Source organism: Sinohyriopsis cumingii, unplaced genomic scaffold, assembly GCF_028554795.1.
Source record: "Sinohyriopsis cumingii isolate HCF-2022 unplaced genomic scaffold, ASM2855479v2 utg001527l, whole genome shotgun sequence".
In the NCBI taxonomy this organism is placed as follows: domain Eukaryota; kingdom Metazoa; phylum Mollusca; class Bivalvia; order Unionida; family Unionidae; genus Sinohyriopsis; species Sinohyriopsis cumingii.
The window spans coordinates 259,244-331,332 of NW_028316012.1; the positions used below are offsets into that span (position 1 = coordinate 259,244).

The 72,089-nt window shown below is 37.8% G+C and overlaps 2 long non-coding RNA genes across 3 annotated transcripts in view; one reads left to right on the forward strand and one right to left on the reverse strand.

The window, feature by feature from the left end:
* Nucleotides 1–25,849: 25,849 nt before the first annotated feature.
* LOC149771989 (uncharacterized) lies at nt 25,850–57,469 on the reverse strand. 2 transcript variants are annotated; one of them, XR_016418043.1, is made up of 2 exons: nt 57,060–57,469; nt 25,850–26,395 (listed from the first exon to the last, which is right to left on the reverse strand). It is a non-coding gene; the product is annotated as an uncharacterized LOC149771989 (long non-coding RNA). The 2 variants fall into 2 exon arrangements; XR_016418042.1 differs by lacking the exon at nt 57,060–57,469 and adding an exon at nt 32,526–33,581.
* Nucleotides 57,470–70,280: 12,811 nt separating this feature from the next.
* Nucleotides 70,281–72,089, forward strand: part of LOC149771990 (uncharacterized) — a 4,730-nt gene continuing 2,921 nt past the window's right edge. Inside the window, exons 1-2 of the long non-coding RNA XR_016418032.1 lie at nt 70,281–70,439; nt 72,003–72,066. This is a non-coding gene — a long non-coding RNA (uncharacterized LOC149771990). The remainder of the gene's footprint in view (nt 70,440–72,002; nt 72,067–72,089) is intronic.

Genomic DNA, 72,089 nt, shown 5'->3' on the forward strand with positions numbered 1-72,089 from the left:
ATGTTCTTGCCACCTATTTTAATCGTTGTCTATGCCACTCTAGGTAGCCTTTCTCTGAGCTAAATTTGGGGTTAGGTTGTAATACTTGCCATGTCTTAAATGTGGTTTTTATTCTTCTTGTGTTATACGTTCAGCTTTGCGTTGTTGCTTTGTTGCAGGGTTGCTTAGATCGTTTACCTTTAAGGATTTTGCTGATGGAAGCACATGTACAGCGAGGTGTTATTCTTCATATTCAGGTGCAGCTGTTACCGCTTGGTTATATCTGCATCACATGTTGTGATTCCAATGGCCAATATTAAAAAAAATATTTCCATAATGCTTCAACTTCTTCTATTCAAACAATGTGTGCTTGCTTAAAATAATTACTCTGATTTCCTGTAGCTGGTTTCGTTCCAATAAAATCTCTGAATACCATTTCAGACTGTTCAATATTAATATATTTATCATGCCTTTAATGGCATGTTAGTCATACACTTTTTCAGTTGGAATGTCTGTTTGTTGAGCGACAAGCACATTAATTTAAAAGACCGCATGGCGAGCTACTCGTTAATAATTGCGGTAGCGTCGGCAACTCTGACTTGTATTCGTGAGGTACGTTTGCTATTTTGGCAAGTGGCTTTCTTCGCTAAATTCCTGGTTGCCTTTTGTAAGTTTACCCTGGTCATCGCCATGTTCTTCTAATCAACGTTGAAAATGTTTGTTCAAACACAGCTGTGATATCTACTCGTACTGTTTGTCGCGACTGTATCATTTTTCCCCCAGAAATTTTGTAGCCTTCAATTACTTCTTGTTCAAATGCGGCAGCACGGCGACGCTTCCAATACTTCTCTTTGAACCTAGTTGCCAGACCTTTTTTAATGATTTTTTAAATTGTATTCTTAAATTGACGCATCCGTATGAGAAATATCTAAAGTTTTAAACACTGTTACATCACCATGTTTGGAAGGTTTAATTGTTGTTTACTAGGAGAAATCGATGATGCAATAATCTTTGATTTCCAAGATCATCTAGGAATCTTCTTTTCTTGACGCTACTGAATAATTGTTTGACTATAAAAGACTGTTACTATTACCCCGAAAATGATTTTACTGCCAGGACCATTGCAACCGCCCGGAGACACGTTTGTTCAGTATTTGTATGCTCGTATAGAGTAAGAAGGCTGACAACAGTTCGCACCACTGACGCTCTATAGTCTGTAGACGTGTATACTATTTTGGAACGGATTGATACTCCAAGACAACCAAACCGTTATCGTATTTGTGTAAGAGTTATTGCAAGTCGGTCCAACAAATTCGGAACTGCCACTAGGATTTGTATTGACACTTTGATGCACCGGACACACAATTATCAAACTACAATGGCCAAACGCTTAAGTCATAATTACATTGCTTGGAATCTAGCTGGGACAAACTCACTTTTGAGAATTGGTATGGACCAATGTAAGGATTCTTGGATCAAGTCATATTTGCGTTGCGTGCGAATTCACAACGGTCTCGAAGACATTCTAGGTGCACTTCGTGTTTGAGATCTTTCTGCACAATTACCGAAGGAAAATCATGGGCTTTTCAAATGCTCTTGCTGGATCTGCCAGATCCACCAATAGAACTGGACGTACCTACCATACTCAAGTACATTTTGAGTCGCAGTCCCACATACTCTTCTACTGTTTTGCCCAAACATTCCTCTTTGGACCTGCCAACCACCTTTTTTGCTGGAGTGAGCGTAGCTATGAATCGCCAATGATATTGCACCACGAAGTGTCGCTCAATAAACATATGCTGGTCAGTGTTGCTGAGCAACTACAACTCTATTTGGATCTTGGGCAACAATGAACATCAGCCCATAACCGGCGATGAAATGTAATGCGCGGCGTCGAGATTGTACGCATGCCTGACAGTATCACGAAATGCCTCAAGCATATTATATTATATGGGATACATTTTGTCAAATTTCGTCAGTGTGGCTTTGGTGACCTGCGTGTTTAACTCGATATCACCAACATTGAGTTTACCCATATATCACCGATACATTCGAGGCGCATGGCTCAGAAAAATTGCTGATTCAAAACAATTGTTCATTGATAACTGACCTTGGCGGGGCCATGTTCGGTGTTACTTTATAACATGATCCACATAGAGCACATCTTTCTAGAGTCCATCCTCAGCTTGCATCGTTGTATTTGTCCAGTTAATGCAGATGAAAATGTGATATATTATATTATTTTAATCTACACGTCAATTACTGAAGTAGCAGTTAGTTTCTCCATTGCACACATACACATCATATCATAAAGTTTGGCAATGCCTAATATTGTGCAATCTTAATTGTGAAATCAGCGTCAGATACGATCACATTTACCGTACACAAATAACTTTAAGTGGTGTGCCTCCGTTTCTTTAAAGCTTTATCTAAGTGGAATTTGTTCTTGCTTATTTCATTTCTCACCTTGTTTTTTACTTGAAAGCTGTACACGCCACATCTATCAATAATGCCTTGTATATTGCCAGAAATCGCTAAACCGCGTGTTTACAAAGACTGTAAAATCTATCTATAATTGCACCCATTGCCAATAATGTGGCTTCTTATGTTGCACGGCCTTAAGCACGTATCTCTTGTGCAAGACGTCTTGGCTTCAAAGGTTTTTAAATTCCTGTTATTTCCAGTTTATCTCGATTCGTTCCTATTAATTTTAAGGTCGTCGCGAAACTATTTTTTTACAGCAATGCTTACTCATTCGACTTTCCGTCTATTAGATTGCGGAAGCATTAAGTTAGTACATTTTAATTATGACAATACATAATAAGGAAAAATGAAAAATACACCTCCATTTTGAAGAGCAAAATCAGGAATTGGTACCCTCCAAACCTTTGGAGCTGAAACCCGAGTCCTCAAGAGAACCCTTGATCTCGCATGTCCTTATATTACTTAAACAATCCGCCCTTACATTCTTATTACCATTAATATAACTTTCCTGGATCTGGTACTTCTGAACAAAAAATGACCATCTCATGAACCGCTCAACTGTGAATTTAGCTTAGGCTAAATAGGCAAGTGGTCGGTCTTCAGTTTAGAAAATAATATTTTTTTTTCTCCATACAAGCATCTTTGGAATTTCGATATTCCCAAAATAATTTCCAAGCATTTCTTTGCAGAGAACAACATAATTATGTTTTGCAGTCGACAATATGCTAAATGCTCTTTAAATAGCACTGCCTCTAAACTTCTTTCAGAAGCGTGAGTAGGCAAGATAAAGCCCTTTGTCACCTCTTGTAATTTTAATACTGCATCTGACGTCAACCTGTCCTTTAACATCTGAAATTCACATTACATGCGTCTGTCCAAATTACTTTCGGAGAAGCCTTCTTCCTAGTCAAGATGGTAAATGGGCTAGCAGTAGCACTAACGTTAGCAACATAACGACGATATTTCCCTGCTTGTCCCAAAAAAGATCGAACTTCCGTCTTAGTGGTTTGATGTACCGCTTCTTACGTTGGTTAATATTAGAGGTGTGACCATGGTAGGTTAATTTCGTAAAACGTACATGAATTTAGACGGTCGTGTGGTAACTCCATTCTGTATGTGTTGAATGGCATGACTACTCATTGGTACTTTGCATATGGAGTTGCAAAGACAAGTCTTGCTCTATCTCGAGTTTGGTCTGGAATTTGCCAGTAGACTTTCTACAGGTCAATTTTCGAAAACTATTTCGCGTTTGTCACTCCGGCAATAAGGTCACTGGATCCAATAAAATTTTTACCTGAATGTCTGTTTTTAGTTTACTTTCCTGTAAACGACACAAACGCGATGAGTGTCATTCCTTTTCTGGAGAGATATACACAGATTCAGCTGGTTCTACGACTCCTAAATCGATCATAGCCTGAATGTCATTTCGGACAGTTTCTAATTTTGCATATGGTAGTAGATATCGTCGTTTCGAATGTGTTCGAGGTCTGGGCCCGACGACCTGCTTGTCAAACAAAGTGAAGCGTCTCTCACAGCCTCTCTTTTCCACGTGTAGGGATCACCTCGTGACGACTGTCAGGCTCTTCTCGAAAGGAGGTTACTTGCTTATGGCCTTGTCTACACTTTTGTGTCGACAACAACACCTTAATGCGGGGCCCCCTGTTCTCACAGAGCCTAACAGTATAACTGGGTGGACAGACTGGGCTCGTTAGCCTTGCTAGGCAGCCAGTCTAAGAAAAATCTGACTCCATACAAAAAGAACAAGTAGTCAACAAAGAAGTATCCAGCTCTTGGAGCCCTCGTGTGCAGCAGAGTACGCATGCAGCCACATTACATCGCTCCAAACCAAATGGTTCCACTTGCATCAACACTGCGCATATATCGGACCCCTCAAAGGTGTGCGCCCTTTACCAGGCTTTTGCGCACGATACCACATCCAAGTGAAACGCAATAAATTGTGTCATCTACCGCTCAGCCATGGCCATTTTTGCAAGAAGGAAATGCCCAGTCAGGACTGATTAACTCACACCTTCCAAGGATGGAACCAATAATCAAGAACAAACGTAAAGCCTTCATAACTTACAAAAATTGTCCCAATGAAAGGACGCTTGCTTCCCTCAGAAATGACAGAAACACCACCCAACGCATCACGGGACAGTGCGCTAACGAGTACTGGCAGCAACTGTGTGAAGGAATTCATCGCAGTGCCGAGCACTATATGATGGATTCTCCTTAGTCTTCTTCCACACCAACAGCGGCATGAAGCAGTGATTCGCTGGCGCCGACCTTTTTGGGATATTATTCTCCCTGTTCCTGTCCTACTCCTTTTACTCGTCCACGGATGGCGTATATATCTGCACATCAGATCCGACGGAATACTGTTCAACCTGGCACGACTGCGCTCGAAGACCAAAATGATGTCTGCGCAAATTAGGCAGATGCTCTTTTCTGATGACTCGGATCTGGTGACCCACACCGAGGATGTCCTCTAGAGACTGGGAGACTGTTTTGCTAATGGCAGCAAGCAGTTAGGAATCGGCATCAGCCTGAGAAAGACAAACGTCAAGGCACAAGATGGCACCACTGCCCTCTCCATTAAAACTGACGGTGTCACCCTGGAAGCAGTCAACAACTTAATTTACCTGGAATCAACCATCAGCAACACTCATTCGCTCTATGTGGAGCTCGACAGAAGGATTGCAAAGGCAAACATCAGCATGGCCCGACGAACGAAGAGGGTGTGGGAAAACAACGCTCTGACAGGGCACACCAAGATCGAAGTCTACCAGGTGCGCGTTTTCAGCTACCTCCTATATGGAAGTGAGACATGGAATACCTACACGAGGAAAGAGCGCCGGCTCAACTCCTTCCATATACAGTGCCTAAAATACATCTTGAAAATCAGCTGGCAAGACCTCGCCCCACACAGCAATATCCTGTAGCGTGTACTCCCTGCTGAGCCAACGCCGACTTTGATGGCTGGACACGTCCGACGCATGTAGGAAGCGAGGCAGATCAAGGACATCTGATATGGATAGACAGCTGACCACTAGTACCAGAAGAGTCGGCCGCCCCTTACTTCGTTTCAAGAATGTGTGCAAGAAGGACATGCGTTAATGCAACATTTCACCTGACGGCCGGGAAGTGCAGGCCGAGGATCTAGAAACCGCAACGGCGTAGCAGTCACTTATGTGAGCAGAGGTTAGTTGGCAGCATAGAAATGTGAGAGAAAGAAGAGTGCGGCAGCAACCTCGGCAACTCAGACTATCCAGTACATCTTCACCAACTGCAATAGGGAGTGCCACTAGCACATAGGCCTGCACAGCCACAGCAGATGATGCCAAAACCCCAGAGACAAACGACACTCCAAGGGCGCTACTCGTATGGTCTTCCGATACTGAGCCGCCAATGATGATTAGATATCTTCTCAATTGCACGGGCATTCCGACCAGTACCTTCAAACGGAATTCCTCCAAATCCGTCATGCCAGGTCGCTACCAAAACACATCTGGGTATGTTTCGAGCATTTCCTCCACATCCTTACGTTGCCCTGATGTTAACGTCTCGTCATAGACAACGTCGACGTAGGTTATTTTCATCGTCAAAGGACAATTATAAAGTAATTCCGCCTCTCCTCCATTGACATCGCATTCTTCAGTCACAACTGTAGCAGCCAGAAACTCTGTAGGTGTTTGTCATTCGCGATAAAGCTTAAGTAAGCTGACGTGGTACATCTTCTCCTTGTCCACTGTCTGGATATGGCAGTTCTGTCCACCTTTCTTTCTCCGTTACTACGACTCGTCCCCTCAAAGGAACTTGGAGTTTGTTTTTGCTCTAACGGCAAGAACAGGAACACTTTGTTACCTCCTCGAACTGACGTACCGTGGGCTTTCCTTATTGTAATACATGGCTTGACGTCCCCGTGCGTGTTGGAATTCTTCTGGTCCAAATTACAAATTTCATCCAGCTTGTTGCTAAGATCTACATTATAAGTATTTCTTAGGCTGTTTGTTCATCCATCCACAACTGTTTCAATACAGCCATGAGTCACATTAATGTTCTCCCTTCAACAAATTCAAACGATACAAAATAATGCCCGTGATACTTAGTGTTACGCGAAACCTTTCGCGGGGAGGTATTGATCCAAATCAATGGGTCGACTTTCATAATGATTTCTCTCGTTTCAGGGTCCCATTTAAAGACTCTATTAGACCATTGTACTGCGGATGATAGCCATATGTCAAATGGACAGTAACCGGCTTACCTCGTCCATCACATGACTGACAAACCCCGTCCCTTGGTCAGTTAGTATATCCTTAGGAACACCAATTCTAAAAGAAGCTACTAACAAAGCCGCAGCCGCGGTAGCTGATCGATGGCTTTTAACCCAACGATCTCCGAGTATTGGATGCATTATCAACTGTCGCTGATACCATAATAATTCCACTCTATGACGGACCAATCCGTTCACCGCCACCCTCGAGAAAGGTTCATCAATCAGTGGAGAGCTCCATAATGGCACTGGGGGATGCGTAGGGTGGGTCTTAGGTGCGATCCGCTGGCACGTGTCACACGATAAATACAACCGTTGCACATTCCTGTACACCCGTGTTCAAGAGAACTCCCTCAATAGCATATCTTTGGTTCACGCCATGGCTATGTGGCTTCCAAGGAGACTCTCATGTGCTTCGCTTTTGGCACGATACACACTTTAAACATATCTGACCCTTTCCTGGCGTACAGGTAGGAAATACCCCATTTCAACTCATAGTTCACTACGTCGTCTGGCAATTTCTATATATAGCTTCGTTTGCGTAACTGAATACTTTGTTAAGAGACAAATCTTTATCTTGAAGTTTTCCCAACTCGCGAGGTACAAAAGTAATCTTTAAGCGAAGTTTTTGTTTTCAGCGGTTTCGACCCTGACTTTAGCTTCAGTGACCTCGTATCAGCAGATCCACGTGCACTGGTGTACATTACACTGAGTTGGGCCTTGAAAACACATACCCACATTCTTGGATCACGTAGTGAGACAACCCTGACAAACATGGTGCTTCAGTCAGCGCTTTCACATGAATCTCGTCGATGCCAATGTTAAAAACCGCGAGCACATATTAAGTCATGTTAGCAAGCTGGACTTCTACTCTATCTTCTCTGTAGTTGACCTTTATGCGAGATGATAGATCGCTCCGCCTACCAAATCACGTGACATGATTCCTTGCTAATCTCCGACAAACATGCATTATTGGGCAATGAAATGTTTCAGCTTAAGTGATATATTTATTGAAAATGATTTGTATTGTTCTTACAAATGTAAAATTACAAAATTGCATACAATATAATGACATAGACAATATTTATATTTGTAGTCGAAGTTCGTATTGTAATAATCTAAGTGTTTCATTTCGGTAAATAGTAAAAACATAGATTGTCAAGCTGCCCCATAACTTATTCGCAGATAAGGACATTCGCTCCAAAACATGCTAATATATTTAGTATATAATCTTATCCTTATTAATTTTATTGGACTTAAGTTCATGTTGCCTTGGAAGTAAATGAATTAAAAATTAATTAATAAAATCGTGAATAATTACCGTTTAGATCTATTCCATCGTACGTAATAATTTTAAAGTTTTACTATGTTCGTTAGATGGAATTTTGATCAATTGTATAAATGCATACTTAATATATCTGACGATAATTATCTGAAACCATTGCTTCTGCATTTCATACTATTTCACTTTTGTATTATCTCCGCTCCTCTAGCCCAATGAGAAAGCAAAGAGCCACTCAAGTGTTTGGGATATCAAGACGATATATCATTGTTGTTGGGATAAGCCAACATTACAGTGTTAATTTTCAAATTATAAAATGATGCAGTCTGGGTTTCGGTACGTCCTATGTAAGGAAAATAATATACATCAAAGCACGGGGGTTCAATTCTTTTATTTTCCTTCAAGCCATCGGTGGGACATGGTTTTCTACATACGTTTGTGCAAACAAACATGCCGTACATGCCATCAATTGTTTTCATATTCAGCTGATTGTAAAAATGACCAAAAAAGTCTTTATCTATCGAAGTTTTGTCCATGTTTCGGGAAAGAAATAATCGAATTCCTTCATTTAGATGATCTGAATATCGACAGTCAGAAATACAAGGCTCCCATTACCTTATCGATCGAAAAATAAACAAATCATTGTAAAAATTGTAAATACTTAATAATTCATTATAGCCAAAAGAAGCTTGTCGGAGGAAAATGGCGGACGTAAGCAATGACTTGAGGTGTGTCTAATGTGTGCTCGCTGGTTGGTTAATTGGTCAGCATGCTTGATAGATAGCGACAGGTCAATCACATACTTCACGTATTTATTATCAACCAAGGCCGGATAACAAAAACCAATATTTCACAGCACGGTGCCATCTCACCATTTACCGTAAGTACCGCCGCGTTGGTCAAGTCTACTTTTTCCGCTTCTAAACGGCACACGGAATTATCTCATTTAACGTTGTTGGACGACATTTCCTACAACCCTGATCGACACAACCTGACTTCTTGCAGGAGAGATCTCATTTGCACCCATATGTACTATTATCTGCCCTCTGGGTCGTCCCTGTTCCACGGAAATGATCACGGCTGGGATTACTGAACACTGGCCTCCCACCATTCTCACCATTCCGTCATTGTGATGCTCCCTTGGCGACCCTAATAGCTTTGCTTATGTTTTGTCAGTCCTTGTCACGCCAGGTGGATGGACCCGAGTATGTACTCTCGTATTGCTCGGTCATCCCGCATATATATTCCAAAGGCGAGAACGCACGCTCAGCTAAGAACACTATTAAATGTGTCCGTGCTCTCTCAAAACCTCTTCATGTTCATCCACATATGTTAGCGCCGTAAGTCATTTCCATCCACTTATCAAAATTACTAGTAAAGCAAACCAGCCACAAACACCGACAACATAAATCAAACACCAGCTAACAAAAACCTGATTACAAGATTAAAAAGCAAAACAAAAAGCCAAATCCAAACACTAAATTAAGAAACACCTTTTGCCTTCTGTTGCTAGTGTATATCCTTGTGCATTTTCTCTGCCGTTGTTTGTGTTATTGATAGTGTACTGCTGTGTGTACATTTAGTGCGTTTATTAGTGGTACTAAAAAGAATGTGTAAACACAAATAAAATGCACTCGTGGACGCGTCTATAATGCATTATGCATCACAGGGCATGTATCAGGAAGCAAAACCGGCAGTTTCATACTACTTCGATTGTTCTTTTTAATGAATCTCAGGCATTGTTTACGGACTTTTTCAGCCGGCTGTTCATAATGCAGTAGCGTCGCTTTCTTCAGGGTATCTTAGTCGTCTACGTCGTTTAGCATCATATTATGGTAGACGTCATTATCGGCTACCTTCAAGAATGCTGAGACGTAGATATGTGATGAACCAGTACCAAGTTTTCAAATTGTGTCAAAAACTGGAGAGTCATTTCTTGTTTGTCAATGTACACGGGCTTGATTAAATATTTTGGTTACTCTGTCTTCAGATTCCCTACACGTGGGTCCTGAACATTCATTCAGGTCTTCATCCATTCTTGAACCGGCTTCGATTCTCAGCCTCTCGAATTGCTAACTTATGTTCGCGTTACCTTGCTCTTTGATCGGTTTGCAATATATATATATATATATATATATATATATATATATATATATATATATATATATATATATATATATATATATATATATATATATATAGATATATATAGATAGATAGATAGATGATTTTTCATAACCATTATTTTTGTCACACTATTATAAATATTCCTAGATATACAAATTCTTCGTGATCATTGTTTCACGTCGAGCAGAAGATTTCATTGTCTTCTCCCAGTGCACCAGTGTGAAGCGACCACCAACACCAGGACCGGCACGAAGTAAACCTTTAAACTCAATATTGAAACACATTTTATCTTCTTTCCTTAAATCGAGCAAATCAGAATCGTAAATGGTGGAACTTAACCACATTGTCGGTACTTTCATGGTTCAAATTTCACGACTGGCATCTGTAATTTTTAACGATAAGATTGAGAATGGGATACGTTTTTGAATTAGGTTTCCAGAATGGTGTTTTTTTATACTTGCGTTGATGCAGTATAAATTGTTTGTAAACAAGGTCTGGCTGGAACACTCAGAGTTATTTTCCAATCAAGTAGCATCCAAAATCGGTGAGACGCAAAACGGGAAATAGGTTTATAGATCACGTAGTCTGAAATAGCTAAGTTTTCAGTGTAGAGCTTAACTTGCCATCTTTAATTCGATAAGCGGCTTCGACTATATATACATACATACATATATATATATATATATATATATATATATATATATATATATATATATATATATATATATATATATATATATATATATATATATATATATATATATATACTCTCATGCTGGCTCAGTTCTTGCCATCTTTATAAACTGCCACATTGCAGACTTCGTAGTGATATGACTAAACAAGTGTTAATGCTACGTTAAAAATCCAAATCACACACACACACACACACACACACACACTATCAATCTTACAATCAAATATTCCACATCAATACTCATTATTGCATCAATCAAATATTTAGGAGGCACTCCAGAGTATTGAGGATGTTTCTTCGTCTTTTATTCACTCAAGTACTTAAATTTCCTTGTTCTCGAAAGGTAAAAGTACTGTTCAGGATAATAGTTTAGTTTTTTTGTATCCCACGTTGTTCCTTCGTTTATTTTCATAATTTTCACTAATTTTGTTTTCGTCCCTGTATGTCAATTTTTCATTTGTCTTCACAAATCAGTTCCATTTGGGCCCTTCTTAAATCCTCCAATAACCAAATCCATCTTGAGGTAAAAGCGTTAAAGTATTTTTTTTCTTCATAAAATCAGGTAAAACGTTAATTATCGGAATGATAGTCTTGATAGAAGTCTAAACAGATGGATATGTCCATGACATTGTTTTTATATATGTTATTATATGTCACCATTAACATTTTTTCCAATATCACTGCTGCATTACTGTATATGATAGTGCTTTAGAATCAATACTATTGTCGAAGCAATTTAATCCTGTGCAGTTACGAGTGTATGGTTGTATGTATTGTTAGGCATATTTAATTCAATTGTTTGTTTGTTATTTTAATATAAAATTAGTTCATTACATGTTAATGTAATGTAATTTTGTATGTTAGTCTTGACCTTATCCAAAACTGAGTTCATTTCTGATTGACCCGTCTGACCTTTTAAAAAAAATTATTTCATTTTATGTCATCAACTAATAGCTAAATTACTGTCTATGCGTATGAACTTAATATTAGGATTATTATTCAGGTAAACAATAAGGAGCAAATATGTTGTTTTTGGTGGGGTTTTTGGAATTTCAAAAGTGAATGTTACAGTTATTGTGTTGTAAGTAAACAAGGCTCATTATAACAGTCTAGAAGTTTTTTTTTCTATCACGTAATGTTTAGTTTTAGTAAATGCTAATTGTGACCTGATGTCAATTAGATAACCGTATAATCATGTAATTCTGAGGACATGGTCATTCGAGCTTTAACATCTAGCACTTTCAACTTGTATTATGTTGTGACCAGTTTGGGTTGAATTTTATTTTCTTTAAAATATTGAATTGAAGTGATTACTTTCTCTGGAAATACAAACGTGTTCTGATAAAATTCCTTGAAAAAGATATTCACTGGAACTTTTAATATATTTACAGCTGGAATTATATTACTGCGATTCAACAAAAGACTACTGACACGTTAGCACGTTAGCACTCCGTATGCTATAACACGTCATCGCCTATCTTGGGGACTTGAACTGAGTTTTATTCCGGACCTTTATTATTGGTGCTTGTATGAAATTCCTGGATTATTTTGCAATTTAATTCGCAATACCGTACGTTCTTTTTTCTCATTTTCACTTTGTATTCTAGGGAATTAAATTATTTGTTAAATTTCGCAATGCTTGTTGCATGTATGTATATATACATGTATACACGTCATTTTTATCTATGAATGTTCATTTATTCTACCGTTTATAACTCGTTTGTCTTTTCTCAACGCATTCGTCTATTGGTCTGAATATTTTTAAGATTTAGAAGCTTGAATTATTCTTGAAGAGGAAATCTGGTCGGATAAGAGTAGAAAAAGCGACTATCCGTGATGGTGGTGAGTTAAAATTGTACAATTAAATGATGTAGGGAAGAGAAGGCGAAGTGTATTAATAACTTTCTATATTCATATCACCTCGTCGTAATTATTAAGAATATTTTGATTTACATCAAAATTCCAAGATTCTCTTTACTGGAACCAAAGTGTGATATAGCGATCATTGTGTCCATGTGACTCACCATCTCCACTTTGACGTCAACCTTTAGTGAGTCTTAGTTAGTTTATATTTTTGTTATCCTCGTCAGATGGTCATGTATTATTTAAATGAGTAGGTCATCTAGATTGACCTTTCAATCCAGATCCTCCATATAATCCCTGTATTGAATCTTTTCGTAAAAGCGTTCAGGTCAATGCTTTCACATCAATATCATGTAAAAGATTAATTACCCGTATGATCGTCTTTACAGCACTCTAAACATATACCTATTTGTCATCAGACGTCACCATTAGCATCTCTTGGAAGTCCGGGATAAACTAATTTACGCCTGTTTGCTATATGGTCAAAAGTGTTAGGAGCATTATCAACACTAGTTTTAGGAAATATTTAGTTTTTCTTGGGTAAATCATCAGAGCTTTTTCTTCGACTGAAGAAAATTGTCGCAAAAACTGAAGAAAATTTTCGCAAAAAGCGAGATATTACAGTTGATTTGTCTGTCAGTCTTTCAATTGTCTCTCTCGTTTGTCTAGCGTCGTCTTTCTGGCAAAGTCGTTCAGATACAACTATTCATCGTCTTTTATACCACAGCTTTACGAGTGGCTTGGACACTAAGTCAATTGTGAACTTGAAATCGGATACGTACAGTTTAAGTGTAACCTGATGATGATTTTAAGTTGTTCACCGCACCTGACCCATATGTATGAACTCGTAAGGAATTACCGGTCAAATGGTCCAAAGTCGGATTCGAGGTCTGAATTGTTGGAACTTCTGCAGTTAAGTTATTTCAAGTAACGTGAAGTAGGTGCAGAGTGAACATCCTTTGAAGATAGATCTTCAAATGGTTTAAGGTTAGTAACAAAAGGTATCGACAAAACTTAAAATTAAGAATACTAATCACGTACCATAGTAGGCGACGTTTCCGGTGTCTTTTAGTTCTGCATATCCGAATCACATTAGCCATGTCATAGGTTCTCAATCTTGATTCGAAATTGTACTGTAATTTCGAATGTAAGTGCAATCACATCAACCTTACTGCACAAAAAAATGAAATAAGTATTACATTCTTTGCGTCTTTTTGATAATTGCAATTGAAAGCCTGCGCATTTTTCCCACATTATATTTTCAAGCAGTCAATGACAGAAACAGAAACACATTTGCAGATCTCAACACGCTTCTCCCTCGCTTCTTAAATCCGATGCATTTCTTGTGGAATTGTCACATATAGATCCAGTCCCTAATCACGAAATTTCTTAAAATCGATAAAAATACCAAAATCTATTCATTCCAGATCAAATGGAAATGTTGTTGCAATGCGAATTCATTCACAACATGACTTCAAATTTCAATTTTAACTATACAAGTCGTTTTCTTTCGACAATTATGTCGAGCGCGCGACTAAGTTCAAATTTATCTTGGCGGAGCTATGTGCGCACTATTAATGTTCTTGTTGTGTAATGATGAATCTGTGGTTGTGTATTTAGTTTGGAAAACGGCATACATTCAGTTATTTTGTTTCTTGTAGTGTATTTTGTTAATATAATTAAGCAGTAGGTAGAATAAGAAAATGAGCATATAATAAAACGTTTACTGCATTTATATCGGAAAATGTAAACTCGTTTTGTCGGATGAATATACTGCACTCCCAAGGTCGTGCAGTATTTACATCCAAAATACTCGTTCTATATTTCCCCATACAAATGCATGAACTTATAACTATAGTATATATGAATATCAAGTTTTCAATCTGATTATGTTGACTGCGAGACATGATTTGTTGTTGAAATATGTTTGGCGGTCTTACATATAGGTCATTTTTAATGTCATTGCGTGTAATTTATATTTTTGGGTCTATGTTACTACATATAGGTCATCCCATTCATTTTTTCGATTACAGTCTGGTCCACGTATACAAGAGACGATAAAATATGACAAGAGTACGTGGTGGTGGACTTGGCCGCAAATAAGACACGCCACAACGTTAAAACATGTCCATGGACGCACGATGTAGTATTGCCTGACTATTTACATGTGTAGCTTTTTGTATATTTAATAAACTTTTCACTTAAAAGATTCATTGTTTTTATCTGTAAATTCCGTAAATCATTAGCGACCATGCCAATTCACTAATACGTTGTAAATGCTTTTCTTAGGGCGATTGCGGTACGACCATAACGAAAACTTCCTCCACATACGGATGCCTTTCTTTAAAATTTCATGAAAGACAAAACGCTCAAAACCAAGCAAAAACGGAATAATACAAATTGTATGGAAAAAATTATATAAATTACCTATTCCGTAATGTATCCACCAATTCTGAACAAATCGAAATTTGTGGAAAATATACACGTGTTCCCACATTGTAATATTAAACTGTAAATTACAGATGACTTTAAATGTTATGATTCCTTTCTTCCCGTCTATTTTGTGTATATTTCGTTCTAAGTGGATCTGATGAGAACGTTCCTAACCAGGCATGACTTTTTTATTGACCAACAGATGTCTCGCCGTTCTTATCAACTGTTCATCATACTATTTTATTTCTTCAATTCTTGTATGAACCTGTTTAGATGTCTTCGTTAAGTACTAGCATACCTTGTTTGAGCTTGTTATTTATCCTGGTAGGTATAAATCACCTATCAGAATGTAGAATGCAGAGGTGTTATGTATTTGTTCGTAATCTAGTGCATCAAGATTTACATTATTTTTCATCAAAATCAACTAATATCATGTTCCTCTAGAGAGTACATATATTATAATATTCTCATACAAATTCAAATGATCAATATTATGATATTCTATTCGAGGCACCGGAACTCTGCAATTAATGAAATTAGGACAGATTTACATTATAATTAAAAAAAGTTGTATATACATGACAAAACATGACGCAACGCTATCTTCTCCGGGTTTGGAGTGGGTGGGGTTACGAGATTGAATATTACAGTTCTTTGACTTTATGTAGCATACCAAAATAATCCTACCAAAATAAGTTACATAAATCTTATTTTGTACTCTGTAGACTGGCTTGGTTTAAACAAGTACATTTAGGGTCATTATGCTGCGAATAGGTATGCATACGTAGCACTGCTATGTTTCTATTTTCACTACAAATAATTGTAATAGCAAACATGCTAATCACCTTTTAGTTTACTAATTATTTTTGTAACTATTTGCATTTACCGCCATTCAATCAGTGTGTAAGCATGATGTCATTGTAAGTCGATTTCATTGTATCTCGTGAAAGAAATCCGCATGGCATGGAACAAATCAGACATGTATGACATGGAGGTATTGCTTTACTGAAACAAATGAATAAATGGCATGGTTTGTAATATTTCTTCTTCTTCTGCTTGTTCTTCTTCTTGTTATTATTATTATTATTATTATTATTATTATTATTATTATTATTATTATTATTATTATTATTTAGCTATAATAATACAATCATGATAATACTAATAAGAATAATAATTATATATATATATATATATATATATATATATATATATATATATATATATATATATATATATATATATATATATATATATATATATAATAATGATACTACTACTACTGATATCAATAACAATAATAATAATATTAATACAATCAATAATAATAATAATAATAATAATAATATTAAAAGTAAGAAGAAGAAGAAGAAGATGATGAGGAAGAAGGAGAAGCAATAGAATAAAAAGAAGAAAGTAGAATGGCAATACCCAAAGGTCATCAGTGCATAATTCAAACATGTAACACGTCGTATATTCAAAAGTACGAAATATTGGCAAATAATATGTAACGAGCTATTAAAATAGTATAACCTCCGCATATAAGACCAATCATAGATCATTGATATTGGAAGTAAGACTAGCACCATTTTCATTCAGGAAGAACTAAATATCAAATGAACCTGTAATTATTGTGTTGTGCCGCAGATAAATGGAACTTACGCTTGCAGTTACTTAAGAAGACAGATCCGGAATGCTGTGCAAGATATAAGTGGCTGTCCTAGAAAATAGCTTACAACAGAAGACATTGATGTAACGATGAACACGTGACGTTAGTAATCACTATCCTCAAACATGTCGTCAAAAATCTTAATTTGGTTGTAGACCCATGCTTATTATATGCACCATCTGTATTAAATTGTTATATAATTATAGGGACATACTTATTTGACGATCATAAGTCTCCTTTATTTACAATAATAACTGGTGGAGGAAGAACCCTGGAAATCCTAGGGAAGAACCACCGACCCACGAGAAGTTACCGGCAGGCTTTCCCACATACCCACGCTAGCCGAGCCTTGGACTTGAACCCACGCAGACAGAGGGGAGATGGCACTGATCCGGAACGGTGAGCGCTTTAGACCACTCGGCCACTCGGGGTCTCTGTCATCAATTGTTATTTATGCATGGAGCTTCCAGTTTGGAAAGGTGTGTAAAAGAAGAAAAAAGTAGAATGTGCATTTTCCAACAATTCCATCAGGTAGCTATACACCCAGTACGACACGGAGAAGCACTGCCGGTTTCCTGATGCACCAAAATCATCCTCACCTTAGTAAGACGAGGAAAAGGAAGAGGATGAAACTTCAAGTCCTGAACGATCAATCTCTCATGACCCATATTTTCTCCAATCATCAGCCCCTGTATCAAACATCATAACACACGGTGAACTGAATGACCTTGACAGCACTTTTGAATCAATCCAATAGTAAGACAGAGCTGTTGTGACCAAGACTTCTGCAGTGGAATCTCCTGGTAGGTGATGGTAGGGATTGCATGTTCTGTGACCGTCAAAAGGATATTATCCATTTTTTAGTCATGGAAGGTGATCTTGTGTCATGCAACAACATTAATGGTGTGACGGCAGCCCTCAACATCGTTCATGATCCAGATGAGTGGAGACTGTTAATTGATTCATGTAAGACGTGTCACAAATCTGTTTTGCGGCATATTGGCATTGTTGTACCATCAATTCCAGTTGGTCGTGTAGTCGTGTAGTCCATATGAAGATAATATGTGTACACAAGAAACAACTTATGAGATACACAAACTCTGACCATCATCATTGGCAGCTTTGTGGCTATTTTAGGGTTCTTGTTCACTTGCTTGATCTTCATACTGGATACACAAAGTTATGCTGCTTTCTCTGAGAAGGAGATAGTCGTGAGAGAGATTTCCACTACATCCAGAGACATTGTTAGATCACTGACTGCACTGTTTTTAACATAGTCAAATTTTATGCGTTTTAACAGGAAAATAACTGAGTGCAAATGCCATTATATGCATGCTTTTATATTAACAGAGTTCTGGTAAGGTTTTTTATTTTCTTTGCTATTTCAGGAAATTGTAAGAACAAATCTGTTAATTTTGCCCACTTTCACATTGGTGAAACTGCTGGCACCATAGCAACGATATCCACATTTGGTCGCATCGTTATTTCTTCATCTGTGAAGATGCTACATTTTGTGGATGTTAAATAATGGCATCTTTGGAACGGAATTTATATTCTCTGCATCGCGATCCATATGCTGTAAATATACTTTTTGGGGGTTTTAAAATTCAAAAATGCCGTTAAAAAAGGTGACATTAATATTGCAGCGACAAAGTAAATGGGTATAATTACTAATTATACAGTACATAATCGCAAATTTAACACGAGACGCACAACAATAAATATCAGCTTTTTAAAAATGCAAATTTGAAGATCTTTACCGATAGTGACATTATACTATGAGATTAATGTTGCAATATTTACGTTCACAATATTCAAATATCGTATCTAGCAAATTATCATTCCAGATGCCACTTACGTTATTATAGATTATAAACATATACTTAAGGCTAATGAATGCCACCAGTTATTAGCATCAACTGGCGTTGTAAGTATCAGTGATTTAAATCAAAATTACTAATTTTGGTTTCGTTAACTGCATTGAGTTCGACATAGAGACATTGACTATTTGTGCATATTAGTCAGCTCCCCACTCCCCTCATCTGTAACACAGTTCCCCGATGGATAAACATTCTGCAATAACATTACACGCTGAAATTGATTATTAATAGCAAAACAAATAATATTTTTAGCAGTCGCTGTTTAGAAAGGTGATCTGTTTAAGAAGCTATGTGTCTACTCACCATATGCATAGAATATCAGGTTGATACCAACTAATTTAAAAAAAAAAATTTGTTATTTTTTGTTTGCAGTGTGAAAAGTAATTGTTCGTTTAAAACTTTAAGGGCGCATACTCCATTATAGTCCATTTGAGCACGGATTGACAGGTGTACGTTTAGGTTTTCTGAAAAAGGAATCCCACACCATATTAAAAATGATACCTATAAACGCCAAGGATGTTTTATGGCGATCAGGTAAAGGCCAGTTTATGTTAGGCTGTCATTATTTTTATAAGTTTCTGTTAGGCGTATAGGCTGTCATTATATTTATAAGTTTCTGTTAGACGTATAGGCTGTCATTAGATTTATAAATTTCTTCACCTGTACAATATTTAATATTGCTTAGTGCATTCCAGTAATGCGGCAAGTTGACAGTCAGGTGAAAATGATTTCGTAAATTCATAAATATGATAGTATGATTTAATCTTTAGTATCTTTATAAAGCTCTGAGTTTAACAGTAAAAGTAGTCTTACAGCTTTGAAAAGCAATAGGTTGTATGAGCAGGTTGAGTAAAGTGCACATCGTTGGTAACTGGTTTTGAGTAAAAAGAGTATGTTCAAAAAATATATACAGAAACAAATCAGATTTAGTGTTGATAGCAATTTACTTAAAATAAAATTGAAATAATTGTGCAAAACATGATTCTAATGGCAAGTCAGTTGTAGTTAAAATTTGTCGATAATGTAATATCAAATCAGCAAGCATTATACCATACCAGCTGCAAAAGGGTTTCGTTTGTTTAGAAACCTAAGCGTCGATGTAACCAATAGTACCGAAGTATTGTTATAAATACCTAACGTAATGTCCCGTTTAACACATTGAAGTACAAACATGACCTATGGATATAGAAGCGTAAACAACGAGGAAAATCGAGCCGTTTGATCTACAGATAAGTGATGCCGTATTTAATTAACGAATTCCATAGAGCTGGAGTCTCAAAATCAAATCACCCTGGGGACCGCATGAAAGCATTTTCTATGATTCAAAAGCGGCATCACCTTTGTTATCTCCCGTGACACCTTGTGACTCTAATCATTTTTTCGGGCCACATGATACAGCTTGGCGTGTTTGAGACCCCTCTCCCTGCCATAGAGGGAGGAGGGAGAGTTTCTAGTAAACATTGAAATACTTGATGAAACGGTTTATAAAACCCCCATGAAGACTGAGTAATATTAACTATTTGAAAATGACCGTAACTAGATCTACTATATTGAATGATGCTGACATGACATTATGAACTTTAGTATCATCTATACCAAATATTGTATAAGCTTTAGTAGGGGAGGGGCGGTCAAAGAGGCTGTAATGATCCAATATGAGATAACGAATGATAAGGTTAGTGATCCAAAATTCCTAATAACTACTTGTAAACATTTGCATTGGTTAACATTAAGGCTGTATCGGGTTGATCACGTGGTACTTCCTGTGTAATAATGTTTGAAAATAATTGAACAGATTATTGCTTCCCTTGCAGGAAATGTTGGTTCTCGTTTAGCATTAGTGTGCTTCGTATGTATTGTTTTAAGTGGACAGACACGTATCATGCAGAGCTAGTACTTCTTCAAAAGGACATAGTACATTTTCTATGACGAAATTAAGTCGGCATTGCTACAGTTATAGGAATTATAAATTATTGTTTCCTAAATTTATGCAAATATTGTTGCTGATGATTACAAAATTGTGATGCGTTACCTGAATGCCTGAGTATCGAATCACATGAGTATATCGGATCTTAGGAATATCAACAGCATTAGTTTCGCCCGTACATATTGTTGTACACCTCATTTCTTTCTTTATTTTGTTCTAATATCGGAGATTGTTTACGAACCTTTGGACTACCCTTATTAACTACTTTCGCATTATTGGTAGCATTTAGCCTAGCTTAACGTACTCTTTGGCTTTATTTAAATTGTTGTATCCAACTTTACTATTAAATTCCACAACCATATCCCTTGGTAAAAGGAAGATTTCTGCGACCAATATTATATAATGATTTCACTTTTAGATGTGTAATATAATTTTGAAAACTCGATATAATGTTAACTTCGGAACCGTAATCATCTCTCTTTAGTTGTAACTTGAAAATGCAACCGACTCGACATATTGTTTCCGTTCATAACTGACTATGTAAGATCCCAACTGCATATATTCAGATGCTTTGATTTGTTCTGGATACCCATTCGTTTGTGATTCCATTGTTCTCATGCCAAGAAAGTAAGTCTGACCTGTTTAATCATCATTGTCTGCCATATAGCCAAAATTCGGCAGTTCCAAATGCTCTACAGTTCTCAACAGTAGATACTCCATAGCATTATTAACATTTGTAAGAAACTACCACAAATCAAGCGTTGTTTTCCAAAAACTATTTTTTTTACTGTTATGATGGCTCATAATCGATCAAAGTATTCGTGTTTTTCTGTATGGCATTGATATATAAAGATCAAGTCTTGGTTAAAATGTGTTGACAGCTTATAGTATTAAACAAAAATGGTGCTGATCTTATCTTTTAAATAAGAAATGACAGAGACAACGTGTCTACTTTCGCGAGTCCATTTCAGTACAAACGGGCACGAATACAAAGTCAAAACAAAGGCAGAGTCTATTACAATTGGACTAGACACTGTTACTGTTGGACTATATACTGTTACTGTTGGAATATATAATGTTACATTAGGATTACAAAAACCTCCAATGTCAATGTTTCCACTAAGGTTTATGTCTACAGAAGAAGGAATATATATATATATATATATATATATATATATATATATATATATATATATATATATATATATATATATATATATATATATATATATATATATAACTTGAAAGCTATCTCTCTCTCGCTCGCTAGCTTCTAATTTCGTTTCCACTGCTGTAATGCCATTGCATTTTACAGATCATATATATTTTATATTTTGTTGATTGATCTACTATATCAGGTTTGCTCTGATGTATTTGGAACATTTTGAAAACATTTGTACCATCCACACATACGTCCTGCATTGTTTTATCTTTGATAATGATTGCAAGATTAATGTATGTGCTCTAATTTCAATTAATCTAAATCTCAAATGAAATTCTGGAAGTTCTGAGAAACAAATGCACCAAATTTACGTATCAGCATCCCGTGAAGGGTTTAATGATTTTGACTGGTCATTCATATGGCGCAAATTAATTCCTGACACATCAACTTATTTTGTGTGATCATATTTGCCTCAATCAATTTTACGCCGATGTTCAAATTGATCAAGGTAAAACATTTATCTTGGAATATGCATCATTGATGGTGTAATTGCTATATCTCCTTTGAGTGAAATCCGACATAGTCTTAAGCGTCCACAGAGCTGAATCAACGATTGTGTTCAACTCATGTCGCGTTGTTCAAAATCATTTCTTCTAGTTTGTAGTCGGTTTGATTTTATCTTCTTTTCGGCTTTTGGAGATCTAGTTTTAAACAATTGTATACTTTTTAATGTTGTTTTTCATTACTATCATAATGTCATTTATTAACTTCTCAACAGACAGTGTAGATTGTAATCGCCATAACACCTTTGACTGATGTTCCATTTTGTTTTGTACCTGTGATGATTCTGATACACTTTCTTATTTACTACCTGTTGGTTGTTAAAATAAATTCGTATATAATTCATGTTTAAGCTCATTCAGGCTCTAATTTGTCCTTCTTTCTCACATCTTTCACGTTCTAGAAACCCATTATCTTTCAAAAACTGGAAGTGTTTATGCTTTTTGATACTGCCATATGTGTAGCCTTTTTCCGCCATCTCGGTTGGAGAAATGTGCTATTGGCACATTAATTATTTGAATGGCATATGGCTTTCATCTGTTTCTCATAAGTATAACGATTTATAATATATTTCCTGTTTCACGCGCACATGAAATTGTCCGTACGACCGTTAAAAACAGAAGGCAATTATTTTTGGATGGATGTTATTTTGTAAGTCAAACAAAGAAAATTTCGTTTGCAAAACGTGCGCACTGTATCTTCTCAATTCAAGTCTTCCAGTTAGTAAACATTGTGATCGCTTTGAAAGAGTTACCTGTCGTTAATATGCCTCGATAAGGTTAGAAAGCTAACAAGTTTTCAAATATATTTGTTACTGTGAAATTTTATCTATATCAATGATTTTAAATTACGTCAAAGGGAGTTGTACCCTATCAATTTGACAATCGTCAACTGAAATGTAATTTAAGTTTGAATGCATTTTTTCCAAATTATATTCTTTAAGGTTCTGGTTCCTTCATCAAACTTAATACTGTTAGGGTTTGAATCATTACAGTTTCTTAAGAATCAATGCGCATACTACTTCTATTTGTTTTGTTCTCTTTTTAATGAAAGAGTACTTTTGTAAAGTGTATTATTACGACATCTTTGTCTAAAACTTTGTAATAGCAAAACCAACAGATTTGTAAACCTAAACAAGTACTTTGTGTTTCCAAAATACAAAATGAAAATTTAAAAAGAACTTACAATATTGTGAATTAAATCACAAACAGTCCAACCAGTCATAGTACCAGTTCAAATGAATGAACGTCTAATTAAATTCAACTGATGCTAAAAAACATTTCAACTCTGAATGTTCTAAGGTGCCTATGGGCGCCCGCGACATTAAGATTAGTGAACAGTCGTTTGATTATTCACGATAATATAATCTAAGATGTCCTTTTCTGAATTCACATTAATTACAAGTTAATGTTTCTGCACAAGAATATTATTAATGTGCATTTTGTATTTCCACTGTATAACAATTTGAATAAATGATCGCAACCAAATAAAATACTGTACAAAACTTAATATATATATATATATATATATATATATATATATATATATATATATATATATATATATATATATATATATATATATATATATATATATCCACTAAAGTTGTTAAGTGCAAGAATGAATAACTATTTTATATCAAGTAAATCATGTTAATTAAATATATAAAGCTCAGAGAAGACCCAGGCTGTAGGTACAACGTTCATTTGTAGAAACGTCTAAATTGCAAACAGGTAAATTCTGGTGCTAAAAATATAATAAAGAATGTGGTAAACATCAGATATACGTGGCTTATCCATGGAGAATACCAATGTCATTAACTCAGACCCCCCAAAAAATGTTTACCTTTATTGATAATGATCCCTTTATTTAACCCACACTCCTAGAGACAATGTTAGTTATATAGTATCTGCCTAAAAATTAAAGGTCACTGGACATGTAGAAACGGAACTTTATTTTAGAGATGGTCAAGTCCAAAACATAATGATACATATAACATTATTTTAGAGATGGTCAAATCCAAACTGCAATGATACATAAAACTTTATTTTAGGGCTGGTCAAGTCCAAGATACAGTGATACATAGAACATTGTTTTAGAGATGGTCAAGTCCAAGGTACAATGATACATATAACTTTATTTTAGAGATGGTCAAGTCCAGAAAAATGATACACAGAACATTATTTTAGAGATGGTCAAGTCCAAAATACAATGATACATATAACATACTTTTGGAAACAAGCTAGCAAACAATAAAATTAACATGCATACTACATCTCTGCCAAATTATATCCATACCAGTGGTTGTCTTGTTGAATGCAAAAAAATCTTTGTATGCCAGTGGTCATGAACGTGGATGTTCTATATGCAGATTGTTTCTCTCTTGCTTGTATTAAATGTAGGGAGACTGTTCAGTTAACATTGCTTTCAGTTAAGTGTACTCTATTTGTTTTACATCCCGCAATTTATCCCCCTGTTGGTTCTTGAATATAGAAACGCCGAGAAAACCCCCAATCTTATTGATAGAGAAGCCGAAGTTTTTTAACCTTTATACCCGTGGAAAAGTTCCGTGATGATGTTGCAGCTACGAACATTTGAAATAAGCAAAATGCCATTTGTGTTGTTCAATGTTGTTCTTCAAAATAATTAGCATTGTCTGCACATTTATTCCATCTAAATGTGTAAACAAACATGCAATATATCAAGTGTATGACATTGTTACTTTCATATTAGACAGATTTAACTATTTATATCACAGCTCTGCGATTCTCTAAATTCCTAAATTCAATGCAATATCGGGTTGTGACGTGTTTTGTTTTTGTTGGTACGTGAATAATTTTAAATTATTATGCCGTTTTGCTTCACTAAATATCTTCATTGTTTGACTGATCATATACTCTTTTCACCATTTTATAAAGTACTAAAGACTGAGTGGTATGTTAATTATTTTATATGTATGATCGAGTTAGTTTGTATTCTTTCTTTTAGCGTTCCATGTACTTTTATAGGATGTATTAAAATAAGCATAGGAGTGGTCTATTGACTTTTAATTTGTATTAAGTTTCCAAATCCTTATACGGGATATAATCACGAGTATATGTGTATTGCTCGCAATCGGTTTCACTTTGCAAAATGCTCAACCTCGAGCTGTTTTACAATCAGGATATAATTTAGCCATGGATATGAGCATTCGTCCGTAGTAACACTCGCACGACAACCAAGTAATTAAGTCGAATCTAATGCATACTATTTGCAGTTATTGTTATTGTTTTGTTTGTGCAGAGGATCCTGTGAGACAGCTTTATTATATTATCACGTATAATCTTGCCTCATATAACAAGGATGTTGTCAATAACAACAATAATACGTATTCATGTATATATACATGCATATACAAACATTGTGATAAGATATGAATACATGTTGTCAGGTGGAAATTTACGTGGGTCCATCTTCATTCGGAACCTAATTTTCACGGAAAAAAGGACACTGAAGAAAAATAATGGAAATAGTGGTACCTTCCTGATATTCTTTATTTGACTTAGGGATGTCAGTTTTGGCTTGATGCTTAATTTGTACTAATATATACTCATCTTCAGCCAAAAATGATTTAATTCTTTTTGATGTGTTACATCGTTTGATAAATAAATACTGGTCATTCAATCGTAATAGAAATAACACAATAAGAGTTTGTTACATTTTAACAGCCGAACAAAATCAGCTCACAGATTCTAAGACCGATTATATTGAAACATTCAGTACTTTGAATGTTTCATCACTTTAGTCGTCTCTCTTTTTTCTTGGGTACAGGTGTGTTCCTCCGGGAAGGTTCGGGCATATTCATCAAACCAAGCATACGAGTACTGCATATACACCTCTTTGTAATTTGCAAATGAATGCACTCTCCACCTTTATCTCTACACGTTCCTGATGAGCTCTGTCGGTCAATACAACGCCTCCAACGGTATCTGCATGTAGGCCATTCCTTCGCGGCAGAAAGAAGACAAATTGATAAATAAAGAGCGGCTTTCATAATTTGCAACCCCATCGTGACTTGAGACCTAAAATGAAAGCAGCTAGAAAATAAACATGTAAAACGATGAATGTATGGAAAGACAATTGATACCTAACACGCATACTCTTATCAGTGCAAGACAAATTACGTTCTTGTGGTGGAGATGTGATCGTACGCCTGCCAATCAGATTCCACCAAGTTAGTTCTTATGTGGGATGATATTATCTTCGCACCAGTGGCTTTGTCATCGCTCCCGGTAACTGAGTGTACGAGAAATAAGAATATAATAGCACGACAAAAATAATCTAAATGTGAGTGATCATTTAGGTACCTCATATCCCATAATTCTTACGATCATTAAGATATACAAGATTTTAGGTCATATTTGCACAAATATACGAATAAAAACGGTGGAGACAATGAGAATATATAAATTGTCTGTATAGGTATCGTATATTGCAACTGCATTTATGTTTCAACACTAGAGAGGGGTCATTTCCCACGGTTTTAGGCTGTTCCGGTATTCTTGCATGTCCTGGTTAAGCTCGTACTTCTAAGAGCAAACGTTTTGCAGGTCATATGTGCATATATACGAACGTAACAAGGGAATGAAAGAAAACTTGAGAATGACCCCTCTTTGGTGAAGAAATCGACATGCAGTTGCAATTTATCATACGTATACTGACACGGTATATATATATATATATATATATATATATATATATATATATATATATAAAGGACTCACATTGCTCATTCAGTACCCATAGTAAATCTATGCAAACACCATGATGTTACAAATTCAAAAACTTTATTTTTCTGAGTACTTATGAAAAGGATTTGAGCCGCGGCATTTTCTGCACCTAAATGTGTTTGAAACATGTGCTTTCAATAATGCTTTAAAGGGTCAGGTACTAATTTCAGTAATGAGCATTCCAAACTCAAAAAATTAAATCAATAGAACAATGTCTGTGTTTTTTTTTTCTTCAGATACAACTAGGATAAACTCTCAAAAGACCCTTTTCCTTAAAAAATAACTTGCATGTTAACCAGTCCTGGCCAGCGAAACCCAAATATACTCTATTTTATGTTCACCCATTTCCAGACTGGTTCCCATTTTTCCATATAATTTGTACCGGTTGTCCGTAATATATCCTGAATATAAACGTAATATGGGTACAAGCGAGTTAGATGACATATTGCAGTTCAATCTTTGAAACAAATAAATTTAATCACATCTATGAGTTTTTTAATGCTCAAGTCACTAAAGTACGCATGGTCACACATATTACTTGTATCTAAATTCAGAAGGTCCATATCAATGCGCTGATTCGTAGAGCACACATTCTTCCCGTCACAAAACCTCATTTTCGACAAAACTCCTTCCGGTCAACGCAATATATCCTCTCTACAATATAAGAGCAGTACAACGCCAACATAAATATGTGTATTTACTGATGACATAGCAGATCAGTCATGAATAAGCTTGCCTTCTGAATCAAAATCGATATTCACAGCAAGCGATTGAATCGGTACGACACTATTCTGACTTTAAACTATCCAAATATACGAGATAAGCATCCTGCAGGTATATATTTAAGTGGTCATCAGAGACGTTGAGGATGACATACTTGGCAAATGTATGGAGAGATAAAAAAAAATGGTAATTGATCAGATACTATGCATTTTAATAAGGTTTAATGCTAATCATGATCTTCCCCAAGGGAAGACATCACATTCCAAAACGATTCATTTACGGTCGACGAAAAATGAAAAATTAAACTGTTCACACGTTTGATTGGCAGAGGAAAGCTATACAAAAATTAAATAATGGAGACAAAGTCAGACTACAAACTGGATCTAACACCATCTGTTTTGTGTTGGGGTGAGAACCGCAAACATTTATTTAAAAAAATCAATAAAAAAAGTGATTTGACTTAATTATAGGCTCAGGCCAAAGGATGTTAACTAATTGTATCGAGAAACAATGCCGTCGAAGATCTCGAATACAATATACACTAAATTATATCCTATGAGAAGTTAGACACGTATGCGTAGTAACGTGATTGTATAACGAAAATGCTGTTGGGTGATACCATTAAATATATACAAGAACAAGAACAACAATAACAACAATTACAGCAACAACAACTACTACTACTATAATAAGCTGAAACACAAAAATGATAGTTCATACAATTAGTTAAAAAGTAATTATATTGAATACGTTTTCGTAAAGATTTGTAATTTTGATAAGACTGCACCTGGAGTTTGTTTAAGTTTTAAAAGTTGCATATTTAGAGAATTCGGTATGAGTTCTTACTTGCAGAATCAGTGAGAGTTCCATATTTGTACATTCTATTTGGTTCATCCTGGGTTGAACTCTATAGTTTTCGAGAGCGTTTCAATCGAGGGTTCTAGACATGTCCGAAGCCTCGACAGTGCATCCATTGTATCCATACATATACATACAATATGTACATAAAATTACAATGCCAACGGGTGTAAGAACAATCTATCAGTTTTGCGGTGGATGAGCGATTGGCATTCCGGCCTGAAGATCAGATTGTTAGGAGCTCAAATCGTGCCAAGAACAGGCTGTGCCGCCTGCTCCGTTCCCGCTTGGACATGACTCTTCACTTCGACATAAACTTTGATATGCTTAAGTACCTTTGAAATAAAACCAAATTAAACCAATTTACTTTAAATTCAAATATACTGTATTCCGAAAAATTACCACATTCGAGTAAACGTTGACAGCATTTTCAGCCATATTTTCTATTGTTGACTCATATGATAAAGAACCAAAAATAAAAGTAACAAAAACAAAATCTTTGAAAATGAGGATTTTGACGATGATGTCAGTAGTGCAGCGTTATTGATGCCAAGGTAGTGAGATACGTAACGTGTAAATTTTAAGAGCTAAACAGTGGATTATATTTCATTTGTATTTCAATGTCACGAAAATGAAAATCTTTATATTGTTTACATGATTTGGAAAGCATTAAAGTTGTGATTACGATTTTTACAACAACATCATATATGCCAGAATATGAAATGTTACAAATCATATTTGGCATACGAATAAAACATGCGTTCTTCTCCATAGAGAATATCTGCAAAACTTCTTATCAAATTTTAACATAAATGCAAATGATAGCTCACAGTGCAAAGCAGACTTCATTGGGGGATTGAAATGATTAGAAATCGACTACGTGGATCGGATGGTGTCCATTAGTTAACGTTCGTTCATTTTTCAAGTGGTACATAGACAATACATTTTGATCTCCACGTGAAGGTGGAGAGTATATTAAATCGGAAAAGCATTTAAACTATTTTTACGCATAACTATAAAAAAAAATTACAAAAACTTAAATACACCTGACTCACACGTCCTCCCTCCAACAAAAAAAATAAAATAAAAGCAAGAGTACACTACAAAGCTAACACAAATGTGGAACGCTAAATTATTGCCTCATGTCGGGGAAGAGAGGGGATACATTTTTCCTACAGCAGGTTAAGTTTGGTAACGTGCCAATCACAGAAACGTACAGCCTTGCATCGATAATGTGTTTCTTATGCAAACTTCAGCAAGTGTATGTTTGCATACAGATGCATGTAATATAAATTCTAAATTGCGATCAGAAAAGTTTAATAAAAACACAACAAACTAATTATTTTGATTCTAACTGGGGTTGAGTGGACAGGATTTGCGTCTACAGAATCTCCGCAATATTTTTAATTAGGAGTCATTACTCATGCTAACGGATTTGACTCAGACGAATTTATGTTTAATGCGCTTATATTTCAGTCATTTAGTGTTGGTACATACGTGGACGTGTTTTTAATTCTTGGTTTATTTTTGGACTTAATTGTAATACCGCAAGTTCCCTTTTCTTACTTTTCACCTAGTATTTAGGGAAATAAATTATTTGTTTAATTTTACAAAGCTTGTTGTCTTTACTCTTTTCTGTTACTTTTTTCAAGAAAATAGACTCGTAACTATTTTTTGGAGAGGATATCCTATCCGTGCACTAATTATCCTACGATAAAGAATTTCATTTCGCCCAAAAAATATATTTAAAGTATTCGACCAAAACATTTCCCAACTCGTTCACCATTTTCTGCGCGAACAAAAATTATAGTACTCCAAGAATATTTTTGAATAGCTTTTTGTCAGCAGATCATAAACAAAGTAGTGTTATTGTAGTTTCTTGTTATTTCTTTCCTAAACAAATTTTTACTCATTGTTCTCCAGCTACATCTCCTCACCACGCGCGAATAAGTTGATTTTTCCAGTCGTGTATTCCCAAGGGATTTGATTCAAGCGTACTATGGGTCTCAAAAGCAGATCACAAACACCTCTCTGATGGCAACATCGCTTGCCCACTTCCGTCAGTTCGAGAAATAACGGCGCAAGACTCGATTTTGACGTTGTCTTCTTCGGCTGCTATAATGTGGAATCGGAACGAAAGTAATACAGAATATTGGTGGCGCCCTACAGTTCATGTTTTTCATAGGGTTAGATTTTTAAACATGGAGAATTTCCCCCGTTTTCGTCACTGGTTATAATGGCTATTTAAAAGGAGCTCTGACTATGTTAGGTCTTGTTAAACGAACTTTTAATTCCCTATATATTGGAGTATGATATATGGGTGTAATACGGGTTTTAACGTATAGATCTTGGTCTTACTTCAGAATTGCAAAACCCGCTAGCTTCGCTTGGTCGTGTTCACTTCCTGGACATCAGGGGTAAATCGTAAAAAAGAACCGATAACTTTTTTATATATTTAATATATTTAGTTACTCATTCATTTCACTTTCAGAGGCTGTTATTGTCTATTGTGGAAAAATTTGTTTTCTCTATTTTAATAACTGCTGAAGATAATGTGCTTTAGAATAATTCAGACTAATTTTCTGAGCGCATTGGAACAGTTATTTTCGTTAGCTGTTGGCTTTGATCATGTACAATTTCCACAAGTACAATGTAAAAATAATGTTTTGCAACCGTACACGAAGGTAACATAGAAGTAGGCTAACATTCTCTCCACTGTGCATGCTGCAAATTTAAAAACCAGCCACTCTCCCAGAAGTTAAATATATCTGTACAGCGCCGCCACTGTTATCCGATGGCTCTTCTCGACTTCATGGATACGGCCGAGAAATAGACTTTAGGTGATTCAACAGAAGCCCAATCACAAGTAACATTTTAGAAACAGATGGTTTCTCCAAAAACATTTAACAGCCTTCGTAGGTATAATAGATGATGATTTAATTTTATTGCTTAACAGATGTTTAAATTTTGAATCGTTTACTTAAAGTAAGTATAAAAAAAAATAAAAATTTAAAGTTCAATCAACGTGAATGACAAATCTGGAGGGTATTCACGGAAAAGGTAAAATGATCAGGAGGAACCTACACATACATAAGAGTGTCGTGATGTTATTTTGTACTTTTACATAATGAACATGATTACAAGAATCTCTTCTTGCGCCATCCGTCCAGCTTGGACATGGGGTTGAAATGCTTTAGTAGAATCTACAATGACTAAACTTTGAAGTAGCTACCAAACTTTGAAGTGGCTACCAAACTTTGATGTGGCTACCAAACTTAAACCAGTGTGTCTTTAAAATAAAGGATGCATATCAAAGATTCCATTAAGAAAGATGCCTCAAAAGTAAAACATGAAGTTTCAAGTTAAATAAGCATTACTACCGAATCAACCACATAACAAATATATAATTATGAAATGAATCAACGCAACAATTATACTAAACAATCCCTAGTAGCAGAGATGATGAAATATAGAAGTTAATTGTAACGGGTTGTTCCTGTGTCAATGGCATCCTTGTACACCTTGACCGATTTTGTGAATGTTTACAGACAGTAAACTAAACTATACCGATTGCACATGACTTAATTTTAGCATTATATAAACTGAGTGTAATGGGGAGACATTTTTTAATTTAAATTAGCACATATTTCAAATAAATGTTTGCATGTATGAATTTGATGATTATAATGCATTATTAGGAAACACTAGTTTAAACAGTGGAAATGAAGAGCAATCCTACGCATGCGAGTTGGACGCCGAAAAATGAAAACATTTACAAATATGCATGGTGGATAGAGAGAGAGTTAGAAAGAAAAAACAACAGAGAGAGAGATTATGTTACCAGTTTCAGTGTCAGTGCAGTGTGAGCTGCTATATGTGAGAGAATGCAATTGCAGATTGAAAACAGCAGTATTAAATAAACTAATGTGGTAAACATATTTATCATTGTCCTTGACATTTGAAACTGTAATGGTAACGTTCTGACTCAGACTCGTATCTCAGTTTTCTCATGGATGTTTAACCTTCATTAACAGCTCGCAGATGGGGGATATATATTTAGATTTTAATGCGAATTATTTGTTTCCATCTGTATTAATTTTACTCAAAAACAGGCAAACAATTTCGTTATGCCCTGGACTAAACTGATTATCCAATTCATATATGTACATTTAATTTTTTCATGTAAATATAAAATTGGGGAATATATGATGCTTGTCAACCAGCAACGTTATGAAAACTTGAACAGTAAAATCACAGTGATGCATGAACTATAAATCAATTTCAAAACGTGTATAAGTAATAAAATGAATTCAGGCATCAGATAGCTATTACTTTACGCTGTGAAAACAGAACCATGCGTTCCAGAAATTAAAGTTTAAGGAGGGGCGGCATATATCTTCAAGTGCCTTCTCACAGACCCGCCCCCCCCCCCCCCCCGCGCGTCAGGTCCAGATCTCAAGATTTGTTATCGAATTCAACACAGTAGTGTTCATCGGAATTTTAGAGCACACTTATTTTAGAAGGATATTAATTTCTCACATATCTACAGTATAATAAAAAACTATACATGCATACATATATACATACATACATACATACATAGGTTTATGCTATGAGAAAATACGAAATTAAGTAGGGCATGCAAGCAAACTGGAATAGCCAACAGCCTTGAGTAGAAACTACGCCTTAGAAAAAAATCTGCTGCTGTTACAGTGATGCAGATGCTATACATGAAATGTATATAAAGCTTTGAAATAAATTAACTATGAATAAATTGATGGATATGACTGAGTTAGATAATGAATTTCATCTCAATATTCTAAATGATATACTATAATCTCATTTATGAGTTGTTTTTAAAAAAATCAACAACTTAGGACTAAAAGCATTCATGTCAGCCTCGTCAAAGTAGTTACTGGTATTTTAACCCAGCATGTTCTTGATCTTGCTTTGATAGTAGCATAGCACACATTCTCTGCATTCGCTTCCATATAATGTATTGAGGTCAACGCTTACAGCTTCCTCAGTTGCAATTCCGCCTTGGATGCGTGAGGTCGCGGATACTAACCCTGGCCGATTCATGTCAAAGACTTATAAAAATGGTACTAGCAGCTGCCTCGGTAGGGCATCAGCGCTACGAATGTAGTGTTAGGACTGGTGGACCTGGTGTCAGGATAATGTGACTAGGTAGAACATCATGCTACATGTCTTCGGTATGATGACCCAGGGTTAGACATCGTTATCAGCTGCCACACTACACACTGGAGAGATAGCACCGAAAATTTGTAAAAGTTACATTATAAGTCCAAATCACACACACACTCACACAATCAGACATATATGTTGTATTTTGTGTCTTGTGAGGATTTCAATCAAACGAAGTTGATCGGTTCAGAAGTATTTTTATTGGACATATATCAGGTTGCTTATGTTTGTGTATTATTTCAAAAGGAGACTTACATAAGGTCTTTTTATAGAACATTCGAAGTACTATTTAACTGTTCATGTCAGTACGACTCAGTATTGTGCATATTCGGTATGAAGTTGTTTTTTTTTACATTCAATGTAGTTATTTCTTTCTTGTCTATGATTCCAGGACATGGAAACTGATGGTGTTTGTCAAACCAAAGCTATCGTTAGAAAATACAAATTTAGACAGCGCAATGCTATTTTTAATGGCACTTACCCGCGTTATGCGCATGGATTAAATGCTCATATAAGGTAAACAGGGACCAGATGCAGGGGTATCGTAAACATCAGTATATGCGCATGTGAAAATCAAGTTCAAGGAGGTAGAAAGCTAGTTTGTATGGAAATGTCTTCTGTCAGAGTATAAATCCGGATTAATCACAATGGTTCCGAATTTAGGAAATGGTTTTACGTCCAAAGAAAGAGTTGTTTAGGCAACCATGCATTTAATTAAAGCATAGATGATAATGATGATACTGGCGTCGACGATGTTGTTTATGTTTGATCGCATTGATAATAAAGGAACACACCTTAAATGTTTGCACGGGTCTTAATTGTGTAATGTTATAATTCATATCCTATCTGTATTACACATATTGCAAATGTGCAGGCTCAATAGAACAAAGTCAATTTTCTTTCGATATGAGCACATTTCTAAGCTACTGCACAAACATAACAAGATGGAAACGTGTATCAAACGATGCATAAATTGCTATTTCAAAGTCAGTAACGATATTTATTAATACAAAGCGATATAACTTACTGTATAATAGTGATTCTATCCTGTACGCTACTGACTGCAGATTTAGCAACACAGTTCAAAATAGACGTAATTGGGGAAAACGAAATGATTAGGAATGGACTAATTGGATCAGGTGGTGTCCATTAGTCAACTTTCATTTATTATATATGTTGATGTCAATGTACCAAAACTAAAACACCGATGACTAACACCTTAACCGCCCAAAATAACCCAAAGGAAGATCCGCCTCCCCATAACAAGGCAAACAATGACATAAGATTGCGCCACTAAATTATTGCCTGATGTCGGTGTAGACAACGTTCAATCACAGACCCTTGCCGACATGATCATGTATGTGTATTGAATGTAGCCACCAGCAAGCCTATGCTGACAAATTATAAATTATGACAAGAATGTTTCAAAACCTCTTTCGAATTCTCATTCTTAGAAGGATGACAGTATCTAAACTGGAAAATATTCTCAATAATTTTAATTGGGAGTCATAAACAATGTTTCAAGATTTACTTCACTCAGATTTATGTTAATAATGGAAGATAAGTTTCGATAGTACTTACTTCGTGTCCCAAAGTGAAGTGAGGTATACGATTAGTGCAAGGCAACATATTCATAGCAAACTGAGGTATACGATTAGTGCCAGGCAACATATTCATTGCAAACTGAGGTATACGATTAGTGCCAGGCAACATATTCATTGCAAACTGAGGTATACGATTAGTGCAAGGCAACATATTCATTGCAAACTGAGGTATACGATTAGTGCCAGGCAACATATTCATTGCAAACTGAGGTATACGATTAGTGCCAGGCAACATATTCATTGCAAACTGAGGTATACGATTAGTGCCAGGCAACATATTCATTGCAAACTGAGAAGATATCCTACCTCTACTGATACTCATTTCCTATGGCCCGATAAATATATTTACGACACATAGCGGCCACACCATTCCTAACTTGTTTACTAGAATACCCCTTTCATGTGCGATTCAATGCAGGGACCGAGTTCTTATGGTTCAATTTTAGTGTAAAATAGACCTTTTTCCTGGATGAGAAAAGTGCATAATATGACTAGAGCTGTTTGCGATTCTTTTCCTTCTAAATAAATAGCTACTAGCCCTTATTTGTGTGCGTCTCATCACAAAGCGCGAAAGAGTGAATATATCGAGCCCTATTTACGCAAGGGTAGCGACTCAATGTTATTGTGCCTCTAAAGGTAACTGACACATCTATTTGATGGGAAGAGTGTTCGGTCGTTTCGATCAAGTTGAGAAATAACTTAGAAGCAGTTATAGGATTGATTTTCATGCGTTTGGTAATTATCCACCGGCGGAGTTCTCTACGTATAGTATGACAAAAAGAGCCACCAAGACTCGATTGAGCTTTACGGTATAAAATGTTTTCTTTCGCAGCGCATTAAACATGTTTCTTTCTCGACTTAACAAATTCTTAACAAATTTAGAATTCAAGAATTACAGTAAATCTTTAGAAAGATAAACACTGGTAACACGATTTAACCATAAGTTTACAGGATAGTAGTTAAGTGGGATACTATAGCGACAATGGGAATTAGCATTACAGACCCCCCTTGGGAACATATAGCGACAAGGGAAATTTAACATGGAGAAAAATCGTGGGAACATATAGCGACAAAGGAAATTAACATGGAGAAAAATCGTGGGAACATATAGCGACAAGGGGAATTTAACATGGGGAATAGAGTTTGGGCTTGTCTAGCGACAAGGGGAATTGAATATGGGATTTTTTTTTTTTTTAAAAAATTTTTTAAAAAAAGGGTAGGCAAATGAAAAGCCATTCTCTTTTCGAGAAATATGCCTGGCCCTGAAAAGGGCCTTTGGGTTTTTCTTCTTCTTCTTCTTCTTTTAACTTCTTAACTTCTTCCACCATCCTCTTATTTTGTCCATCATTCCTTTCTTCTTCTTTTTTCTGTTTCCGGCAGCCAGTCCGGGTGGCCCATGGCCCGGAACTTCTCTTGGATTTTCATTCAGTTTGTGTTCAGTTTTTCTAGTTCATCCTTTTTTTTCTTCTATTTTCTTCTTCTTTTCTTTCTTTTGACCACTTTTCTTTGATCTTCTTGACCTCTTCGGTCAGCACATTCCTCATTACTTCTTCCGCTTTCTTAAGTTTTTCTAACCCCCACTTCGCGAAACACCAATCTGTCCATCCTACAATGTCTTGTAGAAAGCACATTGCACCCGTCACATGAACTATCGCTTCTTTTAACTTACCCACTTTCACATACGGTGGGTTAATTAAACCTCTGATTTTCTTCTCCTCATCCTCTATCATTTCTTTTACGATATTTACGGCTAAGTGGAGGCTGTTTACTTGTCTTGAGACGAAGTCTTTTGTCACTGCATACCTCCATTCCTGTTCAACCCTTTCTGCTACACGCAATCCATCCACCATCCAATACCAACTTTCCATAAGATCGTTGTATAAAGCTGAAGCTGCTGGCATCTTCTTGTTTGCTTATTCCGTAGAATGGGCTCCAATGGCCAACACTGTTAGTTTTATACTGAAAGTGCGGACGTGAAGGAAAACATCCCCCTAAAAACATAAAATTGATCTTACCTAGATCATGACCTAACAACGCGCGGACGTGAAGGAAAACATCCCCCTACTTTCTCATTTCATATAAAAAAACCCTAACTATACTCTCCACGTACGCTAAGACACAATAAAGAAACCCATAATCTACTATTCACACAAACTTTCTTGATCAGTTACAAACACAAACACACAAACACATACACTCGCACTATCAATAAAGAGTTAGTGTTTATATTCACACTACTCTACCTACCCACATTGGCAAATATATCGTTATTTCTTTTCTAGAGTATTGGGGTAGCCCTGAAAAGGGCTGTTTTTTGTTTGGAACTTCATGGACACCTGGTTAATGGGGGCACCTTCCAGGCCTGGCGCCGCATACACATCTTGTCCCCCAGTTACATTTTACGTTTTGGGGGAGAGAGCAGAGGCAGGATATGTGGCTTCAGGATCCCAATTTTGGCTCTCTGGGATTCTGAAATTTCTTCTTCTTCTCTCCTTTTCCTCCTCCTCCTCTTCTTCTTCTTTCTTTCTTCTCTCCTCCTCTTCTTTATATTTTCTCTCCTCCTCTTCTTTATTTCTTCTTTCCTCCTCCTCTCTTATCCTTCCGTCTTCCACAATGGCTTCCGCGGCCAGTTCATTCAACAGGCGCCTGGCATATTCCAGATGCACATGAAGTTCCAACATTTTAGCCAATCTCGTGTTCATTCTTCTGGTGGTGGTGTTGATCAATCAACAAGGGTAGCTAGACTGCCGAGCGAGTTTCAATTTATACTGAAAGCGCGGACGTGAAGGAAAACATCCCCCTAAAAACATAAAATTCAACTTACCTAGATCATGACCAAAAAAAAAAAAACAACGCGCGGACCTAAAAGAAACACTCACTCACTTTTTTATACTTCCCATTCCTATCTTAAATTTTTTTTTTCATCAATCACTTTAATAGACTATCAACATACTCAAATCAATCTAACCCCAAATCTACTCTCCCACACCTCAAACACCAAAAAACCATCATTTTAATTTACTATCCATACCAAAGTACGTGATCACTTACAAACACAAACACACAAACACATACCCTCACATTTTTTAAAAAAAGAGTTAGTGTTTATATTCACACTCTCTACTTACACACATTGGCAAATGGATCGTTATTTCTTTTCTAGAGTATTGGGGTAGCCCTGAAAAGGGCTGTTTTTTTGTTTGCTATAGCATTCTTTTTTTAGTTTCTAAGAATGCGATGTCCTCTGATTATAGACTTTCTGGCAATAGGTCTGCTTCTTCGGAAAGAGAAGAAGAACTATTTGGTGTCGATACGACAATCGACAAAGCCTCTGTCAGGTTCAGGTTGCTGCTGCTGCTGCTGCTGTTGTTGTTATTGCTGTTGCTGCTGCTGTCTCTGAAGTCTGTACTTCTCTGTCCATTCTTCTTTCTCCCTGTTCACTTCTTCTCTGAAGAGCTCTTCTATCAGGTCTTCAGTGACTTTTAGCAGTCTCACGTTCTCTATTTCTTCTGGCTTCGGTATCAGACTGTGTCTGACCCTATGCAAATTCACATAGGCTTCGTTGAGCTTAGCTAGTTTTGAGCACATCTTCGTAGGAGGATGAGTCGACAATGGATGGTTCTTATAGTGAAAGCGCGGACGTGAAGGAAAACATCCCCACACGGTTTTCGAGTCGTAACGTTCAATTAGTGTTATGAGAGGGATAGTAAGAAATGAAAGAGCATCAATCCAACATTTTTATAGCTAAACAAACCACAAAGGCATTTTTTTAAAACACAACATTTTTTTATTCAAAAATCACTTAACACTAACAAACAACTCTAACATTTTTAACAATAATCCAACAATATAACATCAAACATTTTGTTTCAAATGATAAACATTTTTTTCCAACTCACACATTATTTTGGATAAGGCTGACAACGTTGTGAATGAAATTGTGATTTCCACTGTTGGAAATCATTAGGCCATTGATGGACACTACGTTTCCTAGCTTGAGACAAAAGATAAGCATAATGGTCACAAAACCATTTATCTACTTTCACATCGTTTCTATTAGAAGAACGAGGATCAAAATGAGTTACTAAATGTTCTAAGGAATAGCCCAGGCTGCGATGATGCAGAAAATACACACAGTACTGTCCACACACCAAGGAATCTGTGCCTTGTAATTTCACGTTATTGAATCGGGTAGTCTGAGCATTTCTTCTCATAAAGTCAATGATATCGTCTTCCAAAGGGGGCAATCCATAGGACTCAAAATATTCCACACATCCTTCTTGAGGAAAGTAGACGGCTACCCAGTGGGTTCCTGGGAGATGACTGTCGTCCGTGTTGATCACGTAAGCTTGATGGTCTTGAGGTTTGCGATGAGGGAGTTCATCTTTAGCACAGACGACAGGATTCCAAGAAGCCGTATACGAACTGTGGTTCAAAAGGTAATAAAGTTCCCAGGTATCCATTGATTTGTGTGTGTTTTTTTCTTCTTCTTCACAGGTAATAATAAGTCGTCAATTCGATCCTGACCTTTTGCTTGAAAATGTCTGACAAATAACCGTTTCTTCGTTTCGTCACCTCACTCTGATTCAGGAGAGCTTCTATACGATGGATCTCTTGAGTAGTTAATGGTGGACAAGAATGTTCACGCAAGTCTTTATACCACTGGTGCAACACGTCTTCGTCCGAGATGAGACTCCAAGCTTCGTCCAGATATTCGTCCACTTTTTCTTCTTGACTTAACATCAGGCATTTATCGTGTTGAATTTGACTAGGATGATCGTTTTGACATCCATAGCAATTTTTCTTGATCAATTCCGTCATTTTCTCGACCAAGTGTTTGGCAAAACAGGAGACTAAATGGGCTTCTTGTTCTGGCCATCTCGACTTCATCATGATCACTTCTTCTTCTTCCACAGTCTTCTCACATTTCATGTCCAAAGTTTCTCCACTAGGTAAAGAGGGATAACAGTCTTCCATGGCTTCTAGTAATCTAGAATGACTTCTCTCAAACTGTTGATTTATATGGTATTATCGAATTCGGCATACAGGATGACGTTCACTGTCTCGTCCAGTGGCTTTTTAAACTGAAGTTCCACACGAATCTGACCTGATTTTATAGGGTGGAAATGTCCCTCGTCGCTGCCTTGGTCTGGAGTGAAATCGAAAGCCCACAAAGCATAACCTCCTGCATAATCATCGTACGTAATGCCGTGACTGGTGTTGGTTCCTAACTGTCCCGTGGCTTCGTACAGGGACAAGTACGATCTCAAGTAATTCTTCTTCTCAAAGTCAGGTCCGAAAGGTCGGGTACACAAGGTCTTGCCATCGCGACTGACTTCGATCGTGGACACGTCAAAGTGTTGAAAGTGGAAAGGATTTTCAGCGAAGGCTCCGTTGAAGGCTGTATTCAAGACCATACCAAGGATTAAACGTTTGGGTAACTGTCCTTGGAATAGATGATCTTCGATCATGGATCGCTGTCCCTTGGGAATAGTGAAGGTTTTCACTTCCACGCGACGTATCGGATACTTGGCGGTCGTTCTGCTTAACGTCTGACTGATGTCGTTTCCCACTTTGGGTAGCACTTCCACGCGTCGTACGTAGAGTTTGGCCTCCTCGATTTTGCTTTTAGGAGTGCCAGTCTTAGTAGCATCAATATTAGCCAACAAATGGAAAGCGGTACTGCTGCGATTCAGTCTCAAGCGGATATTTACGCCGTTCAGCAAATATTTCTCTTGCAACCACATGTCCAAATGCAAACGATCCATCAGTTCTAAACTGTTCTTATTTAAGATTTTCTTTCGTCTTTCCTCAAAGCCGTCATTGTCTTTATCTAGTAGGTCAAACTTGGTCTCTTCGTCAGGTTCCCATAGCACACGGGCATTGAGATGAGTGTTCTTGGCATCTATTCCGTACGTCAAGAGATTTTCCAGGTAGGCACGGTAAGGGTAAGTATCCATGCTGCTGCTGACCAGTTTGTTATTCAAGTACAAGTCCACTGAGCTGAACAAGGAATGCATGAAATTGTTGACGGGAGCTATATTCTCAGTGTCTTCTACTGCACCATTATCCTTATCTAGAACTTTGACTTTCAAGTACAAGTAACTGCTATTCAGATCGATGTAATCTTCGGGTTGTCCCTTGATTTCAAACTCGATGGGAGCGGAATCGGTCAGTGAGGAGACGGGGTGAAATTCCACCCACTGGGATTCTTGCATGGTCATCATCGTGGGGGGCATGGCAAACAGATCCAGTTCCGACTTGGAACAAGCGCAAGACTCTCGGTGCATCATTTTTTTTTCTCTTTCTCAATAATCGAAAACGTCTAAGTCTCGAACGGTTCTTCTTTTCTTGGCCTTTCTAGCATGAATTCTGGTGAATGGGTGTTTTCTTCGTCGTCTCTTTCTGCCTTGTCCTTGCTGAATGCCTGACTCGGTAACGTTTAGGGCATTTATAGGTGTTTCTCGGCGACCCAAAATGTCTTTGCCCGTTTGCAGCAAGACATTTTTGCCTGCCCTCATGAAAGCTTCTTTAGGGTTTTGTTTGTCGATGATGACATTTTGGAGAAATTCTTTGCCTTGCGTCAGTGCCGCATCTTTCAAGGCGTGCAATCCGCGTGTCACCATCGGTTTCAACACCGGGGCCACCGAACCAAAAGCCGATTTTAACATATCTCCTAAACCGTGTCCTCGCTGTCGAGCAACCCCTTGATACACTGGATACATGACTTCCGAGTCGTGGGAGAACCGTTTTCGAAAATGGAGTTTCACCGTGACTTTTCCTTTGGTGAATGGAATATTTTGTCCCAAATCTCCTTTTATAGCAATGTTGACCGTGTCCAAATACGACTTGCTGACAGGCAAATAGTGAGGATGGACAAATTCGCGGTGGATGTGGTAAGTGTTTCCACCTTCTTCGTCAGCGTTCGTGGCAGAATCCACTTTGAAAGGAATGACACGCAGTAACGGTACGGAGGTGTGTCCCACCACGTTGTATTCCACCACATCGGAATACACGAACATCAAATTCAGTCCTTGGTTCAGTTCTACCGGGGCACGAAATAACTTGCTAAAAGACTCGTTATCGTAAACGGTGGGTAATTCGTTTTTCTTGAGCATGGCCATTCTCATGTCCATGTCTCCACCCAACATGTCAAACAATTCAGGACAAAATAAAATGGACAGGATTTTACTCCCGTCAAATTTCATGGAGAAGCGACGAGCTGCTTTGTGGTACTCCAGGGTGACACTTTTTCTGACACTCTCCAAAGCTTTCAGAAACACGACATTAAACTTGGAGGCTATGGTGCTGACCAAATGTTGACCACTAAAATAATAGCCTGGAGGAACGAACAAGTGATAGGTGGTGTACTTTTGATTTTGTGTGCTAGGGGTTTTTATGTTATATTTGCCATGGGTATCCAAGTACTGTTGCATTTGCTCGTCATGAACTTCCACATCAAAAACATTTTGATTTGTGAAGGACATTGAGGACTTGGGTCGGGTGAATGATTTCTACTAAAGCCACTTCCCAGTGGGCTTCGTGATCTAAGGGGATGGCCTGAGGTAATTTGGCCGTGTAACAGCACAACGTGTTGTGGGGAAACACCTCCATGGAACTGTCACTGGGTAAGGTTAAGTAAAATTGGTTTTGGTGACTCATAATTCCAGATGTTCTGTGGCTGTCCGAGGGGTTACTGGAAGTCAGAGGAGTGTCTCCGCCCAAAATGGGGTTCTGATTGTGGTTGTTGTTGGAGTGGTGACTGGTACTGGCACTGGACACAAGGTTCACGTGGTTCCCGTTGGAAGAGAATTTCAGGGAGGGATTGGGAAGCAGGTAACCGATGCAACTACTCAATAAAATGGTCCACAATTGTTTGTCTCCTTGTTGCAAACTCAAATTGGCAATGGCTGCCCCGATGACACAATACACCACGAAGATTTGGCAGAAAAAGACGATTTGCGTTTTAGGCACACGTTCTCCACACCACACCGACAAAGGTTGTTTTTGTAAATCTTGCACAGAAGAACTAGGTGAAGGAGGAGTGGTCGACGTAGCTGCGTCTGCTGTGTGAAAGGGCATGATGGTCACTTCTTTTTATAGTCGATGACTTGCGAAGCGTCGATCCAAGAATCAAAACTGGGTGGATATCCTTTCCAAAGTACTTTGACTTCTTTGACACGTCGTTTGCCCACTTTACGGGTTCTGCGTTCGAGAATGCTTTCGATGTCGTACACGTCGTCTTCTTTTTTGGTGACACGTTGTAACTCGGGCAAATAAAACGTTCCTTTGAGCACTTCTCCGTTCATGTCTTCCAATTTATAGACGGCAGGATGACGGCCATGCACTCGTCCAGTGACGCGAAACAATTCGGTCGTCCAGTTAGGTAAGTAACCTTTGTCAAAAGTGCGTTTGGTTTTGCCAATGCGCACCCAATCTCCTACGGCCAACTCTCCACTTTTCTTGGGGACAGCCCTCGTCGGGGACGTACCAAACAGGCGCTCAAACACCAACACTTCGTTGTCGGGAGTCACGTCTTGCGGGTCACGTCCGATGCTTCGATGGTAAGATTGGTTGTACGCTTGCACCAGGTGCGGTAAGATGTCGATGTACTTCAGAGTGTGGTGATGCGTAAAATATTTCCACATGCGTTCTTTCAAAGTGCGTTGAAAACGTTCCACGATGCTGGCTTTGGTTTCGGGATTCTAGGTGGTACAAAAATGAATGTCACGTTTCTTTAATTCTTTTTGGAAAGCTTGGTTCAGAAATTCGGTGCCTTTGTCCGTTTGCCATCGAAGAGGGTGACGACCGCTTTGTTTCAACACCCGTTGCAGGTCTCGTACTAACTCGCTGCTCGATTTGGAAGTCAAGGGCACGACCCGGGCAAATTTGGAAAAGACGTCGATGACACAGAACAAATATTTGTAGCCACGATTGTAGCTGGCCAAATGAGAGACATCGGCTAAATCGGCTTGCCATTGATGATCGATGCCTTCCACTTAGGTGCGACTTCTGGCAAACTTGCGTCGAATGGGTTTGTGTAAAGTGTAGGTAGCTTGTTCTTGTAACCATCGTTGTACTTGAGGTAAACGGAGACTTTTCAGTTGAGTTTTGGCAGCACGATACAATTTTTGAACTCCTGCGTAACCTGCAGGATGGGAGGGATCGTAGTAAATGCTAGCTAAGACTTTTTCCATTTTTTGTGTTTGTGTGTTAATAAGGTACCCACTCTTGGAAGAGGCTACTCTTTTTCTCTTGGGGTACTTTCTTGGATTGCAATGCTTTGCGTGTGCGACCGGCAATAGGTGTTGAAGAGGAGGAGGAGGATGTCTGAGCGGGGGATATCGGTTCTTGTTTCACTTCTGTCTTCACTTTCTTTTTCTCTTGTGATGAAGAAGGGGTGGCCATCATCTTTTTAATCCATCCAATTCTGGAGGTAGGTGGTGTTGTTAACTTGCGTACTTTTTCTGGTGGAGTTTGAAACCCTTCTTCTTCTTCTTCTTTTCCTTTTTCTGTCTTGGTCACTGGTACTGGTGGGACTGGTACTGGTACTGGTGATGGTGCTGGACTTTTCATCAAGGTCTTAAAATCTTTCAAAGTGGGTAGAGCTGTTTCGTCTAAAGCTTTCTGGTGAAAGAGTTGCAGTCGTTGCAAGAGTTGAGCATACTTTTGCGATTTTTCTGTTTCGGACAAATCTTGGCGATCCATCAAAGACTGTAATTCGTGTTGTAACTGGGACATCTCGCTCAAATTGGGATTGGGAGGTAAATGCGGGGTGCGTTGTTCTTGCCAACGATGGTATTCCATCCATCGTTTGTAAGGCACTAAAGCTAGTTTTCGTCCTTCCATGGGGTTGTGAGGGGTCGATTCTGAGATCTTGGGACTTCCGAGGGCCTTTTTATCTTGCTCCCACCAGACCTCCCAACATGGTTCCCAAGACTCCTTTCAGTATGGGGCCTAACAAGAGAGGCAAAATGCCTCCACGTTGCACTAACATCTTCTTCTTTTGACGAATGGGAATTTTCTTTCGAACCATTTGGCGAAGAACGTGACGATGTTTGCTTAAGCATTGTTTCTGGTGTTTGGACAAAGGGATCGTGCCTTTCAAAACATTCAAACAACATTCGCACACGGTATCGATGACCTCTTTGGAGGCTGATTGAATGAGTTTTTTTCGTAGAGGTGAAGAAGCTTTGGACAGGACAGATAACATGTCCCCATGTTTGACTAAACGTGGTGGTAGTCCTTTCCTTTTCTTTCCTTGGGGTTTTCTGGAGGGTGACATCTTTGAGTCTTCAGGAGCACCAAAAAACACACTGATACCCCCGACTTGGTCACAGGCCTTTTTTATACTGGAACGCGTCGCCACTGATTGTCTTTACGTCGTATCAACTTCATGACAGGCATGACACGTCGTGCAGGGGTACGCAACGGACTAAATCGAGCCAGTTCTTGCTTGGACAAATCCAGTAAACTTTGTAACATGCCCGATCTTTCTTGGAGTTTGATTTTGGGAGAAGGTACTTTGTGAGCAGCAGCCACTGCCACTAAATTGGAGGGTCCTGCCACTGGGGAAGTTCTTTTTGGGGTCATCAACGGAGAAGTTCTTGGTGTGATCAACGTCTCCAAGTACTCTTCAGTTCTTGGTGTCATCAACGGAGAAGTGGATAAACGTGAGGCTGCCGGAGACACAGTCACCGACGTGGCAGGTCGTGGTTTGCGAGTGTAAGGTTGCGTCCTGGCCGAAGTGCCTCTCTTGCGACTAGTTTTCTTCTGTGGACTTTTCTTTTTCTGAGGACTTTTTCTCTGTTTCTTTTTCTGGGGGCTTCTTTTCTTTTTCTGGGGTGGTGTCTGGTAAGAGGAGGGTCCCGCCACTGGAGAAGTTCTCCTTGGGGACTTGGTCTTTTTCTTCTTGGGGCTTCGTTGGACTTTTTTTGGGGGGATAACTTTGGGGGCATTAGGATCCCATCTTAAGAGTGAGCGAATGATGACGCCTCCTAGAGTACCGCTCCCTCCAGGTTTCAAAATGATTTGTTTTTTGGTTTGAGTGTCGATGCGGGGATCGGCCAGTTGGACCAAAGCGACTTTGTTTCGATCGAAAAAGCGTTTGGTTTGAAGAGGAATCTGAATGATTCCTTGGAGTAATTGACGTGCCGTCACCGTGAACCATCGTAAGACTTCTTTGAGACTAGCTTCTAAGACACGAGCTCGTGTTTGTGGATTTTTTTTCTCGACTGATGCCATACAAGGCACGAATCAATTTGACGGGAAGATGCGACTGAAGGGACGTCATGTTCACACTGTGTGAGACAGACGAAAAGGGCCTGAGGTTTTTATAGATTTTTTATGGGGAGGGAAATGAAGTCGAGGACGGAGACGTGTACAGGACAGGCCCTCCGTCTTGGCACCAGTGGTGAAACAAGTGGGTACGAAATCGCAAATCCTCGGGGGTGGTAGGTTTCAAATCGACGAGTAAATAGGCGTGTGGCGTTTGAGTGGCATCGTCGTACGCCTGAGTCAGCCAAGGCGTTCCTAACTGTTTGGCTAAGACTTGCACTTGCGATTTATCTCGATTGCTTTTAAACAAGACCACGTAATGCGCATTGAGACTGATGGTGCGATGGGCTTTACTTTGTTGAAACAAATTTTGGGTGATGTAAACGACACTGGCATTACGGTGATGCCCTTTGCGCGTAAACCACAGTTTAATTTCTTCTTCGTCTTCTCCTAACATGTCGTCGAAAATGACCAAATGGGTTTGACGGGAGTCCGAGACGATACCGTCGCCTTCTTTAGGAATGCCTTCCACAAACACGATGGAATCGCCTTGACTTTCTCGCAAAAGGTTGTACGCCGATTGCCACTCTTTGTAACACCACACGATCCGTTGAGGTGGTCGATCGATCAAATGATGTTTATGTTCGATCAAACGTTTGACGAATTCGGTTTTGCCTGAACCGCTAGGTCCAGCAATGAGCATGTTAAAGGGATGGCGAAGATACAAAGCCTCCCAACTGGCACGATCTAAGTGTTCGTCGATGACTTTGACAGTAAAGGAAGAGGGAGCAGAGACAGCAGAGGTAGCCATTGTGTCAGAAATGTCACTTGTGACACGAAAACAAACAAGACAAGAGTTTATATACTTTTTTCAGAACACGTTTTTTGAATGTTTCAAATATGAACAACACGAAAAACAAAAATACATAAAACCCAAATAGTGATGTACAGGAATAAAAAACACATCAAAACGATCAAAGTGGAATATAAACAAGTCTCTGTACAACATGTTTTGGGTAACCAAGATGTCCTTGGGACAGTGTGTAATGTTCTTACAGTCTCTACATGAGGTATTGTCACACAAGTGTCCTCCCGGAATGACCTTTCAGGAATGTCCATGACAGTCCTGTCCTGAAGCGAGTGGCTGTTCTCGGTGACGGGTTCTTCTGGCACTGTCATAACACAGGTTGAAAAGTAACTTTTTTCCTTGAACAAGTCTTGTGCATACTGGGCCACTTCGTGGGTCCAAGCCTCAAAACCCCCCTTTTTCCAGTCACGAACATCTGTCCAATGGGGATGTAAGTCACAAGCTACACACACATCGTCATACACGTCTTGGGTAGCTAAAAGTTGACGAATCTTTTTATCCCGTTGAGGTCGAGAAGTATCCAGATGAAACCGCAAGGCTTTGAGCAAAAGGAGTTTTTCGTGACCATTTAAGGCCATTGAGGTGGTAAGTACTGATCGTAAAGAGTCCACAAAGAATCGGCTGGTAAACGAAATCCCAGAAAACAAGTCACTAAGACACACACCACTTGTCGTCCCAAATTGAATGGATAAAGTTCTTGTAATAATTGATGGTAATGGTCCACGGTTTGAATATGGTTATTGAGTTCCTTCCACGGAATCTGTTGAATGATATGTGACATAATCGGTGGCATGGCAACTTGATTTTATAGTGTCTTTGTTTCGGAAGCAAAAAATGTAATTTCTAACTAGGCATGTTCGTTCTCCAGTAGGGAATTTAAATGTTACATACCGTAATTGAAACGTCAGAGTTTGTCTAGATGTTTCGTCTTTTTCTAAGCAGATTCCATGTAACAAATGTTGGTAATCCTTTAACCCGTCTTCCTCAATACGTTGCAGTAAGTGAATCTCGAAGTAACCAAAATTACGAACGTCTGGTCCATCATCATCCCCAAACTGAAAGTGTTCAACAAGGTCTGACCACTGAAAAAATTTCTGACGAATCAGTCCTCTTATACCATTCAGGTACCAGTGGTTAAAGATCTGGTGACGTATCGGATGCAATTGTTCTTTACGTTTCACTTGTATTTTCACCAGCTCTCGGTAAATCCTTTCTCTCAACTCCTCAGGCAAGCCCAAAATGTTCTCTTGTAAAGTATCCATAAGTATATACACTGTTTTTGGAATCGTTGGGTGGTGGCCAATAGCCTCGTTTAACTTTGTGCCTAATGTAATATCCACTCATAATCAGTCTTCTTGTACTTTGGAACATAGCATAATTTAAAAACGGACGAATCACTTTGAGTTTGCGTTTCACTTGTATTTAGATCAGTTCTCGGTAAATGCGTTCTCTCAACTCCACAGGCAAAGCACGAATGTTCTCTAGCAAAGTATCCATGAAAGGGTCATACTAAATCCTCTTTGGTCTGACACAAGAAATGTACTGTTTGCACAAACATGGTTTTGCTTCAGTGTCTAATTTAAATCGTTTAGTCACTAATCTACACATTACAATTCGTTCCGAAGTTTCCTCTTTCACTAAGTTGACATTGTGTTCAAGATGTTGGTAATTCGTTAACTCTTCCTCTGGAATTCGATGCAGTACGTTTACAATGATGTAGGTAGAATCGTCCATACCAAACCAATCCTTTTTAAAACTAGAGGATCGTTCATCAATGTCTGTCCGATGGAAGACTTTCAATTGAATCAGTCCTTGTATAGCCTTCAGGTACCAGTGGTTCAAACACCGGTGACGTAATGGATGCAATTGTTCTTTACGTTTCACTTGTATTTTGACCAGCTCTCGGTAAATGCGTTCTCTCAACTCCACAGGCAAAGCACGAATGTTCTCTTGTAAAGTATCCATGAACAGATTATTATGGTAAAGTTACTTCAATGTCTCGGTCCCACTAAGGGTAAGTAATGACAATTCGGTGACCATCGAGCATGTTCTACGTAGGCCGAATCTTGCGGTTCCCAGTGGTGAAGTGACACACCGCAACTGAAGCACTTGACTTTATCTCCTTCGCCCAAGTAGATAAATCCGGCTCTGGCTAATTCTTCGGGGGTCGGTCCCCCAAGATACTTAGGCCATTTTCCTTTGAACGATTGAAGACGATTTTCAGAGTCGCAGTATTCCAACGAACGCACAGGGAACGAATATTCGTCTTTCACAGGTTCGTTTCGATGAGGGTTGGGTGACAGGAACAGGAGTTTGCTCAAGGCTGGATGACATCCGTAAGGGGGCAGACGTGAAGGTGAACATTCCCCTTTAAAACGAAACTCAGTAAAATGTCCAAGAGGACGAGCGGCATCACTTTCGCATCCCTCAGGTTTGACACGCACAGCATCACTTTCCATGATAGGGGTAGTGACACTAATGTTCCCATGATGCTTTACGCCATCGCTCAGGTCACAACGTACAGCATCGTATCCATCGCAAGGCTCACAATCGCATTCCACTTCCGAAGCCCCACACTTGAATTGTGCCTTTCTAAACAACTTGTTTTATGTTTCTCTGAAAGTATTCATCTTGTTCGCTCGGTCTTGGTAGTCACAATGAACTATCGATCTTGCCTAGGGTTCCTTTTTTATATACAGACCAATACCGACGTGACCGTACGGTAACGTAAAGTGATTGGGAAGTCTCACTCGCTTCTGGTACACGATTTGAAAGACTTTTTCGAAGGGTCGACTGACGATGTGGTGAGTGGGTAAACGTACAATTTTATTCGGTTGATAGGTGGTCACTTTAAAGTTTGCATCCTCTCCCGATTGCAAGGCTTCTTTCAATACCCCAAAGTTCACCACACGACTGGTACGATGATTCAGAGTCAGTCCTTTCACTTTGCACGTCGTGTGCACTTCTCCTTGTTTGTCCCGGTATTCGTAGCCGTAATTTTTGGGACCGCCACTGACGAAACTTAGAATCTTGTCGTCGGGATGCTCGTCTGTCCAGGCTCCTAAACGGTCTCCTTCGATGTCAGGGTGATGTTGAATCGGGTGATGGATGTAAATGCAACTGTCCGTGTCAAAGTACAGGACGCGTTTCCCTAACAGTTCTAAAGCTTCGTACAATTTTAAGCGAGCATGGGTTGTCACGTAAGCCGCAATGATGACATTTCCAAAAGGGTCGTCTTGTACAAAGTCCAAATCTTCTTCGTAATTGACCAAGATCAAATCCTCGCGAACGACGTCCACGTGTTTCATGTATTTGGTTTTGTCGTGAATCATCTGGAAGTAGCGGGAAGGTTCTGTCAAATATTCCGTCTTGGGTAAACACGGTCGTTGTGCCATTTTACCCCACAAACAATTTAACATCACTTTGGCAAACGATCGCCTGCCTTCGTTTTTCTCGATGTGGTCTAAAGAGATGCCTTCTTGTTCATAGTATTTCTCTTTGAATTTTATTTGGTCTTCGTGAGTGTGACACCAGGAAGGATAGCCGCTGGCTTCTTGCTTCAGTTTCAAAAAGGCATCCACGTAGTCTGCTAAAATGCCTTTCTGCGTGGGGTCACCCTTGTGGTATTGTTGTGTCTTGGGAAAGTGGCAAATTTCGTACACTTCTAACAGTTGGTATCCCATGTCCATAGCTTTGAACAATTCTACGCTGACCCAGGTTCCCGTCAAGGCACGTTCTTCCTGAGTGTGCTGACAAGGCTGATCTTGGTTGCACGTTTCGGCACAAGTACGGCACAAGGGAAACATCAGTTTGCCTTGACAATGGTGAGGTAAGACGGGATGGTATAGGTTCGTGGGAGGCAAAACTTTGCACTTGATCAAGCCTTCGTATTGTCGAATGTTGACCAGGTCGATGTGTTCCGTCAGCAATCGCGGGTGCCCTGTAGGAAAGTGACAATATTTGCACACGTAGGGATACAGTGAACACACATCCAAGTACTTGATTTCTTCTCCTTTCTCTTCGTCGGCTTGGTACAGCAAACAGGTGGCATTGGTCCTTCCTCCGTACAAACTATCCCTCGGGTTCAGTGGGTCCATCAGCTTATAACGTTCCACGACACGTTTAAACTCGGGATCGATTTTCAAACGGTGATCGTATTCGTGTTCCCACATTTCCACCACTTGGTATCCTTGCTGTTCTAAATTTAGGCGTCGCTGACAAGTGTCCTGGTACAAGTCTTCCATGGTCCGTTGTAAAAACTGATTTTTAGTGCCACGGTCAGGGTAACAAACGGGACATCCGTGAAATAAGCAACCGTTAAACTCGTACACGATCTTGGGGTTTTCTAAGTCCCGATGGTCTTTTCGCCACCTCCGTTGCGGGCATGCTGAATCCACTTGTCTTCCTTGTCGCACAAGTAATGTAACCAACGTAGGGCTTTGACCGAGTATTGACGTTTGACAAAGTGGGTCGTTTGAGGGCTGATGACAGCCACGGTGTTTTCAGGCATGAATCGTTGTCGATACACTAAGGAACACGCCTTGGCAATGGTGCAAGCTTCTTTCAAAGGATCGACCCCTCCGTGTTCCATGAACAGTTCTCGAAATTTTCCACAGCAACGTCGTAAAATGTCCACGTCGGAACGACAATACTTTAGCATTTCTTCCTGAAAGTCGAAAGGGTTCGAGGCGTGAGCCTGGTACCAAGCGTAGAAAGCTTCTCGTTGTTCGGTACGCATGTTGTCGGGATCGTAATAGTGAGCCTCAGGCAAATGGGGTAGAACGGCGTGTTGATTGGCTTCCGTATTGAAAAAGTGTGGACAGTACCCTTTAGTCATTTCTGTCATTCCAAACGTTTTAGGCATTCGACTCAAAGGCATGGCCAAGTAACTCATCGAATCTTTAAACTGCACTTGTCCCACTTGCATGAAAATGATTTTGGCTCCATTCAAAATCACTTTAGGACTCTCGGTGCCTTGTTCCGTATAGTATCTCAAAAGAAACTGTCCATCGTATCCGGAGAAATTGTGAGCCATCACCGTGGCATGACGATGACAATCTCCGTAACGTTCGATGTCCTCTTGGCTCCACGTCTTGTCGACGGGGTCTAAGACCCATTGGGCAAAATCGGCTCGCGTGTTCGGTCCCCGAAAGATTTTTTCACGTCCTCCAGGAATCTTCCTGCAGTGAGGGCAATGACTGAAGATAGGTTCTTGAATGCACTTCTCGCACGCTCGATGAGCCACGCAGAAATTAGGTATGTGAATGCCAGTCTCTTGCATACATTCGAAATCGAAAAAGATGAAATTCCCTTTCTTCTTTTGATCGTCCTCTTTCTCTGGTGGGGGTTGGTATTTTTGCACGTAGCATTGGTGTTCCAAGTCCACGATGTGGTGACAAATGTGACATTTTTTCTTTCCTCGACATACGTTTGCCTTGGCATTATTGGTACATAGGCCTTGTCCACAGGTAGGGCACAATCTCAGGAGTTGACAAGCACATTTCTGCTGTGAACCTTGTGTTTTCAAATGTTGTTGGTAACAGGTAGGGCTGACAAACGTGCGCAGACAAGTTGAACAAGGCACTGGTTCTTCGCTCAGGCAGGGTGGAAAGGCCAAACATCCTGGGCATTTCGATCCACAATGCTTGTGTTGCTTTCGATTGTTATAACCATAATCACATTTCTCACAATAATAACCGTATCCCAGGAATCCAGTGATACTGGTAATGGTATCGAAATGGTCATCGTGATAATAGACATGAATGTATTTTCCGTCCTTAAAATGTTGGCCTCGAAACAACAGAGGCCCGCGCATTTCTTGAGGGTGCACTTTCAAGGTGTAGCGTGGAGCTAGGACATCTTGCAATTTTTGCATTTCAGGAATGCCACAGGGTGTGTCTTTGGACAGTCCGGCTTGTTGTAACAGGAGTTCTGCTTCGTTTCGTTGTTTGGCTCGATCGGATCGTTGAATAGTTTTCCAGGTTCTTTTCCATTCTACCGTGTCGTTCTTGTTGGCATAGGTTCGTCCCACCACGATGGCTCGAGCTAAACACATCTGGTCATGAGGATTGTGAATTCGGACAAGGCTACGCTTAATGCTGCGAAGCTCGTTCACCAATAACATCTTTCTGCGTCCTGTCCCTTGAGGAGGAGAGACGTGGGTCATGTCCAGTGTGGCTTTTCCATCGGTGATGTCAAACTGTTGTACGTGTTGAATCTTGTCCATGACTTTGGAAGCGGTCAATTCTGCAGGGGTGCTAAACTCGATCCAAACAGGGGATTTCAAACCGTCGTGTTGTATGGAAAGTCTCAAGCGATCGTCTTCTTTGGGTTGACATTGTCGCTTGAGTGCAGTGAGCAAAGAATCCCACACCCCAGTGATAAACACTTCTGCTTTCTCTAACGGCACTTCAGCCTTGAAATCTTTAAACTTCACCGTGTATTTGTAAGCCGTGGTTCTAAATTTTCTAGAGGAGCGCTTTTCCGTCTCTCGAATGGAATAGTATTTTTCAGGGTTGAGTAAGGGTGGTGAACTTGGTTTAGAGGGTTCGGATTCTGGTTCACTCATGTCCTCTTCAAAATCACTGGCATGAATTTGTGCCAAGATTTCAGCCCTGGTACGAGGCGATAGATCACGTTTCTGCCTCTTACTTTCTTCTTCTTCTTTCTTCTCGAATGAATAGGATCGTTTCATCTTGAGTGTAAAACGTCAAATGACTCAAGTTTAAACACCATAGACTAAATTATAGTCCTGGCAGACCAGCGTATATAAAAGGGTGTGTGTCTTGTCCTTTCACTATTCATTTCACTCTCAAGCCGAGAACAACGATGGAAGAGACTAACCAAATCGAACGTTTCGTCAGAGCTCTGCGAGGGGTCATTAGAAAATTCTCTTCAGACCAGCCCACGGACTACTCTCCTTCCTTTCGAGATAAAAGTCAAGATACTTGCTATATCTGTCAGAAGAAAGGGCATTGGTCTTCAGAGTGTCCAGACCGTCAAAAAAGAAAAAAAAACAGGGACTAAAAAAGACAAAAGTCAAGATACCTGTTATTATTGTAAAGAAAAAGGACATTGGTCTCCAGATTGCCCAAAAAAGAAACAAGAGGAATCAGAAGAAAAGAGGAATTCTTCAGAAGAAGAGAGGGATTCTTCAGAGGAAGAGAGGGATTCTTCAGAGGAAGAGAGGGATTCTTCTGAGGAAGAAAGAAGACAGGTGAAGAAAAAGAAACAGGAGAAAAAAAGAAGGGAAGAAAGCGAGGAGGAGGAGGAAGAAGAAGAGGAAAAGAGTGTGACGGTGAAAAAATTCAAAAAACAGAGAGACTAAACAAGGAGACAGAAGAAGTCAATGAACTTTTAATTAAAGTGTTATGTTGTGAATTGTGAATTGGATTGTAACAATGGATAAAAGAATAAATTAATGATATAAGGTAAGTGTCTTTGAGTTTTGATTTTAAAATAAGAAGCTACACTCACGCACTCATACACAGACACGTACTATAAGGGTAAAATGGGTGTTTTTTTTTTAGTTATTGGCAAATTGAAAGGCTATCTCTTTTCGAGAAATGTGGGTGGCCCTGAAAAGGGCCTTTTTTCTTTATGGTGTAGGGGTGAGTTTAAGCAATGAACTTTAACTGTCTTAAGCCTTTGCCACGGCCAAGGCCTACTTCTGGACTGCGTACTGTTGATGATGATGATAATTTGGTTGAAATCACTAAGGGTGGTACGGTAGGCTTAGTCACAGGGTTAATGTGTTTAGCTCGGGAAGGTCGTATTCTCTTCGGTCGTAATAAAGAAGTCTGATACATTTGTTTCAGACTTCTTAACTCCGCTAAAATGTCCAACAGTAGCGTGACCGTTTGATTTTCACCCTCTTGTTTCGTTGCTGCTACTTCTTCTTGCTGTTGTTGCTGTTGTTTTTTTCTTACCTCTTCTTCTTGCTGCTGTAGGAGAAAAGCTTGTTCCGCTTCCTTTTGTCGTTGTATAAATTTCTCCAATTCTTCTTTCTGTCTCTGTCAAAAATTCTCCACTTGCGGTAATGAAGAAGGTAACGAAGGTTCCGGAACAAATTCTTGCGAGGTAAGAAAATCCACAAAATCCCAATGTACCTCTTCTGAAAGTAAGTCCGGGTTCCCTTGGTCAGTCTCCCCTGCTGGTGCACCCCAATGGATCGTTTTCTGAGTTTCCGTCATGTTGAATCACTGTCGCATAGATTGACTGTACACAAGCTCTAGCGAATCTATATAGACTACGTGACGTCACAGACTGCTCTCTTCGGATTGGATGCGAGCTGACTGAATTTTGTAACGCGTGTTCGGATTGGTGAATGAACTCAATCCGTTTCAATCCTTCCTCTGCCTATAAATAAGCGCAGTTCACTGTATTGATTCACCTGTTCTCGTCGCTTCAAGATGTGGACCACAGTCGAGTCATCCACCCTTGTGTCTTCCATGATGTTTAGGACGGACATGCTCATGTATGTCCGGTCCAAGTGGACCGTTGTCCACAGGACAAACACCAGCCTGTGGATACGTAGGATCTACGTTGAAAGACAAGGATGCCTGAAAAGAGTGCTGATTTACGGGTCAACAGTGAGACGCAGCCTAAGGACAAGAAGAAGACCAATGCGGTGCCCTTTATGTTAATGAATACATTAACATAAACCCAAAGGCCCTTTTCAGGGCCAGCCATATTTCTCGAAAAGAGAATGACTTTTCATTTGCCTACCCTTTTTTAAAAAATTTAAAAAAGAAATAAAAAAAAAATCCCATTTTCAATTCCCCTTGTCGCTAGACAAGCCCAAACTCTATTCCCCATGTTAAATTCCCCTTGTCGCTATATGTTCCCACGATTTTTCTCCATGTTAAATTTCCCTTGTCGCTATATGTTCCCAAGGGGGGTCTGTAATGCTAATTCCCATTGTCGCTATAGTATCCCACTTAACTACTCAGGATTAAATCGAAAATGTAAAGAATTAAAAATAATGTAAAATTTATACAATATGAATTATGAAATGAACAGATATACAATCCTTAATATTGTAGGTTAACTGCTAATTTAATATTACATGAAGTAAGGATTAAAAAGGTCACGCAATGACAATATTGTTCCTTCTGTTACAAAGAGGCATTGAGGTTAAGAAAACTAAGCCGTTCACGCGTGCAAATGATGCAGTTTAAATTTTAACATTACATAACCATTTTTGCATTTAAATCAGCACATCATGTGAAAGAAAATGATTCTTTGTTTTTGTTCGTCCTCAAGAAGTCACAGTAGGAAGTAAAAAAAAACGTGGAATTAAATATATACTGTTCACATCCGATTTAGGATAAGCGCAAAATGAGTAACATGGTGAAAACTTCGTGATTGCAGCGAAGAGAGAGAGAGAGAGAGAGAGAGAGAGAGAGAGAGAGACTCTTACCAGCAGCTGAGTAGAACCAGTGTGATAAATGATGTTACCACTCTCTCTTTATATGCAGTTTGTGCAAGAATGGTACTGCAGATTCAAGAAAGCAGCATTAAATAAATTGACCCGGAACGCAGGCGTTGCATCGTTCTTCAAATCTGAAGCTATTGCCCTATATTTGGTTTAAAAGTCTGAATCACGTCTCGTGTCTCTGATGGCTGTGTTATCCTCATTAAATGATGTGTGTATGGAGAGAGAGAGAGAGAGAGAGAGAAAGAGAAAGAGAATGTGGGCCTGAGAAAGCCGTTGAAACTGAATTTACATGAAAAAACCTACAATAACCTGGTTCATCGTAACGATTAGTTGTACACTTTCCATGGAATTTAAATACAGTGTTAACAATGCCAATGATTCTAAGGTTACAAAAGTCATTCGAGGCTCTGCACGGTGCCAGGGCAGAAACGATTGTAGAATTCGAAGCCTTACCCTTTCCCTTGCTAGACTGACACACTAATCATTGAGCCACCACGGCTCCATCATCTGAAAGGATGAATACAAATGTTCACTTCAGAAATCTCAAACAGATACATGCTGCCACATATAGCCCTATCATGCGCCGAAAGAGATGGAGTTAAATGAATAAGAACAACATTAACAACCACAATTTATAATTTAGCATATTTGTTTTCCAAGCGTCGCATCGCACGGTTGGTAGATATGCATTCACTAATGGTAAAATATTAACATATATTTTGAACACAATTGAAAGTACAGAAGTACGGAAAAAGTAAATCTCATCCAACCCACTCACCCACCCACCCATACACCCACACAAACAGCTGAGTGTGCCTTGGAAAATGGCAGACATGAATAATGCAGGTAGTCTCAGGCATTAGGCTGATGTCGGAGGAAGGTCTGCGGAAGAGAGACAAATCGAGATTTCCAGGTAAATTTGAGGCCTGCATCTACCAGCATGGACTGCGTGTGATCGCATATGGCCAATGCTTATTAACGAGATCCTTACCAGCACATTAGAGGAGTTAGAACAGGGGATATACATCCATTTACGAAGATAGCTTGGTGTTCCTTTATCATTTACCAGCATATGGTTATGAGACAGAAACGATGAACTCAAGCTGCCCCTGACATCATCGGTAGAGGAATACAAGTTAGCAACAAAAAAAGAACCAAAAAAAAAAAACACTCCAAGACTTATCCTGACCCTTAGAAACATTGAATAAGTCGGTGTGTGTGTGTGTGTGTGTGTGTGTGTGTCATATGTGTGTGTAATATATGTGTCCGTGTGAGAGAGACAGAGATGGAGAGGGAGAGATAGAGTGTTTGAATTTATCATGTGCCCCAGCTGATTAAAAGTTTGAGCTGGAAATATCTTGTTTTCCCCTATTTCCAACGACATCAAGATAACGGTCGTTGTCAACATAACGAGCCAATCAATGACCACAAACGTCGCAAGTGCAAGGCTTCTCCTTATTAGTATTCCGTAAACTAACGTTGGTTGTTCAGTCTATGAACTACAAAGCATAACTAACGCGGGGAAATAGTTCCCGATTCCATCCCCGGGTCAGTTAAACACAGCTATGAGCAACATTTCACATGAGCGCCTCCACCACACTGATTTCACATCAACATTAAAAAGAGTCTAGAAATAAATGAATGACCCCTTCCCAACTACTCCCTTTATAAAAGAAATATTAGTCCCTCTCACGCATATGTCACACTGAAAAGCGAAGTCAATGAACACCTCTCCATTAAAATCGGAAATACATGGCCCCATGCAAAGCAGAACATTTTATTCTGCTCTTACCCAAATTAAAGTACGAGATTAATCCATGACATCGTAAAGCCTCAAGAATAGGTTGCATTATTACGTACGTTCCTAGAAATTGGCTGATTACAAATGTTGCGTAATATTTTTCCAATACCGACGTCTCATGATCAAACAGCTAATCAATAGAATCTAACAAAAATATACAAAACTATACTTACCAAAAAATTCGCAATTAAGGACTAGTCCCCCAATGGTTGCATTTCGGACATTGGTGCCCAAATGGTGGCATATATATATATATATACATACATACATACATACATACATACATACATACATACACAGTTGGCGAAACACAGATATCATCTACCGGTGTTTTGCCCCTTATCTCGGAACTCGCTTCAGATAGTCGGGTGGCAGTGGTGATCAGTTACTGCCCGTCTGTGATGGCTGCATATTTTGTTTTCAACTCTGATCCAACTAGATGATCTCTCTGCTAGCCATGCCCAGTGCTTGCACAGCTCTCTTGTGTGCCTTCCTTTTATTGCACTGCACTGAGTATCCTCAAGACTGACTGGACCGGAAAACCTATATAACTAACTTCCACAGGGAACAACCCTGTTTTCCATCCTCTGTCCCTGGAAGACTCTACCAGCTCTTGGTATTTCGTGCTCTTTTTCTCATGAGTCTCTTCTGCTTTTAATTTTTTCCAACAGCATCGTAAGTTCCACCAATATCGTTTTCGTTGCAGCTCGTGAGCGGATGACAATGCCATGGTAAAAGAATGCATGGATAAACTATAGTAGTTTAGCAGGAAAAAAAAACCACCTTCGGATCGACTGTCGAACTCAGTACATCATTAACTCCAGCTGAGCGTTATACACCTGAGGTATCCGTGAGTATGTGAGAAAGCGTTCCAGTGGCTTCCAGTTCTTCATGGGTTCCTCTGGCTTCTTCCTCCACCACTTACACCGGCCGCAATGTATAGCATATTGTGCGCTGAAAACCTTCACAACAAAATTAACACAAAAGCAGCAAGAACAAAAATTAGATTTATGTGCAATATATATATACCACACGAAAAGTTATTCTGAAAATAGAACATCTGCATGGATATTTGATCAGTACTTTTTGACAACACATAATATTTCTAATTGCGTAACGCTATTTGCAAAATGTATAAGAAGATCTATGCAAACCTCAGCAATGTCGTCACTAAACCTATGCGATTATGTACACATAGCATGTTTTATTTTTTCTTTACCCACCTTCCCATTTTTTCTGGATTAACCATCATCTAGGGTTAGACCCTTTAACAAAGCAAAATTAGCTTACGATAACCAGCCATATCAAGTTCTATCCGTTGGTACAACGAGTTATACCCGTTGAGTGCCAACATATATGACTGCTTAGATGTGGGCCCTCATTAACGTTAGAAAGACCTAAAAGACAATATTACTTTTAATTTTGAAAATACAATTTTGAATTAGGTTCTCCTGTTAGTTATTTTCATTATTGTCAATTTTTTTTTGCGCGCAGTATGTGTTCAGGATTAGTAATCACCTTAATTGAGAGTGTCCTCTTCACCTATTTACCTTTCTTTCTTCCTTATAAAAATTGCGAATATTTGGTGACCTTCGCTCGAAAGGGTTTCTAGGTGTATTAAAGAGTTGTTGTTGTCTTCTGTTTTACGTTGAGTGAGCTTTTATGGGTTAAATTTCGAGAGTTGTGTTTATTTGTCATATATATATATATATATATATATATATATATATATATATATATATATATATATATATATATATATATATATATATATATATATATATATATATATATATTAAAGATAATAATTCTTTATTTCAGACAACATAGTCCATACATCTAAATTAAAGTAATAAAAAAGTTAAAGCATTGTAAACTTAAAATGACATATATATCATACGTACAGGTATAAATATACATCTACACGATTAACTGCGCCCTGCATTGTTAAGAATGAAATTAAGTGGTACATTTAAAGAGCAATTTATTCCATATGCTAATAATTTGAGAATTTAAATGAATGTCATAGTTCCAAAGAATTTTCAATATACAATATATAATCTGTAAACATCACAGAGAGAGAGAGAGAGAGAGAGAGAGAGAGTGAGAGAGAGAGAGGGAGGGAGGGATAGAGAGAGAAAGGACCACGCATGCACTAACTGTATATAAATAAAATATGACAAATAAATGCAAGAATCAATTTTGCATTTATTTATTTACTATTATTATTATTATTAGTAGTATTAACTTTATCTTAGGGAGATATTACTCTTATATTTGTGTTTGTGTGTGTTTGTGTCATTTGGATTTTTAATGTACCTTTAAAACATTTCCAGTCATATCCCTACAATGCCCGAGTGTGGCAGTTTATAGCGATATCTAGCACTGAGGCATCGTGCCACGGACAAAAAACATTATGCCCTACTCAGTCCCAGTATCCTGACAACATGACGACCAGTCCTAACTCTAGCCTCTTAATTTTAAAGCCATGCGAGGCAGCTCTTTGAACCATTTTATTTAGTTTTTGATCAGAAGCGGACGCTCTTACCACTAGCAGACCGGAGCGGTGTCCTCTAATATTTAAACTTTTATCGTAAATTTCTAATTTTTGCCAATTACTTTACCTCATCCTGTATATTATTATTATGGATGTATCTTAATTTCCCGTTCATGCTTGATTTGCATTAAAACAAGGAACCTTGGTCATTAAATGATCACAACATTAACAAGTTTTCTTTTAACAATTTATTTTGTTCTACTGCCGATCTGTCAAATTTCAGCAAAGATACATGACAATGTACAACTGACATTTTTGTTAATTTGCTTAAACAACCACAGTTGCGTTGCACACAATTGTAAGCATTCTTTTATAAAGCCTATCTTATAACTCAAACCATTGAAAACCAATGCCTTTGTTAGATAAAACTTCACAATCTGAACTTGAAGGAAGTAAGAAGAAAGAACAAGAAATAACAAACAAACTAAATAGACATAAAGCCGATTTGTGTTTTGATGTCCAAGGTCTTTCGATCCGGAAACTTTAAGAGCCAGTTTGGTACTGGTTATTTGTCTTTGTTGTAATCTTTGCTATGTTCATCAAACTTTTGAAAATTGACAGGAGTTTACTCATGCCTTCAGAAAGGAAAATATATTTTATAGTGAGATAACGTTAGAAGTTAGAGGAAATCGAAACAACCGATATGACAAAGAATATGATTGTAAAAACTGGCTTGGAAACTGTCTAAAAGGCTGTTAGTGTGTATTTCTTCCTAACCTTTCTTATTTATTTTGGAAAGGTATTAAGACATCTTTTTCTAGAGAAAGAAAGCTACAATATATATTTAGCCTAACCCACTCCAACTTATTCCACCCGACCCACACAACCACTTGCAAAATAGGTACATTACTATTTGTCGAATCCATCAAGGTATACACGTTCCTGTGCATGGCTGGCCAAACATGATGAGTAAAATTGGTATTGATTTTAAATTCTCTTGACATAATCAAGATAATATTTGCCCTTTCACGATATTCATTTTGTTAGGATGAACAGAGTTTGAGTTCAGAAGCTGGATATCTTCTAGGCCTATTTTCAAACACAGAAACGCCACACTCATGCAAGAACAGTTTTGAGAAGTAACATATTCGGTCCGAATCAGTAATGTATTGTTCTCCAATTCGCATGATAGTCATTGTTGTTGTACATTACAGGTGTTTGAAAATTACAGCATGTTAAGAAGTATATAAGTATTAAATACTGGTGTCAGAATACAGGCCTTGAGTAATTTGTACTTGAATAACATTCGTTTAAGTAATTTAGCTGCCATAAACTACAACGTTTATCAGTATTCATTTTGGATTATCTTATATATAAAGCCTATGGTTTATATATATATATATATATATATATATATATATATATATATATATATATATATATCTATATCTATATCTATCTATCTATCTATCTATCTATCTATCTATATATATATATATATATATATATATATATATATATATATATATATATATATATATATATATATATATATAATCCTGTTTGATGACCATAATACTTAAAATATGGTTTGTTTTATTACATTTTTGTTTTATAAGAAAGCATTCGTTTTTACCTGCATGCGAACAAGTTGTTGCTGTTTTGGTGTTTAATGCCACTACGTTATATATGGCGGCCAGTATAAAGGGTGGAGATCCCAGGGAAAACCTGGTAAGAACCGGCGACCCACAAGAAGCTATACTCAGCTTTCTCGCTCGAATCCACGCAAACAGAGATGGGATGACAATGATTGGCAAAGGCAAGTGCTTTCGATCACTCGGCCACTCGTGGCCCCCATGCGAACGAGTATCAACTGGATATATCGTATAATTTGGTTCATAATGCTTTGTGTGACTTATTTTTGTAAATATGACTTGGAATAAACTCATATCAGGCATTATAATGAATTTTTGGGCGATCTGTACCTGAACGACACCCTCCTACCACGTTTACTTGATCCAGCCAGCCCAGTGTGCAAATCAACACCATCCCCACCCCTTTTCTGGTGAAAAACTCATGTGAATATGCTCATTGTAACAGCCACGCCTTAAATCAGTGTTTTATGTCAAAGAAAGGGAAGCATTTGTACAGTATTTTGTAAATGATGCTTAAGATGTCTTACAAATTTAATAGATAGTGTTACGTTGTGTGTTTATGGAGTCTGAGGGCAGGAGTGGTCATGACTGGCATGTTGTTGCTTAGACTGAGACAGGAAAGAAAGTGTACTTGTAGAGCCATTGTAATTATTTAATAAGAACCAGTGTATGACAAGTTAATGAAGAAAGAAGATGTGTATATATTGTAATTCATTGCCAATCGTATTAAAAAACATTAACCTACAAGCATTTATAGCTTCGTTGCCAGGGTTTTTGAAGGTTGACCACTGGTGACAATAATTGTCATTATTAAGTTTTACATTTAACATTCCCTCAGTGATTGTCTTGTCCAGATTTTCCTTTGAATAATTGCATTTCCAAAACGAATGGAGAATGCCTTCTCTCTATGAGCATTAGAGTGGGCAAAGACAAACCAGCCACACTGAGCCTTCAATATATATCAATCTTCATTTTTTCTGTGGCTGGGTATTTAAAGTTGCTGACTTCTTTGCAGTACTCCTCATGCCAAGTTTTTCATAAGGAGAAAGTTTCATAATTGGACATGAACTGTATTTCTTAGCAAGTTTTATTTCTTTTAGTATTGGGGTAAATCGTATGTTCCGGCATATGGACATGAACTGAACTAAAACATGTATCAACTTCTTTTAACTATTTCTCTATAAACATCTTGAGCCACGCAAGAACAATTCAGTAATTAAAAACATAAAAGCCCATCCAATTGTTATTAAAAGACTTGAAAACCACCATGAACCACCTTTGATTCCTTTATTATATAAAACATCCTACGTTTGGCCTCAGATCTCAAGATTACAACAGCAAGGTAAATCAATAAGCAGATTATTCCGTATACGTGTGAGTAGAGTCTAACTTGTTACCACACACCATTGCCTTTAAAATGACATTTGTGTTCTATCGCAGGCTGAATAACATGTATGTTGATGGACAATCAAACAAAAAAGGATATTTGATTCAAATGTTAATCCAACCAAATCTAACGTGATGCCTTCTTCTTCTATAATCAACGTCATTATGATCTCTAAACCATATAAACTTGATTCAGATTTGGCCACCTATATGTGGCGTCATTGACCTGTGGACTTTGGCCAGTTCATATTGATTTTACACAGGGGTTGATAAAATGGTAAATAGTAGTCTAGCTATGTCATACAATCAATTTATTAAGAATAGTATACGCTTTGAAGGAAATTAAGAGTTTTGGTTTGAAAATGAAACCGAGTAAATTTACTCTTCATTAGAACAAATTGGTAATATGTGTATGCTCACTATGTTACTGGTAAGTGTTGCAGTGATTTTCTTCCAAAGAGCTCTTGATGCTATGTTATATCAAATATTATTCTTGAATTTTGATATCAACTCATTTTAGTAGTTGATTGCACTTGGAGTTAATGTAATGTTACGTCAATTACGGCATTTGGATTTGTCCGAAGATACGGAAACAGCCGATTTAACATTTCAAGGTTGTGCTGAATCTTCAGTCATGATGAATCGCCAGTCACCGGATCCAGTTTGCCATTTTCTCTTCCAGTTATAACTATTTTAAATGTAAATATGAGTGTAAACAAAGCAAACATAAAATAAAGTTATACCTTGCTGTATCTACAACTAGGGACTCAATTATATAATGTGCAGCCTGCACACTGTCTGTATTTGCTATGCAAACATCAGGTAATGTTTTGAAGGTAGATATCAATAAAAGCGTTTCATTTCAAGATGTTTTTGGGAGTTAGAATTAACGGAGTAACTGAAAATAGTGTAGCTGTGTTTGATAGCATTGGAGAAATAAAACCATGTGTTACTATGTCAAAGATATCAGATAATATTCTTGGTCGAGTACTTAAAACCGGTGATACAATGACGGGTTCTCTCAATATGTCTAATAATAAAATTACTGGTTTTGGAGAACCAGATTCAGATAATGACGTTTTAACGAAGAAATACATCCTTCCATTGATGAACTCGTTAGTGTTTACTTAATGAAATTACCTCATTTAAAACTGATTATTCTAATCATGTACAATTGTTTATGAATTTTCGTCGAAACAAATAGATACATTAATGAATGAAGTCCACCAATCGTTGATATTAAACTCTCTGACATACAAAATTAGTGCCATTGTAGTATATACTGTAGCATCTGATCAAGCATTATGGTCACCAGTCACCCTACGTGGTTTGATTTTCTGAATGATATAATATCGATTTGTGTCGAATACGGACGGTGGATTATGGAATACTGAATACGATTATAGAGATGTTATCTCGATTGATATGGTTCATGTTATTCTGAAGCTTTCTTGGCATGAGTCCGTGATCTAAGTATTTTGAGTGATTTGGACAACCCACACATGAAATGGCCAGAATATCGATAAACGGACCATTTCCAGATTTTGATTTGATCGATTCATTTAAGTTTACTCAAAATCTTCATCCGATTTGTATTGTCTGGTTTGTCAAACACTTTTCTGAACAAATGATGGCGCCAACTTATTATTACAAAATATGCTTGATGTAAAAATACTAATATTGCTAGAACAGCTACATATCGACACTTATGGAGAACAAAACAAAAATATATACTTAATTATTCAGAATCCGCCGACGTTGAAATTACGGATATGTATTACCAATAAAATCAAATATCAAAATTGTCATCAGCACGATCTGTATATGATCATGTAGCTAGACATAAAACAATTTATCTTAATGGGCCTGAAGATTCTGGTAAAACAACTGTAATCGAAATATTCTTGAACAGCTGTTCATGAATACCTACACATAGACTCGGAAGAGAAATAAAAGAAGAAAAAAAATTAAATCATGCACTTATCATAAATTAGTTCAATGGAAGGGAGATAAATGGACTCTTGAAGGAATGGGAGGGAAATACATTGCAAGGATTATTGTTTGGGATGAAATATGCACTGTTTCAGTAGAAACGTTAAAATTATTTCTTAATTGGTTATTGACATATATTGCTGTAAGAATGCGTGACGATCATTGTCAACCACCACCTTTTGTTGGATTGTCTCCACTTGGATGGATGAGGAATTTTGTAGATTATTATAAAGAAATAACTGATGATCATAGAGCACTTGATCCAGATTTAAGAGAGTTTAAGAAATTAATCAGAGTACAACCGAATACAATTCAGTGTGAAATAATGCGTGAAATAATTTCAGAAACACCTATTACAAACTTCTGGAATATGTGGAGACCAAATAATTTGATAGTGGTAAGTAGAAAGATAGTTCTTGATACACTTCAGTAACAATTATATATGTTACATAAAGAAATTTGTCAAGTCTCCCCGTACCGTTGTGTTATCGACCAGCAGATACATTGATATCCCAGGATGGTCAGAAAAACAAAATCTTGCATTAAATGATATTGCGTTTGTTCCTGTCAATGTTGTTGAGAGCGCATTAACTCCTGACAGAGTCAGAGACAAAACTCCAAAACGCTAGGATACGTAATGACGATTCATTCATCACAATGATTAACCATCTCTGATCAAATCTTTGGATCGTCGATGATCGTATCAAATGGACAAATTTAGTTTATCTTGCAGTGTCTCGAGTCAGAGGAATATCTCAGCTGCGGAGAATTGTTATAGACTTCACAGAAAATAATAATCAAACTGCTGGCATTGGCGATGATATAGTAAGAAAAAAAAATAGTTACAAACGATGTGACAAACAATAAAACGCGATTTTACTATCGATGCTGAATTTTTATACATTAAAACAACAACAAAATGATCATTATGCGAGCTGTAAACCACTAATGTTGTGGCAGTATTCAAATAATAATCAAAAACAATTTTCTGTAGACAGAATTAATAGTATTATTGGTCATACACACGAACATGTAATGTTGACGTGTCTTGAACGTAATCTCTGTCGAAATGTTAGTTTACAAACATGAATGCGGTGGTAATTGTATATCTTCAGGAATTACTTGTAATTGCTCGCGTGCAATCCACGTTGAGGAGCAGTTGTATCTAATCAATAGATTGCAGGTGTAAGCGTGGATCTTACCACGCTAGCAATATTATGTGTCGTAATACTCGAGATATGAGCTGTCGCTCTTTTTTACCACCTTTAAGTTTACCAGGTTCATATAAATATCTTACTTTCATATTACCTAATAGTGGTTGTTTCGAAAATTCATTCGGTTGTATTGAGATGTGTACTTTTTTGTAATCGCATTAAATAGATTCATCGTAGTGTTTCGAGTAATTTCATTATTTAACGCAGCTATTACACTTGGTAATATTGCAACCCATTCATCGAGATCTCATATCTTTCTGAATTATTTCATTTGCATATTGATTTCCAAAGAACTGCTCAACACCTGTTCGATTACATCGTTCAACAATTGCCTGATCACGATGAATTGCGGTATATCCACGTCTGATTTTAACGTTATGTGTTTTCATCAAAGATGATACTGCACCAATAAATTCCTTCCCAGGATCAACCTGTAATAGTTGAGGCCATCGCAAGGGTCCTCGTTGATACATTCGTTCAAAAGCAGAATAAATTTCAGTTGCTATTTAGTTGATAACGGCTCTGAATATCTACTTGCAACGTCAACGACTGTTAACGCATATTTGTATGTTAATTTACGTCTTCCAATTTTAATAGTATCATGTGGTAAAAATAAAATATATGCTTGGTCAACGTCATTAGTAGTGCTGATATCAAAATGTGCATGTGGAAGTGTTTTAGGTGGTGGTAAATAAATTGGCCATATTGCCTGCTGTTCAGATCATGTTGCAGCAACATAACGTGCAACATTTGCTGCATCAGCCAGTTTTCTAATCGCTGCTCTACTTTACCTATATAGTCTTGGTCCATAGTAAATCGATTCCATTATTTTATAATGATCGGTTGATTAATTACCGCCTCCGAATAATACTTTACATCTCATCGCAGACCTTACCAACCAATTAGCTAAATTTCCTTTAAAATATTTTTTTATATATAGAATTTAACGAGTGAATCAACTTGACATCTGCATTATGTATTTGTTGCATATCGTTATTTCTATAAGCTACATTGTGGATATGATATGCTCTATCAATAGCATTCATTGTATATTCACCAGGTCTTGTTTCAGCTAGCTCGTTAAGTCGAATATCAAGTCGGGTTCCAGGACCGCAATAATTATACCATGGAAGACGTTTTTCTAAAGGGTATTTAGTCCACGGAAATCTTGGTAATTTTCCTAATGAAGCTTCGATATCACCACCATTTTTCCTTCACTTGTCAAAAGGGATACATTTATATTTTTTACCACAATTTACACATTTATCTGTAAGTGCACGTTTTTATTTTTTTGTTATTATTGTTGTTAATCCACACGATATAGAGCCATGTTATATTTCTACAACATGGATGTCATTGATTTCTCAGCGACACGAAAACAAGAGCCAGTCAAACATCATCCAGCTCTACCAAATTCTATCAGTGCAATTATCATAGGTCCATCTGGGCCTGGTAAGACGCAATTATTACTTAATCTGATAATGAGATGGCTTAAGTGGGATAACTTGTATTTGATGTCATTGGATGATAAGCGACGCTACGAAGTGCTTAAAGATTTTAATGAAAACGCAAAATTGTTAGATGAGGACGGCAATGATATTATCAATTTTCTTACCGATATTGACGAAGACCTATCTGTAGATGACCTTGATGGTTTTATTAATAACTTAGTTGTATGCGATGATGTGATGCTGGACAAACAATCAAATTCCACTAGAATATGTTCTTGAGGTAGACATAAAAATTCTGATGTGATTTATGTTACTCAGCGATATGTACAACTACCTAAAGACATCAGAGATAACTGTAATATTTTAGTTGTGTTGAACGGAGTCGATACACATTATTTGAGGAATATTCATCGTGGAGACATGGAAATGATTAGATTTAGAAATTTCTTTTCAAAAGCAAAGGCTACTCTATACGTATTTAAAACAATAAATTGACACGATCCTCGATCGCGATATCGTATGAGTGTTGACAAAATATTTGGTTGAAAGACTGATTTAATTACTCACACATTTATCGCAGAAGAGAGGGTTTGACCTCAATGAAACGTCTGGCATGTAAACGAACATTTTAAAAAACAGCTACGATAAAGAAAAAGTATCAAACTAAAGTAACCCAATTAGACAAACTCTTGAAAAGTTAGAGGATTGGCCTAATTTTTTTCGTTTTCGTAGGAAGCCTTATTTTTTCAAAAATGACGTTTAAGCAAAAGGTCTGTTCAACCCCTTTGCTGCTTGACGCCTTGTTGTCAGTGTTTAAATCTAAATATTTGTGCGAAATTACTTTATTTGTCAAAACTATTATCAATATTACATAAAATACATCATTGACTTTGACATTCACATCGTCCCTTAATTTCTTGTCATATGCAACGGTGCAACAACCGGCATCATCAGGACGAAATAAAACTTCAACCGTAATATTATTGTTGAAATAAGTATTATCATGTGCATTTAAAGGAAATGGAACAAAAATGGATACTTTGGAATCTGACTACCTTGTCTATGCTTGTATGACTTGACCGATATAGATTGCAACATTCTACGATAAGATTTAGCATGGTATTTACTTATGCATTTGGTTTCGAGACCGGTATTTATTTATAATTTGGCTGATGCAGCATCAATTCGGTGGTTAAAATCTGTGCAATGAACCCTCAGAGCTTTTATCTAACCATGCGGTATTACATATCCGACGCATTGCGGCAAGCTGGGTTTAAGTTCCGGAGTCTGAAATTGCTAATAGTGGTTCAGTACAGAGCTTAAATTGCCACTATTTAACCACCAGACTACTTCCAATATACATCAGGTAATTTCATTTTCTCACTCTCTCTCTATCTCACTCTCTCTCTCCGTATATATCTATATCTATATCTATATCTATCTATCTATATATATATATATATATATATATATATATATATATATATATATATATATATATATATATCATTATGTGCAGGAAAATAAATTTTCTACTGAAAGCGAGAATGGGAATGCTTTTAGATTTCTAATTAGCAACCCAGGACAAATGTAGAAGATATTATTTCGTTTCATCTATTTTCAAGCAACTGCATTTAATTTTTGCATTTGTTTGTTTAATATTTTTTAGCCACATTGCGTTTATTTTTAAATGATTGTGCAAAATCATTATTATAAACTTCGGTATTGTCAATATTAGATCGCATTTGTCGTTGTTGTCCACTAGTTTTGTGCAACCACATACACTACCATTATTGTTCCCAGTACCACTGCCATCATCATCTGCATTATCAACATCATCTGCTATTTCTTTCTTCGCCCTAATATCGGTATTTTCAGCATCACATATATTTCTAAAGTTACTTCACAGACACATAACGAGTGCAGTTAGTTCAGTTACATAAATCTTGCAATTATTAATTTCAGAGGAATACAAATTATTGCATAAATTACATAATTTAAGAGGCCCCTCAATTATTTTTTGGGATGCGCCTTTGTTTCCATGTTCTGTGAAACATTGACTTGTAACCTCGTTCCCGACAGGTAACGTTTACGTTCCGTATAATAGTGCGACATTTTTTAATCCAACGTTGTTCTCTTGCTCATTTTCACAGTGAATACACATTGTCCTTTCACCTTTATGTGTGAATATTACGTTTGATTCTCCTAATCACTCAAATTCGTTTTTCATTTTAATGACCCTATATCCAAAAATCATATTTAATGTAGGAAGCTTTTATGTAAATTGTGCATATTAAAATCAAGTACAAAGTTAATTACCCGCTTTAATATCATCCTCTGGAACGTTAATTTAAACAGTTTCCTATCTCCTTGCCGTCTTCCATATATTACAAGTCACCATAAGCGTCTCTTGCAGATATCACTGCTGCATTGCTGCATTTACTAATCCTCTAGAATAAGTACCATAGTCCAATCAATTTGAACCTCTTTCAAATAGTACAAAACAAAACCATGTACTAGACTTTTAAATTTCACAATATTGTATCATTCATCCTTCATTGTATAAAATTGCTAACATTTTAAGAGGTTCAGGATAAAATTTAGATTGGTATTTGCTATGGAATCTGTTTTCAGATTGATTTTCATGTGCGTGTATGTATGTATGTATGTATGCATATATATATATATATATATATATATATATATATATATATATATATATATATATATATATATATATATATATATATATATTGTGTGTGAACATGTAAGTATGCAAGAATTTATATGTGCATGCATCTGCACAAAGACTTGTATATATTAATGCACAAATCTTACTGTACATCTATCCAACCATTTATGAGTCCATTCGTCCCTCCATCTTCCCATCCAATCCTTATATTTACATATCTATTCATATTACATTTAGAACACCGAATCATTCTCTGGCAGGAGCTTTGTGTGAGTTAACAGTTTCGAGAGAGAAGAAATCGGTAAGTTAATGTTTGTACTTACA